Source organism: Carassius gibelio, chromosome B10, assembly GCF_023724105.1.
Source record: "Carassius gibelio isolate Cgi1373 ecotype wild population from Czech Republic chromosome B10, carGib1.2-hapl.c, whole genome shotgun sequence".
Lineage (NCBI taxonomy): Eukaryota > Metazoa > Chordata > Actinopteri > Cypriniformes > Cyprinidae > Carassius > Carassius gibelio.
The window spans coordinates 12,153,026-12,225,114 of NC_068405.1; the positions used below are offsets into that span (position 1 = coordinate 12,153,026).

Sequence of the window (72,089 nt, forward strand, 5' to 3'; positions counted from 1 at the left end):
AACTATCATAACATATAAATCAAGCTTGCAATTCTTAGTACCAATAATGGCCACCAGATGGAGCTATAGGATTACTTTTAAATAATTATTGTAGAAACAAGTATGATTTAAATCATTTATAGAAGTCTTTGAAAGAAAAATAATATGTATTTTATGTATTTTACTGATAAAATAACCCTCACTTAATTAGAATAACAAGCTGAAGTATTGTGAACTATATATTAAGAATAATTCTTTATAGGCTTTATGAACAGATACGTTTTGAGTGACTCTTGAAGGTTTAGCACCACATCCTCTTTTACCACTGTTTAAAGAATTAATCTTACAGAACAGGTGCGGATGAATTTTGGATAGCTTGAATGGTTTTGTTGTGGTGATTTTTTGAAATAACAGTAAAAAAGTAACCAGTAAATGTCTTTTATTTTTTTTAAGTGCAGCTTCTAAACACTTCAAAAAAAATTACACATAGAAGACAAGTCATTCTGAGGAAATATGCATAGTTTCATGACTATACAACACTATATGGATGATAGAAAATTAAAAAAACTATCATACATCTGATGTCACTCTGTCCCTCTGTCACTGTGGGTAATGTGTGTGTGTTTGTGTGTGTGTGTGTGTGTGTATTAAGTGAATTAGGTGTGAAACTATCAGACAGCATTTAGTCTCCAGCGCCAACATTTTACAGAACTGCCACTTTCCTGGAGTCTCAGAATTACAATGTGTCAGGTTCTGAGAGATCTAAGATTCCAAAAAATGATTTAATTAGAATACCATGAAGTATTGTGAAATACTAAATATTAAGACTTTATATATAGGCTTTATGAACCGATTAGAGTGACTCGTGAAGGACCAGCACCACCTCCTCTTGTCTGATGGTTTGAGGAATATTGTGGCGAGTGGGGCGGGGCCGAGAGGCGTGGGAACGAGGAGTGAGGCCAGGTGTAGTGATTGGAGATGAGCTACACCTGAGCCCCACCGCTAGTATCGAGTCCCACGTAGGAGATGGAAGGATATAAAACTGGAGTGACGACCGTGAAGGACGAGAGAGGACCAGGCCTGGGACATTATTTTAATGTGTGTGCTTTTTATTTATGCGCACCAGTCGGCCGTGAGGGGCTGGTGCGCCGTTTTGTATTTATTTTGGATATTAAAGTGCTTTTTGATTGTGCGCCGGTTCCCGCCTCCTTCTTCCCGATGAATATGGAGATTTGTTTATTACAGTGGTGCCGAAGCCCGGGAGAAGGAGGGACGCGCTGCTGAAGATCCCTCGCCGCTGTGGTGAATCCGCGGTGCCCTCGAGCAGGCGAGGTATGTGCCGCCAGGGACGCTCGAGGCGGTGGGCTGGAGCGAGTTGCCGGGGACGGGCGAGCTTGCTGCCGACCGCCCACGACAAGGAGGGGCGGCTGCCGTCCGTGAGGGAGCGGAGGAGTCGGCGCCGTTCGCCAGGGGGCCGGAGCCTGCCGCCTCCGTGACGGAATCCGGAGGGGCAGGGAACGGGGGACTCCTGCCGCTGCCCAAAATCGGAGGAGCCGTCGCCGTCCATCGGGCGGCGGAGGAGTGTCGCGCCGTCCGCCGAGGGCCGTCCAGTGCCACCGCCAGGCACCGCGGAGGAGATCACCCAGCTGGTGGAGGGCCGAGCAGCAGTGCGTCTGGGAACCGGATTTTTTTTTTTTTTTCCTCTCTCCCCTCTCTCGTCCTTGTCGCTCCTCCTTCCATCTCCTTTTCTCTCGCCTCGTCTGTCCTACCCCCAGGTTCCTGCAGGTCCCCGTGAGCGGTCCCCCCCGGAGGGAAGGGGGGGGGGGAGTAGAGCGCAGTCTCGAGGGTACCCCCCGGCCTGCGAGGGGCGATGGGGGTATGTGGCGAGTGGGGCGGGGCCGAGAGGCGTGGGAACGAGGAGTGAGGCCAGGTGTAGTGATTGGAGATGAGCTACACCTGAGCCCCACCGCTAGTATCGAGTCCCACGTAGGAGATGGAAGGATATAAAACTGGAGTGACGACCGTGAAGGACGAGAGAGGACCAGGCCTGGGACATTATTTTAATGTGTGTGCTTTTTATTTATGCACACCAGTCGGCCGTGAGGGGCTGGTGCGCCGTTTTGTATTTATTTTGGATATTAAAGAGCTTTTTGATTGTGCGCCGGTTCCCGCCTCCTTCTTCCCGATGAATATGGAGATTTGTTTATTACAAATATATCTTCCAGAATCCAGGATTAAGATTTAGGAGCTCATTTTTATTCCACCTCCTTTCCTGAAAGTCTGTTTTGCAGAATTGACTAAAAATTAATCTTCACATTAATTCCTAATTATTTTGCAATTCTTTTTGTCAGTTCTTCTTGACCTGTTTTTTTCTTCTTCTTTTCTGACCTCATGACCCAGTCAGCATTTTTGTACAATGGTCAAGTCTTAACTTATCAATTTCTGTATTGCATTTGGGTTTGATATTTCTCATGGGTATTTCATAATTTTCGACTTTGAGTTAAAACAGTTTGAGTTAAAACTCTTTCTTAGCGCATTTCATCTGTAAAAGAAAACATGCCTTATAATTCTGCACACATGAATATAAGGAGTTTTTCTCTTCCAGCTTTCCTGGACTATTGTATAGCACTCATAAATGATTAAATAAAAAATAATGGTAGTTATTAAGATTGATATGGTTTGGAATTGGTAAAATGTGCTTTGAAAAAAATCACAATAAAACAATGTTTTAATGTTTAAGTTTGGAATATTAACTGACATGAATGAATGCTATATAAATATTGTTCATGTTAACATAATGTTTATCAATGAAATCTTATTGTAAAGTGTTACTAAATAAATAAATAAATATATATATATATATATATATATATATATATATATATATATATATATATATATATATATATATATATATATATATATATATATATTGTTCTGGGAATGTGATTTTAAAGTCTAGATGATTCGGATTAACCCTTTAACTGCCATATCCTTTAAAACCTCACTGCCAGAGGGATATTGTGAATGCATGTGCCCGCTGGGCACAGTTTACCTGATGCCACCGGGGTGGCGATGGCATTGGTGGCTTGAGCCCGCCATCGCTGCTTGCAGCTATATTTTATTATTATTAGGGCTCAAGCCCGAAGGGGCGAAGAGCCCTATTGTTCTTCTAAGGATTATTCTTCTTCTTCTTATTATTATTTTTTTTATTTTTTATTAAACCTTCCGGGGGGTTTTGGAGGCCTTAACATGCTCAAAAACTCTTGAAAATTGGCACACACATTGGAATCTGCGGCCATCAGGACGCCACAGAGACTGGGACCCGGGCGTGGCACAGGGGCTCTACAGCGCCCCCTGGAACACAGTCAGAAATCTTGAACCATAGCTCACACACACTTTCATGTATTTATATGAAACTCAGTACACTTATAGATCTCATTGAGCCGAACAACTTTCGCACTCTATGTCATAGGCTCCGCCCAACAGGAAGTCAGCTATTTAGGGCTGTTTATAAAAAGCATGCTCTGGAATTTGATATACTTGTCATAGGTCTTTTACTTGATTGCCACCAAACTCGGTCAACATGATCTCAAGACATTGGGGATGGAAAATTGCGAGGGGATTTTTGATATCTCGAACGGTTTGCCCGTGGCGAGGCGTTGAAATTATGGCGAGAAATGAGAAACAGGAAATGTCTAATAACATCCACATACATTTCCTGAATTTGATCAAACTTCATTGGTTTGTTCGTTGTATGATACTGATCGTATATATGTGACTATTAAGAGTCAACATTATAGCGCCACCAACTGGCAGCAGGAAGTGTGTCATTTTCCAAATGCTTTGAATTCAGCATCTTATTTTTACTCTATTTACTTAAAACTTCATCAGAATAATGACAAAACACGGCCGATGTAAATCTGTTGTGGGGATATTGATATCTGATATAGTGTTGCCATGGCAATGTGTCAAACTTGAATGTCCTGTTATGGTGAGTTTGAGGCAGACAACAAGCTCAGATTTACATAAAACTCAAAACACATATCAGTATTAGTGATAACTAGACAATGGCAAAAGCTTTTAAAAGGGCGTGAAGGAGGCACTCTATAGCGCCACCTTTTGTCAAAAGTGGGGGGGTTAGTTTTAGCTACAGACACCAAACTTGGTACATAAATTGTTCTTTTCAAGACGGACAACTTTCTAATTCACAGTCATCAGCTACGACCAACAGGAAGTCGGCTATTTTGATTTGAATATTTAAATTGAGCTCTGATTTAATGCATACTCCTCACAGGGGAAGTACACTATACACACCAAACTTTGTCTACATGAAGAAAAACCATTGAGGAACTTAAATTGCGAATGGATTTTGGTTAGCTTGAACGGTTTTGTCGTGGTGAATTTTTGAAATGACAGTAAAAAGGGAAACATTGATTGTCTTGTATGTTTAAATTGCAGCTTCCAAACACTTCAAAGCATTTTTTTATACAAAGATCAAATCATTCTGAGGAAATATGCATAGTTTCACGACTTTACAACACTGTATGGATAAAAGAAAATTAAAAAACTGTCAGACTTCTCAACTGACATGATCTCACTCTGGCCACCCTGTCTGTGTGAGGGAAGGGAGGGGGAGAGGGAGGGGGAGTGTGAGGGGGTTGGTGACTGTGACAGTGTGTGTGGACTGTAGGGAGGGGCTGTCTGGCAGAGAGAGAGAGAGAGAGACCTAATCATCCCTTTAATAATCAGGAAAAAAAAAATCTGTATTTTAAATTGTTATTGTTTTTGTTGTTGCTAATGGTGGTGTTTTTTCCTTTCATTACAGGTTAAGAAATCTCTTAGGCCTTATCTTTTTCTGACAGTTTTAGGGATTTAAAAACATCCTAAGAACCCTAATTTGTGCTGCAAATAATAATTTCAAACTCATTTGATACTGACCTATGACAACCTGTGACGTGACATTACATTTATTAATCTCATGGATGTAACAGTAAAACTCTTCAACTGACAGATAAAGCTGCAATGCAAGCAAAACTATTTCACAAATGCTTATAGGTCATTAAAATAATTACAAAACACTAATACATTATTTAAGGATTTGGTAACACTGTAAAATAATGTCTAATTTGTTCACATTATGCAGTATAACATAGAATGCAGTCTTCGTAGGGCACCAACTCCCAGAGGGGGCACCATCCCAGTTGCTCAAAAAAAAAAAAAACATGCGCCATTCTCCCATCCGCGCTCGCGACCGCTCACACCTCATGTTTGCAGCTGAATGTTCGTTATTGATGGATGGACATCTATGCCTGGGTATAGGACATCAGCAATCCGGCACAGAGAAAAGAAAACTAAAGAAAATAAAACAGGCATAAAGTTGTCTTGACATTGGACTTTCGAGAGTCTCAAATTTAGGGCCGGTCTCTAAAGTTACATGTGATATTGTTATACACTTTTCTAACGTCAGTAGCATTTGAAGAGAATGACTTACAGTCATAAAAACAACTGTAATTGTTCATCTAGGTGACAGCTATAATGCACAATTAAATTGAATGTTTGATATTTATTGCAACAAACTGTAAGTCATATGTAAATTATGCAACTTTTTCACATGGGCTCAAATGCAAATTTGAAGCTCAATAGCATTTGAGAAGAAAGACTTGCAGTCACAAAGCAATTGTAATGTGTTCATATAGGTGTAAGCTACAATGCACACCTTATACATTTTTTTATAAATATTAAAATAAAGTGTTACTAAAGTTATATATATTGTTCTGTGTATGTGATTTCAAAGTCTAGATTGGTCGGATTAACCCTTTAACTGCCACATCCCTTAAAACTGATTGTCAGAGGGTTACTGTAAATGCTGTAAATTTTATTGTGGATTTATGATCAAATCAGCCTGTAAATGAATCATACTCCTCCAAGAAGACACAAGTAGTTCACACCAAACTTTTTCAACATGATGCCAATATACTGAAGATGTTAAATTGCGAATGGGTTTAGGATACCTTAAATGGTGTGGCCATACCGATTTATTAAAGTAACATAAAAAAATACAATAGTTATTTTACTATATCTTTAACATTCTTTATTCCAACTCTTCATAATTTTTTATACAGTATTGTTCAAAATAATAGCAGTACAATGTGACTAACCAGAATAATCAAGGTTTTTCGTATATTTTTTTATTGCTACGTGGCAAACAAGTTACCAGTAGGTTTAGTAGATTCTCAGAAAACAAATGAGACCCAGCATTCATGATATGTGAAATTGGGCAATTAGTTGAATTAGTTGAAAGGGGTGTGTTCAAAAAAATAGCAGTGTGGCATTCAATCACTGAGGTCATCAATTTTGTGAAGAAACAGGTGTGAATCAGGTGGCCCCTATTTAAGGATGAAGCCAACACTTGTTGAACATGCATTTGAAAGCTGAGGAAAATGGGTCGTTCAAGACATTGTTCAGAAGAACAGCGTACTTTGATTAAAAAGTTGATTAGAGAGGGGAAAACCTATAAAGAGGTGCAAAAAATGATAGGCTGTTCAGCTAAAATGATCTCCAATGCCTTAAAATGGAGAGCAAAACCAGAGAGACGTGGAAGAAAACGGAAGACAACCATCAAAATGGATAGAAGAATAACCAGAATGGCAAAGGCTCAGCCAATGATCACCTCCAGGATGATCAAAGACAGTCTGGAGTTACCTGTAAGTACTGTGACAGTTAGAAGACGTCTGTGTGAAGCTAATCTATTTTCAAGAATCCCCCGCAAAGTCCCTCTGTTAAAAAAAAGGCATGTGCAGAAGAGGTTACAATTTGCCAAAGAACACATCAACTGGCCTAAAGAGAAATGGAGGAACATTTTGTGGACTGATGAGAGTAAAATTGTTCTTTTTGGGTCCAAGGGCCACAGGCAGTTTGTGAGACGACCCCCAAACTCTGAATTCAAGCCACAGTACACAGTGAAGACAGTGAAGCATGGAGGTGCAAGCATCATGATATGGGCATGTTTCTCCTACTATGGTGTTGGGCCTATTTATCGCATACCAGGGATCATGGATCAGTTTGCATATGTTAAAATACTTGAAGAGGTCATGTTGCCCTATGCTGAAGAGGACATGCCCTTGAAATGGTTGTTTCAAGAAGACAATGACCCAAAACACACTAGTAAACGGGCAAAGTCTTGGTTCCAAACCAACAAAATTAATGTTATGGAGTGGCCAGCCCAATCTCCAGACCTTAATCCAATTGAGAACTTGTGGGGTGATATCAAAAATGCTGTTTCTGAAGCAAAACCAAGAAATGTGAATGAATTGTGGAATGTTGTTAAAGAATCATGGAGTGGAATAACAGCTGAGAGGTGCCACAAGTTGGTTGACTCCATGCCACACAGATGTCAAGCAGTTTTAAAAAACTGTGGTCATACAACTAAATATTAGTTTAGTGATTCACAGGATTGCTAAATCCCAGAAAAAAAAAAATGTTTGTACAAAATAGTTTTGAGTTTGTACAGTCAAAGGTAGACACTGCTATTTTTTTGAACACACCCCTTTCAACTAATTGCCCAATTGCACAGCCTTAAGAGCGTGCATATCATGAATGCTGGGTCTTGTTTGTTTTCTGACAATCTACTGAACCTACTGGTAACTTGTTTGCCACGTAGCAATAAAAAATATACTAAAAACCTTGATTATTCTGGTTAGTCACATTGTACTGCTATTATTTTGAACAATACTGTATACGTAGAAGTCATCATTTGAAAGAAGCACAGTAAGTTTCATAGCTTTATCATTTTCAAGAGCCAGCTTAAAATTAAAACTATCATAACATATAAATCAAGCTTGCAATTCTTAGTACCAATAATGGCCACCAGATGGCGCTATATGATTACTTTTAAATAATTATTGTAGAAACAAGTATGATTTAAATCATTTATAGAAATCTTTCAAAGAAAAATAATATGTATTTTACTGATAAAATGACCCTCACTTAATTAGAATAATATGCTGAAGTATTGTGAAATACTGTATATTAAGAATAATTCTTTATAGGCTTTATGGACAGATAAGTTTGGAGTGACTCTTGAAGGATCAGCACCACATCCTCTTTTACCACTGTTTAAAGAATTTATCTTACAGAACAGGTGCGAATGAATTTTGGATAGCTTGAATGGTTTTGTCATGGTGATTTTTTGAAATAACAGTAAAAAAGGAACCAGTAAATGTCTTTTATTTTTTTAAGTGCAGCTTCTAAACACTTCAACAAAATGTACACATAGAAGTCATGCTGAGGAAATATGCATAGTTTCATGACTATACAACACTATATGGATGATAGAAAATTAAAAAACTACCATACATCTGATGTCACTCTGTCCCTCTGTCACTGTGGGTAATGTGTGTGTGTGTGTGTGTTTGTGTGTTAAGTGTGTGTGTGTTAAGTGTGTGTGTGTTAAGTGTGTGTGCTGAGTTTGTGTGAATGTGTGGGAGAGGGGATGGGCTTGGTGTCAGAGAGAGAGAGAGAGAGAGAGGGAGGGAGACTTAATCATCTCTTTAATCACCAGCAGAAAAAAAAAGCAATTTTGTGTTGTTGTTGTTGTTTTTTCATCATTACAGCTTAAGAAATATCTTAGGCCTCAACATCAACTGTTGCTGCTTTATATAGCCTTCTCCCAAAATTAATAGTCATTAGTAAGCATTTTATAAATACAGCTATAATTAAATTGTTCATGGTTTATATGCACATTTATTTTGAGGAGATTAAAGGCTGTAATCTTCCTAAAAAAAATAAAAATAAAAAAAATAAACAAACACAGAACTCAGAAACATTTATTTCAAGATGCAATAAAAGAAAACTGTACACTATATATACATATATATACAATTGCATAAATTTATATTTAATTTTTTTTATCAAGTGTACAGCTAATAATAATAATAATAATAATAATAATAATAATAATAATAATAATAATAATAATAATGCATTTAATTTAAGGCGCCTTTCAAACCACTCAAGGTCACCGTACAACAAGTAACAACAGTAACAATATTAAAACAAAAAATAACAGCAAATAACAATGTCAATAAAAAACCACAATAATATTAGAATAGCACAACATATTGTGGAATACTATATTAAGACTTTATATATAGGCTTTATGAACAGATAGGTTTTGAGAGATGCTTGAAGTACTAGCATCACCTCCTCTTGTACGACGGTTTGAGGAATATATCTTCCAGATAGTACCGCCGCTCCCTATATGCAGAATACGCAGTCTTCGTAGGGCACCAACTCCCAGAGGGGGCACCATCCCAGTAGCTCAAAAAAAATAAAACATGCGCCATTCTCCCATCCGCGCTCGCGACCGCTCGGACATTTGCGGATGAATGTTCGTAATTGATGGATGGACATCTATGCCCGGGTAAAAGACATCAGCAATCCGGCACAGAGAAAAGAAAAATAAAGTAAAAAACAAAACAAAAACAGGCATAAAGTTGGCTTGACATTGGACATTCGAGAGTCTCAAATTTAGGGACCGTCTCTAAAGTTACATGTGATATTGTTATACACTTTTCTAACGTCAGTAGCATTTGAAGAGAATGACTTACAGTCATAAAAACAACTGTAATTGTTCATCTAGGTGACAGCTATAATGCACCATTAAATTGAATGTTTGATATTTTTTAAAACAAACTGTAAGTCATATGTAAATTATGCTACTTTTTCACATGGGCTCAAAAGCAAATTTGAAGCTCAATAGCATTTGAGGAGAAAGACTTGCAGTCATAAACCAATTGTAATGTGTTCATTTAGGTGTCAGCTACGATGCACAACTTATATATTTTTTATATATATTAAAATAAAGTGTTACTAAAGTTATATATATTGTTCTGTGTATGTGATTTCAAAGTGTAGATGGGTCGGATTAACCCTTTAACTGCCATATCCCTTAAAATTTGATTGCCAGAGGGTTACTTTAAATGCTTATGCCCGCTGGACACAGTTTTCCCGATGCCACCGGGGTGGCGTTGCACTGACGGCTTGAGCCCGCCATCGCTGCTTGCAGCTATATTTATTATTATTCTTCTTCTTCTTCTCCCGAATGAATCGCATTTTTGAGGGCTTTAACATGCTCAAAAAGTCATGAAACTTTGCACACGCGTCAAACCTGGTGAAAATTTTCGTGTGATATAGGATTCAGAAGAGGGTGTGGCAAAATGGCTCGACAGCGCCACCTATACCAAGAAAATCAACAGCCTTCCAGCTATGTTTCACGTACATGCACGAAAATTGGCACACATATGTAACACACCAATACCTACAAAAAAGACTCTTGGAGTGAAATTCTAAACCCAACAGGAAGTCGGTTATTTTTAATATTATGAGCAAATTTTGTGTAATTTTGGTCATTTCCATGTGTTGTATTTTAACGAACTCCTCCTAGAGAGTTCTTCAAATCATCACCAAATTTGGTATGCCTAATCTAAAGGCCTTTGCGATGTTAAATTGCGAAGATCTTGAGTTTTCGTTGAAGGGCGTGTCCGTGGCGGCCTGGCGAATTTCGATGATTCGCCATGAAAAATGAAGTTGCTATAACTCAGACATACAATGACCAATTTGCCCCAAACTTCAAATGTTTGATGAGACTCCGAAGCTGAACAGATTGACATGCCCATATTCAGTTATATTCATAGCGCCACCTATTGGCAACAGGAAGTGACATATTTTACGCTGCGACGAACTACTCCTAGAAATTTTATGACATCAATGTCTTTTTTGTGGTCAGTCTAATCTAAAGGCCTGTGCGATGTTCAGTTGTGAAGATCTTGAGTTTTCGTTAAATGGCTTGTTCATGGCGCCGCGACGAAGTTCGATGTCTCGCCATGAGAATAAAAGATGTTATAACTCAGGCATAAAATGTCCGATCTTCCCCAAACTTCACATGTGTGATAAGAGTCCTGGCCTGAACAGATCTTCAGGCCAATATTCCACCGGGTGTGGCAGAATGGCTCTATAGCGCCACCTATACACTTTCAACGGAGTGCGCCTCGAGCTATGTTTCACGTACATGTACAAAAATTGGTACACACATGTAACACTCCAATACCTACAAAAAAGTCTCTTGGTACGAAATCCGGATCCCAACAGGAAGTCGGTTATTTTGAATTTTCCCTTCAAAATTGCTGTTGTTTTTGCCATTTTCAGGGGTTGTACTTTAACGAACTCCTCCTAGAGATTTATTCAGATCAACACCAAACTTGGTCAGTGTAATCTAAAGCCATTTGCGATGTTAAATTGCGAAGGACTTGAGGTTTCGTTAAAGGGCGTGTCCATGGCGGCCTGACAAATTTCGATGTTTCGCCATAAAAAGGAAGTTGCTGTAACTCAGACATACAATGTCCAATCTGCCCCAAACTACACATGTTGGATAAGACTCTTGACCTGAACAAATCTACATGCCAATATTCAGTTATAGTCATAGCGCCACCTATTGGCAACAGGAAGTGACATATTTTACACTGCGACAAACTATTTCCAGAAATGTTATGACATCAATGTCTTTTTTGTGGTCAGTCTAATCTAAAGACCTGTGTGATGTTTAGTTGTGAAGATCTTGAGATTATGTTAAAAGGCGTGTCCATGGCGCCGCGACGAAATTCGATGTCTCGCCATGGGAATAAAATATGTTATAACTCAGGCATAAAATGTCCGATCTTCCCCAAACTTTAAATGTGTGATAAGGGTCCTGGCCTGAACAGACATGAAGGCAAATATTCCATTGGGTGTGGCAAAATGGCTCGATAGCGCCACCTATACACTTTCAACGGAGTGCATATGCACTTTCAATGGAGTGCGCCTCGAGCTATGTTTCACGTACATGTACAAAAATCGGTACACACATGTAACACACCAATACCTACAAAAAAGTCTCTTGGTACGAAATCCGAATCCCAACAGGAAGTCGGTTATTTAGAATTTTCTCTGCAAAATTGGCATAGTTTTTGCCATTTTCAGGGGTTGTACTTTAACGAACTCCTCCTAGAGATTTATTCAGATAAACACCAAACTTGGTCAGTGTAATCTTAAGCCCTTTGCGATGTTTAATTGCGAAGATCTTGAGGTTTCGTTAAAGGGCGTGTCCATGGCGGCCTGACAAATTTCGATGTTTCGCCATGAAAAAGGAAGCTGCTGTAACTCAGACATACAATGTCCAATCTGCCTCAAACTTCACATGTTAGATAAGACTTCTGCCCTTAACAGAGCTACATGCCCATATTCAGTTATAGTCATAGCGCCACCTGCTGGCAGCAGGAAGTGTCAATGTTTTACACTGCAAATAACTACTCCAAGAAATTTTATGACATCCAAATTTTATTTTGGTCAGTCTAATCTAAAGTTCTTTGCAATGTTAAATTGTGGAGATCTTGAGATTTTGTTAAAGGGTGTGTCCATGGCGCCATGACAAAATTTGATGTCTCGCCATCGGAAGAGAAGTTATTGTAACTCAAGCATAAAATGTTCAATCTTCCGCAAACTTCACATGTTTGATAAGAGTCCTGGCCTGAACACATCTGAAGGCCAATATTCCATTATAATGATAGCGCCACCTGCTGGCAACGGTAAGATTGGCACATATATGGGATATACTTTGATATATTCCACTTATATTCAGGACATTAAATGCATATTTCTCAACGTTCACCTTTTTACTAAAGCCACACGATGGCGGTGCGCCCGGGTGCGAGGGCCCGTTCATCGCTGCTTGCAGCTTTAATTAGGGCCCGAGCACCGAGGTGCGAGGACCCTCTTGTATCTGCTTTGTTTTTTATTATTATTAGGGCTCAAGCCTGGAGGGCGAGAGCCCTATTGTTTTCCTTAGGATTATTTTTTATTATTATTATTATTATTTTCCAACGTTACGGGGGCTTTTGGGGTCCTTAACATGCTCGAAAACTCTTGAAAATTGGCACACACCTTGGAACCTGCGGCCATTAGGGCTGGGCAGAGACAGATATACGGGCGTGGCACAGGGGCTCTACAGCGCCCCCTGGAATACTGAGGGCCATATATCATACATACTTGCACGTAGACACACGAAACTCGGTACACATGTAGATCTCATCAAACCAAACAACTTTCGTACTGCATGTCATAGGCTCCGCCCAACAGGAAGTTGGTTATTTAGGGTTTAGTATTCATATTTTTCGTCAAAGTTGTGGGGGCTTTTGGGGTCCTTAACATACTCAAAAACTCTTGAAAATTTGCGCACACTTTGGAATCTGTGGCCTTTAGGAGCCTGCAGAGGCTGGGACCCGGGCGTGGCACAGGGGCTCTACGGCGCCCCCTGGATCACAGTCAGAAATGTTGATGTATAGCTCACACATACTCACACATATGCATATGAAACTCAGTACACATATAGATCTCATCGTGCCGAACAACTTTCGTATTGCATGTCATAGGCTCCGCCCAACAGGAAGTCAGCTATTTAGAGTTATGTAAAAAGCGCATGCTCTGGAATTTGAAATACTTGTCATAGGTTTTTTTGCAGATTGCCACCAAATTCGGTCAACATGATCTCAAGACATTGGGGATGAAAAATTGCCAGGGGATTTTTGATATCTCTAACGGTTTGCTCGTGGCGAGGTGTTGAAATTATGGCGAGAAATGAGAAACAGGAAGTGTCTAATACCATCCACATACATTTCCTGATTTTAATCAAACTTCATCAGATTATTCTTTGTATGATGTCGATCGCATATATGTGACTATTAGGAGTCAAAGTTATAGCGCCACCAACTGGCAGCAGGAAGTGTGTCATTTTCAAAATGCTTTGAATTCAGCATCTTATTATTACTCAATTTGCTTCAAACTTCATCAGAATAATGTTAAAACACAGCCTATATAAATCTGCTGGGGGGATATTGATATCTAAAAATATTGTTGCCGTGGCAACATGTTAAACTGGAATACTTCTCAGGTGATTTTGAGGCATATAACATGCTTAGAATTTCATCAAACTCAGAACACATATCAGTATTTATGATAACTAGACACTGGCAAAAGTTCATAAGAGGGCGTGGAAGAGGCACTCTATAGCGCCACCTTTTGTCAAAAGTGGGGGGGTTAGTTTTAGCTACAGACACCAAACTCGGTACAAAAATTGTTCTCATCAAGACGGACAACTTTCTAATTCACAGTCATCAGCTACGATCAACAGGAAGTCAGCTATTTTGATTTGAATGTGGATTTTTTTTTTTACATTTAGCTGTGAATTAATGCATACTGCTCAGAGGAGAGTAACACTATACACACCAAATTTTGTCTACATGATGCCAAAACATTTTAAACAACTTAAATTGCCAATAGATTTTGGATAGCTTGAACGGTTTTGTCTCTGTGATTTTTTTTAAATGACATTAAAAATGGAATTATTAATTTTCCTGCATTTTTTAATTCCAAACACTTCAAAACCTTTTTTCATACAGACAAAAAGTCATTCTGAGTAAATATGGATAGTTTCACGACTTTACAACACTGTATGGGTAACAGAAAATTAAAAAACTGTCAGACATCTCATCTCACTTCTGTCCCTCTGTTTGAGTGTATGTGCTTAGACTTCCATTGTCTGAGAGAAATTGCGCCCCTACAGGTGCAATTAACGGAGTTTTAGTTTCTCTTTTAAATCGGTTAAAATACAAATAAATACTTAGATTTAATTCACACTGACAAGCTAAACCAACATATATGATTATTACCGGGTCAGGGCTCATTAATAATTGATGTGTGGTCAGTGATACGTGAGAAACAGGAGAGATTAATCACCGCTCTGAGCAGGAGCGTGTGGAATGACGAGCTCAGAAAAAACGAGTTTATTCTTGTTTCATAGCTATTAAGAATAAAGTATTGCAGCGATATCACACAATTCACAAATTAGAACACACCAAGAGCTAAATTCAGATGTTTTTGAACTGTTTGTGTGAAAATTAAATATTTGTGGCTGCCTATCTGAAATCACCGCTCCGATCAGCGCGCACAGTGCCACAAGTTCAAAACTAACAAATTTATTCTTGTTTAAGAGCTTTTTAAAATAAAATATTGCCATAAATGCACACAATACACACATTATAACACAACAAGAGCTAAATACAAGAGCTAAATAGTGTTTGTGACCCGTTTAAGTGTGCAAGACTATTTGAAAGCGCGACTGGCACAATAACATATATCTCTGGAGCTGCAGGATTCTGCCTTTCGTCGTACGAACGAACACATCACGGACAAGATTATTTCAAAATACATAATAGCTTGGCGAATATAAACGAAAACAGCCACGTGAACATAAACTGTTGAGAAATAAATCTGAAGTGGATCTACTGGATTTGAATATTAAGTGACCGCATATACCAGCTGCTTCTGTCTTCAATTTTAATCTATATATATAAAAAAGGAGACTCATTTGTCTTGGCTGCTTTTTTAATGTAGCGTATTTATTTATTTACTTTTTTATACATTTTGTATAATTTCATAGTTTATGTATTACGATTATAAAAACAAAAATAAATTTAGCCACTCACATAGAAATATCTTAGGCCTTATCCTTTTCTGACAGTTTTAGGGATTTTAAAAAATCCTAAAAAACCTTATTTGTGCTGCAAATAATAATTTCAAACTCATTTGATACTGACCTATGACATCCTCTGACATGCTATTTATTTGAATTTACATAATGTCATGGATGTAACAGTAAATCTGTTCAGCTCACAGATGAAGACTAAGCTGTAATGCAAGCAGAACACTTATAAATCATTTAAGGATTTGATAACACTGTAAAATAATGTCTTATTTGCTAACATTAGTAAATGCATTGGTAACACTTTATAATAACTGCACTCATTAGTAAATAGTCAGTTTGTGCTTTATAAAGTCTTGTCCCAACATTAATAGTCATTAGTAAGCAGCTTATAAATACAGCTATAAATAACTTTTTCTTGGTTTATAAGGACATATTTTAAAAAGGAGAGTAAAGGGTCAGTTATCTTCCTAAGAAAACTAAAACTAAAAATAAACAAACACAACACAGATTGATACAGAAATATTTATTTCAATATGCAATAAAAGGAAACTGTACACTTGAATTATATATATATATATATATATATATATATATATATATATATATATATATATATATATATATATATATATATATATATATATATGTGTGTGTGTTGGTATGTGGGAAGCACAGTTTTTGAGTGCACTGTAGACTTGCTCTCCAGGTGGATTCTGGTTGTATGCAGTCCATAAGGTATGGCTTTGTGTGTACATGTGAACAAGGAGAGGACACAAGACGTTTGAGATCATTTTTAATGGAGTTCAAGTAATAAAGAAAGACATTTGTTATGCATCTACATCCGTCTGCATGGACTCTGTACGTGTTTTAAACTTGCTAACCCCTATTATCAACGGCATTGGAAAGCCAATACACACACACAGACACATGTATATATATATATATACTTGATAAAAAAAAAAAAAAAAATATATATATATATATATATATATATATATATATATATATATATATATATATATATATATATATATAATTTTTTTTTATTTTTTTTTTTTTTATCAAGTGTACAGCTGTACAGTTTCTTTTTATCCATCTTGAAAAAATATTTCTGTGTTCTGTATCCCTCTGTGTTGTTTTTGACTTTTTAGTTTGGTAGATGAATGTTCCTTTAAATCTCATTTGTGAATGATTTAAATGTATAAATAGTCTTTGCTTTAGATGAGCTCACAAAGGACTGTCACCATTAGGACTCCCTATGCATAGGGCCCGGGATCTTGTGCAGCGCCCCTGCTGACAACTAGAATAATGTTATAATACTTAAAGTATGAAAATACAATGATTGAACTTTATAGCTTAAGAACAAAACATTTATAGCTGTATTTATGAACTGTTTAATAATGCCTATTAAAGGAGTGCTATTATTATTTTTCAAATTTAGTTATACTGTAATGTTGTTGTTTCAGCATAAAAAAAAGTTCTGCAAAGTTACTAAGCTGAAAGTCCAATTCAAAAGGAGATATTTTATTTAACAAAAAACACTTTTTAAAAACTATAATGAACAAATTGTTTGGACTACAACAAATATTGTCCGGGATTTGTGATTTCACAAATATGGACGAATGGGATGAGAATTGGTTGAGCTGCACTATAGAAAGCAACGAGTGTGATACATATGTAGTTGACCATGAAGCCTGGAAGAGAAAAACAAAACTCCTTATATTCAGGTGTGAAGAATTATTAGGCATTTTTTCCTTTACTGATAAAATAAGCCCAAAAAAAGGTTTAACTCAGATTGAAAAATGTGTTTCTAAAGTTATATATATTGTTCTGTGAATGTGATTTCAAAGTCTAGATGATTCGGATTAACCCTTTAACTGCCGTATCCCTTAAAACCTGACTGCCAGAGTGCTATTGTGAATGCATGTGCCCGCTTGGCACAGTTTACCTGATGCCACAGGGGTGGTGTTGCACTGATGGCTTGAGCCCGCCATCGCTGCTTGCAGCTATATTTATTCTTCTTCTTCTTCTTCTTCTTCTCCCGAATGAATCGCATTTTTGAGGGCTTTAACATGCTCAAAAAGTCATGAAACTTTGCACACTCGTCAAACCTGGTGAAAATTTTCGTCTGATATAGGATTCAGAAGAGGGTGTGGTAAAATGGCTCGACAGCGCCACCTATACCAAGAAAATCAACAGCCTTCCAGCTATGTTTCACGTACATGCACGAAAATTGGCACACATATGTAACACACCAATACCTACAAAAAAGACTCTTGGAGCGAAATTCTAAACCCAACAGGAAGTCGGTTATTTTTAATATTATGAGCATATTTTGTGTAATTTTGGTCATTTCCATGTGTTGTATTTTAACGAACTCCTCCTAGAGAGTTCTTCAAATCAACACCAAATTTGGTATGCCTAATCTAAAGGCCTTTGCGATGTTAAATTGCGAAGATCCTGACTTTTCGTTGAAGGGCGTGTCCGTGGCGGCCTGGCGAATTTCGATGATTCGCCATGAAAAATGAAGTTGCTATAACTCACACATACAATGACCAATCTGCCCCAAACTTCACATGTTTGATGAGACTCCGAACCTGAACAGATTGACATGCCCATATTCAGTTATAGTCATAGCGCCACCTATTGGCAACAGGAAGTGACATATTTTACGCTGCGACGAACTACTCCTAGAAATTTTATGACATCAATGTCTTTTTTGTGGTCAGTCTAATCTAAAGGCCTGTGCGATGTTCAGTTGTGAAGATCTTGAGTTTTCGTTAAAAGGCTTGTTCATGGCGCCGCGACGAAGTTCGATGTCTCGCCATGCGAATAAAAGATGTTATAACTCAGGCATAAGATGTCCGATCTTCCCCAAACTTCACATGTGTGATAAGAGTCCTGGCCTGAACAGATCTTCAGGCCAATATTCCACCGGGTGTGGCAGAATGGCTCTATAGCGCCACCTATACACTTTCAACGGAGTGCGCCTCGAGCTATGTTTCACGTACATGTACAAAAATTGGTACACACATGTAACACTCCAATACCTACAAAAAAGTATCTTGGTACGAAATCCGGATCTCAACAGGAAGTCGGTTATTTTGAATTTTCCCTTCAAAATTGCTGTTGTTTTTGCCATTTTCAGGGGTTGTACTTTAACGAACTCCTCCTAGAGATTTATTCAGATCAACACCAAACTTGGTCAGTGTAATCTAAAGCCATTTGCGATGTTAAATTGCGAAGGACTTGAGGTTTCGTTAAAGGGCGTGTCCATGGCGGCCTGACAAATTTCGATGTTTCGCCATAAAAAGGAAGTTGCTGTAACTCAGACATACAATGTCCAATCTGCCCCAAACTACACATGTTGGATAAGACTCTTGACCTGAACAAATCTACATGCCAATATTCAGTTATAGTCATAGCGCCACCTATTGGCAACAGGAAGTGACATATTTTACACTGCGACAAACTATTTCCAGAAATGTTATGACATCAATGTCTTTTTTGTGGTCAGTCTAATCTAAAGACCTGTGTGATGTTTAGTTGTGAAGATCTTGAGATTATGTTAAAAGGCGTGTCCATGGCGCCGCGACGAAGTTCGATGTCTCGCCATGGGAATAAAATATGTTATAACTCAGGCATAAAATGTCTGATCTTCCCCAAACTTCACATGTGTGATAAGGGTCCTGGCCTGAACAGATATGAAGGCAAATATTCCATTGGGTGTGGCAAAATGGCTCGATAGCGCCACCTATACACTTTCAACGGAGTGCATATGCACTTTCAATGGAGTGCGCCTCGAGCTATGTTTCACGTACATGTACAAAAATCGGTACACACATGTAACACACCAATACCTACAAAAAAGTCTCTTGGTACGAAATCCGAATCCCAACAGGAAGTCGGTTATTTAGAATTTTCTCTGCAAAATTGGCATAGTTTTTGCCATTTTCAGGGGTTGTACTTTAACGAACTCCTCCTAGAGATTTATTCAGATAAACACCAAACTTGGTCAGTGTAATCTTAAGCCCTTTGCGATGTTTAATTGCGAAGATCTTGAGGTTTCGTTAAAGGGCGTGTCCATGGCGGCCTGACAAATTTCGATGTTTCGCCATGAAAAAGGAAGCTGCTGTAACTCAGACATACAATGTCCAATCTGCCTCAAACTTCACATGTTAGATAAGACTTCTGCCCTTAACAGATCTACATGCCCATATTCAGTCATAGTCATAGCGCCACCTGCTGGCAGCAGGAAGTGTCAATGTTTTACACTGCAAATAACTACTCCAAGAAATGTTATGACATCCAAATTTTATTTTGGTCAGTCTAATCTAAAGTTCTTTGCAATGTTAAATTGTGGAGATCTTGAGATTTTGTTAAAGGGTGTGTCCATGGCGCCATGACAAAATTTGATGTCTCGCCATCGGAAGAGAAGTTGTTGTAACTCAGGCATTAAATGTTCAATCTTCCCTAAACTTCACATGTTCGATAAGAGTCCTGGCCTGAACACATCTGAAGGCCAATATTCCATTATAATGACAGCGCCACCTGCTTACAACAGGAAAATTGGCAGATATATGGAATAAACTTTGACATATTCCACTTATATTTCTGAGTTTAAATGCATATTTCTCACCGTTCACATATCTACTAAAGCCACTTACTGCCGGTGAGCCCGGGTGCGAGGGCCCGTTCATCGCTGCTTGCAGCTTTAATTTTCACTTGTTTCCGTGTCAGACCATTTTCAACACACCCACATCCGAATTCCCCCCCCCCCCCCTCTTCACTTGCCAATGGTCCAGATTTAAGCTTTTTTTTTCATGCATCGGCTCTGAATGATGTGGGGGGGGGGGGGGTTGGGTGTTATTATTATTATTAAAAGGATTTCTCTATTTTTTCCACTCAATAGTCTACAATACAATAGCCATATAAGCGTAGTGTAATTATAATAATAAAACATAGTAGGAAATTCAGTGATATTGGCTGTGCAATATCAACTTTTTTCATTGGCCAATACCGGCCAAATTTCTCAGGCAAAGTAAAATCGCAAAGCATAGAGGACACGGAGATCGACAGACAAGACAGAGCAGGTTACTTATGTTATAAAAAAATAATCTAAGCACTCAGATTCTGTCAATTTTATTACAAAATTCAAGTAATAAGTTCTGCCGCTTGTAAATGTGACGTGACAGATCCCTATAATGGCAGGATCATCTCTAGCTAATAGTAAATATACACGAATGAACAATGTTGAAAGATACATAAATTAATATCCCTCCTCATATCGATCAATCAGTTTTTTTCAATGCCCAAAGAGGTCAATAAAACTGCTGGAGAACAATTATGTCACATAACATTTACCTCAGGAAAGCCATTTAATTACCATATATGTAGCACGTTGACTAGAAAGCCAATTATCTAGACAATTGTTCTAAAACCCATTATACTGGACAGTCTCCTTATACATGGTGTCAAAACGATATGTTAGGTTACATAAAAAAATAAACTTGCTAGCATATGAAAGGTTTCCATGTCATTATTGTGGTGTTTTAATCGCTTAACAATTAATCTTATTATTATTATTTTTTTCAAAGCAAAATTTCACCAGCTACTTAGATTACAACCATCTGAATATACTATATATAACATAGCCTACTTTCCTTCAGCCAGCCATGGGAAATATACTTTTGCTCTTTGTATTATTAGGCTCATTCATTCATTCATTCTTTCTTTCTTTCTTTCTAACTTCCAAAGAAAATAAAGAAATGTTCTCTCACTTTTAACTTACTTTACTGTAAGCTTATTTCTTTACAATTGCAAATATCTGAGACACACTGAACAAGTTCCACAGACATTTTACAAACAAAAATGTAACAATGAACCCCATAATCCTCATCCTTATGGACTGCACCAGATTTGCCAGTTCTTGCTGTGAGATGATTCAGCACTCTTCCACTAAGAAAATACTAAATTATCTTTAATAATTTTAAGTTCAGCCAGTACATTTTTCAGCCAGTAAATATTACATACGTGTATGTTATATACCAGTGCGTTCAGGTTCACTAAGTCAATGTACAATGAATCAAAAACAGTTGATAGAAACAGAGTTATCATGAATTAAGCCAGGCATGTTCTGGCAATCAGGACTTTCCTGGTGGGCTGGTCGAGTGGTGGACTGTTTTATGCAAAACTAAGGAGATGCTTGTTTCTATTATTGCACCTATATTAAATATTTGGAAATATATATGTCACTTTTATAGAGGTTGTTTTCTTTATGTGTTAAGTTAAAATATATATATATATATATATAAAATTTTAATTTTAATTTTATTGAAAATTTTAATTCTGTAAGAGCCTGGTTACACATCGGTCTTAGTATCTTACATAAATTAGGTGAAAACCTCTTACAAATTTTATAGCTAATTTTTAAAGAATAATTGACCCAAAAATTTAAATTCACAGTGAGAAATTATGGGCTAAATTGAATTTTTTCCTGTGATCAATATAAGCCCCAGCCCTGCCCTGCTGGAAAGTGATTAGGTATTCTGGGTAAGCCTGTACATCATTGAAGATCACAAACATGGTTGGTTTGGTCATGTTATCAGTCACACTGTTATAGAGATCAGCACTACTGGAGCTCTTCGCAGGAGGGACAGGAAGGCCTTGTTTTCCTTGAGTAAAGTCACCAACAAGAACCCTGGCGAGGTACATGCGTTTGTGTCCGTTGAAATCAGGTTTAGAGTAACCTTGGGCTGAGTAACATGGGTCCACAGCAAAATATGTACCATTCCCATACATGGCTCCTAAAAACAGGCCAAGAACAAAATACTATTGATATAAAATACAAGTGAAAAAAACAAAAAACAAATAAAGTTAATACTGAATCTGACTGATACCATGCATGCCAGCGAAGCTGCGATTGAAGCCGTGATGGTTGATCTGATCGGTCTTATCAGGGCCAGTTCCATGAAAGAGAAGCTTTTCGTTGTTTTTATGCTTGTTTTTGTCTTCCAGTTCCTCCTTTTTAATCATGTAGCTTTTCCAAAGTGCACTGTTCTGGACTCTTTTAATCTAAAATCAAAAATAAATATTTACTTTTATGTAAACATTAGTTTCAGAGCAGAACCTTTCAAAACTAAAGAATAGATTTATCTTTAGTTTAGTCTTACTTCAATGATGTTATAGGTTAGATTGGTTCTACTGAACTCTTTCTCCACATCTGCATATTCCTTTGAGCCTGCTGTGAGATTTACAAGAACAACTGGCTGTCCTTTCATGTCCTCCCAGTGTAAGGGCAAAGGGCCATGATCTCGTCTTGTGGCCTCTTTGAGAACTAAATCAGGCTTATATTCATTATTGTTAATCTTCATTCTCATTGTAGACCGTCTCTTCTGAAAGGCCCGTTCCAGCTGATAATTATTCAACATGTCAAAGTTTGTAGCACTTTGTCTATTCTCCTGATACTGGCACTTAACCACACTCCTGTTGGAAAATTCCTCACATCTTAGTTTTTCCTTTCTTTCCACCTTTCTGATCATGTCTTGAATACGACTGTCTGCAGTGTGAACGTCTCTTGTCAGACCCTCCAGTGTGATGACAGAGTCTTGGCCTTTCTTCTCAAGCCGGACACTGACTGTGAGCTCCCTCTGCATGGCGTTCAGTGTTTCTCCATCCTCCCTGGTGAAATGAGCAATGGCTGGATCATGGATTGGGATGGTCACATGCACCTGTAATATCATGCTGTTGATCATGTCCTTGGCTTCACTCAGGTCCTCTGGTGTCTCCCCACACAGCTGAAACACAGCTGGCTCAATTTCTTCACCAACCAAAAAAAATCCCCCCCGGCCCCCAAAAAAAATTGGAATTAGCATACTTTTATTATTCTTTAAATAACCTTTAATTCGGTAGGCACATGTTTATCTTTCTATACTTTCTTACCAAATCTTCTGATCATGCTTTGATTCCATCCTTGTACTTGCATAGCACGCACACCAAGAGAAGAAGTGAAGACTCGACCACGAGGCCCTAAAGACAAACAAAAAAAAGGTATAAGTAACTCAGTTTTTTTTTCTTGCTAAATTTTTTAGGTAAACCATCAACTGTATCTTGAAATAAATCACCATCCTCTTCCAGCATGTCATCTTCCTGAAGAACCACCACAAATCGTTTTTCCTTTAGCAGCATTGAGATCATCATTTTACCCTGATCTTTGAAGTACTTTTTCGCTCCTGACTTTTGTAAGATCAGTGTGTCTGTGTAGAGACCATTTGCCAACCTTTTAAACAGAGTCATAGCTGGCTGAACAAATGTACACTCACCAGACAGTTTGATCCAGGGTCTCTTTGAATCAAAAAGGACTTTCACCTCATCAGATTTAATAAGGTGCTGCCATTCTTGTGATTTGTGGACTTGTATGAATGCAGCTGCTGCATGTGATTTGACACTAACAGTTTCTTCAATTCTAGTGTGTTTCTCAATGAAACATCTTAAATTTTCACTGACCTCCATCACTGGTTCTCTGAATCCAGTCACCATAACTTTGTCTCTCTGTTTAGATAAATATATAATGACAGATGTCTTTTTGGAAGTATTGAACAATTCTTGCAATTGTTTTTTAAGATCCTGCCACTCCGGCATTTGAAGGACACACTGATCTTCTACAACAAGGACTTTGGTTGTAAGAACTGTATTTATCCTCTTCTCTGCCTCTTTAAGTGCTCTTTCTGTGCTCCCAATCACAACGACATCTCTATTTGCAATTGTGTAGACAGCCGTTATTCCATGAGATATGAAGAGATCTCTGGACATTTCATCACAGTCCACTGATTTCAAGAACTCCAGGATTGAACGATCAATCTGTAAGAACTTCTGTTTCATATTTATTTTCTTCTCAAGGACCCAATATTTGAAGGCAAGAGTATCTGTATGAAGACCTGATAAAACTAATCTGTTCATCTTTTTGTTGTAGTCAATTTGCAGATGTGGATAAACAGTTTTCAGGCCATCTTGTTCAAGCAGAGAGTACATGGCAGGAGAAATCTCCATGTCCTCTGTCACACTGTTCTTCTCTCTCTCCAGTTGATTTGTTCCTCTCTCCAAAAACTTCTCTATGATGGGTTTCAGTCCAGTTATCTCATGGGCCATTCCTGCCAGTGTCAGCACACCTTTAGAAGTATCCAAGTCTATTAAAACCTGATCTTTCACTACTTTCTTAATATCACTCTCTACTTTTGACCACAAGGCATGTGACATGGACCACTCAGATATTGTGTAGTTTGAGATCATTTTCTTGAAGGCATCAATTGCATTCTCGCTCCAGCCTTCAATGTGTCTTCTGGTAATTCCTTTCCGTTTCAGTAATGCTGGATCAGGACTGAGCAAAACTTCAGGTTTGTCCATGTTTATTTGGCAGAAGTGTGAGCTAATCTGGTCTTTAATGGAGGAAATCTGTCCTTTCCTGAGGATTAACTCTCTGATGGCAGAATGTACACTGACTGTAACGGGTTCAGGCAGCTTCATTTGTGGTCTGTTGCCACCATACAAGACTGTATCCAGTGATTTAAAGTAGGGATATATCTTGACTGGAACATCACAGATTTTAGTCTCTTGCTCCAAAACTCTCTTTTTGGCTGAAAAATAATAAAAGTTACAGGTGCAATAAATGAAAACATTGCTGTTCACAAAATTAGTCAAGGGTTAGCAAATCTGGAACTGTAAATGCAAATACTATCAGCACTTGTAGATGTATTTACCTTCTTCCCCTTTAAAAGTAATAATGGCTGCTTGCTCTGCTGGAATTGTTATAATTTCTTCTACTGGACCGCCCTGTTTCTCAAAATACAGTTCCAGCAGCATCTTATCATTTTTGGCCTCAGCTGGAAGATCCTCCACTCGCACACATGTGCTTCTCTCCAGTGCACGGGCCCTCAGATTATACTGCTTAAACTTTTCATGTGTCTTGCTGTCCTGAAGAAACTTTTCTGCAGCTGGAAGAAATTAAATTTTAAAGAATTTTCCAAGACCTATTTAACCAAGTCATAAAACAGCAACATACAACTATATCAATATCACAAATCACATTTGTTTACTTTCCCCAGTGTCATTGTTTAAATCTTAGCCTTGTGCATTGACGATTTAGATCATGGTTTGAGATATATAATCTACATTTTTTTTTTTACCCAAAAAGTCATAATGTAAATTGTTAACTTACATAAGATATATAAATTAAAACCTAAATCGGGTCATAAAGGATATAGTAGTAAATAATGTAAAGTTCATCTAAAGAAAACTAATGAGTATACTTGCAGTATAAAACTACTAGACTAGTAGTTTAATGGGACTATACTTCAAAGTGTACAAAGTATTTAATTAGTAAACTATCAGTATACCTTTTTCCACTTTTAGTATAATTGCAATACAAACAAGGTAAACTAGTTAGGTAAAAAAGTTTGCTACAGTTATACATAAAAGTATACTTTTATACAGTGGGTACGAAAAGTATTCAGACCCCCTTAAAATTTTCACTTTTCTATATTGCAGCCATTTGCTAAAATCATTCAAGTTCTTTTTTTTTTTTACTCATTAATGTACACACAGCACCCCATATTGACAGAAAAACACTGAATTTTTGACATTTAAAAAAGAAAACCTGAAATATCACATGGTCCTAAGTATTCAGGCCCTTTGCTCAGTATTTAGTAGAAGCACCCTTTTGATCTAATACAGCCATGAGTCTTTTTGGAAAAGATGCAACAAGTTTTTCACACCTGGATTTGGGGATACTCTGCCATTCCTAATTGCAGATCAATTGAGTTTAAGTCAGGGCTCTGGCTGGGCCATTCAAGAACAGTCACAGAGTTGTTGTGAAGCCACTCGTTCGTTATTTTAGCTGTGTGCTTAAAGTCATTGTCTTGTTGGAAGGTGAACCTTCGGCCCAGTCTGAGGTCCTGAGGACTCTGGAGAAGGTTTTTTTTTCCAGGATATCCCTGTACTTGGGATTCATCTTTCCCTCAATTGCAACCAGTCGTCCTGTCCCTGCAGCTGAAAAACACCCCCACAGCTTGATGCTGCCACCACCTGCCAATAGCTCAGTTTAGCCAGACAGCCAGCTCTAGGAAGGGTTCTGGTCATCCCAAACGTCTTCCATTTAAGGAATTATGGAGGCCAAAAACACTGTGCTCTTAGGAACCTTAAGTTTAACCTAGGCCAGATCTGTGCCTTGCCACAATTCTGTCTCTGAGCTCTTCAGGCAGTTCCTTTGACCTCAGATTCTCATTTGCTCTGACATGCACTGTGAGCTGTAAGGTCTTATATAGACAGGTGTGTGGCTTTCCTAATCAAGTCCAATCATTATAATCAAACACAGCTGGACATAAATGAAGGTGTAGAACCATCTCAAGGATGATTAGAAGAAATGGACAGCACCTGAATTAAGTATTTATATATATATATATATATATATATATATATATATATATATATATATATATATATATATATATATATAAATCTGCAAAAATTCTGTGTTTTTCTGTCAATGTGAGGTGCTGTGTGTACATTATTGAGGAAAAAAAGTGACCTTAAATGATTTTAGCAAATGGTTGCAATATAACAAAGAGTGTAACATTTAAGGGGACCTGAATACTTTCAGTACCCACTGTACACTTTAAAGTGGGCCAATTTAGTCCCAAGGAGTATTTAAACAGTGCACTTACAAGTTTACTACTAGAACACAGATATTTGTATACTTGCTACATAAAGTATACTTAAAAATATATTTGAACCTTACTTAAGTATACATAGTAAAATAAACTTGAAGTATATACTTTTTCATAAAGGAAAATCCATGTACTTTAAATGTATATTTTATAGTAGTAGAGCAACTTACCATTGGGATTTATAAAAGTCACAACAGCTTTTCTTAATTCTGGTATTAATTCCATGCTAAAGTCATTTACAGAAAGACCGCTGATGTTCTCCACCAGAAGAGTCAAAACAACTTGTTTAACATCATCTGGAAGGTTCTCCAGGACCACAGCACTTGATTCACTTCGATCTTTAAGGCAAAATAAAAGGGACATACAGCATGTGTGCAAATTATTTGTTGTAATGTCAGCTAGGCGTGTCAGTTACAGGTAATAAACAAAATAGTGTTTTCTATCAATCTGTACCTAACTGATATCTTTATTACTTAAAATCAATGTACTAACAAGCACAGCAGCGGTTATGGGACCACAACCTAACCAATAAAGATTACATGCAGTAAGAGACCAAAGTTCAGATGATTTACTTACTTGGTTCCTGATATCCACATGCCTGCTCTGTCTGAAATCACAAAGATGTAAATAATTTACAATTATATATATGGGCAATTTAACAAGTATAGTTTTTGTTCTTTCTACTCTCTACAGGCTTTCAAACAATATAGAGAAATGACAGCCATATTTCAAAATTCGTAAAACTGAATTATAATTTTTAATGATCATTCTCTTAATATAGAGTTACTTCATGCAGTCTAAACATTTTTATTAAAGGCATTGTGTTCCTAATTCTGCATTTAGTAAACATTCTACTCACTTTTGGTCCAGTGCTGTCTGCCTGTTCCTCTGCATCACTGGGTTTGTACACTTTCAGCTTGATTTGTTGATTGTCAATGTTAATAATGTGTTCTGCCTTTGAGAGTACTTCATCTCGGACTTAAAAACAAACTCAGATTTGTTCAGATACATCACAATACGTCAAAACAAAGAACAACACAGTAAGTTCTGCAACATTTTATGTGTCCATTAAAATTGAATTAATATATATTTTTTCAATATACTGCAATATATACAATATATGCAATATATGCTATATATTGATGCATATTAATTGCCCTTATTAAAGGATTTTAAATGCACAACACGGAGGGAAGCCGTTGTCCCTTACTTATAAAGAGCAGATTAAAGATTACAGATAGAAGACTATTAGTATTCAGTTTTACAGTCACAGTTATTAAATGTGGAAGAGAGAGAAGTTAAATCCTTACCTCTTGAAACTGTTATATATTTTAATTAGAGGATTCCAAAACACCAATGAGCAAAAATCACTGGTAGCCCACATTTATTTAGAGTTTCAACTGTACATGGTCTTTTTTCTTTTCTTTTTTTTTAATTAGGCTGCACATTTTTTAACTAGTCTAAGTATTAACTTCTTTATAATATTTTTTTTTTAAATATATGACAACTACTTAAGTTTGTTGTACTTTGTATTTGAACCTGAAATGACTTTAAATGTGTTTTGTGTTTAGCACTTACTGTGAGATGATTTGAACAGAATCGTAGCATAGTTACTCCCGTCATTATATTGTATGATGCAATCTCCTCCCTGAGATTTTTTCTTACTCTGAAAATGAATCTGAAGTTTATTTTTCATATTTTTTGCCGGCCCCCAGTCTCCCTCGACAATGACGGGATAATGATGTTCCTCCATCGTTTTCTTTCTGGTCAATGTGCAAATTATTTGCAGTCAGTGTATATATAGATGATCACACCCCCTCTGCTTATTTTCACTTTCATTTCTTCGTCTTGGTTCAGTTTCAGAAATAGTAGCTATAACCGAATTTAGAATAGTAGCTAGAATAATAGCAAAAATTATTTTATTTTTTTAACTTGCATCAATACAAAGTAATAAAAACATTAAAATGTGTAATCTACAGAAAATGAAAATTTTGACAAAATTACAAAAACATTAATCTGAAACATTTTACAGGTTCTAAACAACAACTATTTAAGACAAAGGTGTGTGCAATTTTTTAAGTTTACAGTGAAATTACCATAACCAGCTAAAACTTATTATGTTAGTCTTCTATTAGGTTCAGCAAATAATAATTATAATACGGATTTGCTCCCGTCATTATATTGCATGGCACAGTCTCCTCCCTGAGATTTTTTTTTTTTAGAAGTCTATTTTTCACACTTGTAGGGTCTTCGTACAGGCCCCCAATCTACTTTTACAATAAGCGGATAAGGATATCTATCCATTGTGATCTTTCTGGTCAATGAGGAAATTACTTGTGAGTCAGTGCAGTTCATCATACCCTCGTATTCAACACCCCCTTCTAGTTAGGGCTGTGCCACATCATTTTAGCAAACATCAGTCTACCGATTCACTTGTAATCTTTTGTGAGTCACTTACCAGATTATCAGTCACAGTTTAGATTTAAATATATTTATTTTTAAATCTGATTCTGAATAATTGAGTGCTATAAGCTTTACAACAGTCAATAACTGTTTGCAGATAATACAATAATATAGAAATAAAACCATATCTGTCTCCAACAGTCCAAGTGTACAGTCCAAAGCTGTTCTGTACACTAATACAACTCTTTTTCTTCAGACAGTCTAATTTCACTTACATTCAGAGCATCCTTAGACATTCATCAGGTTGAATATAACTTTAATATAATAAACTGTTTTATATGTATATATTATATCATACTTTGAAAATACAACATTATATATATACTGTATAATATATATATATATATATATATATATATATATATATATATATATATATATATATATATATATATATATATATATATATATATAGTATATATAATGTCATACTTTGAAAATACAGATCGTTTCATTTTAATCGAAACTCTAAGACGTACATAATCATACATTGGTAACATTTTTGTTGCAATGCGATTCACCTTTTGCTTTACATTACCCTTGATTAGTGAAAATCAAGATTGAATTGTGCAATTCAACATTTCAGGACACATTAAAAATGCATATATGATTACAATTATTACAACTAGGTCAACCGTTTTGCATTTAATGACTTTGCATTTAATGCATTTAATGGCAATGAATTAATGGCTTTGGGGTTAGGTTCAACAGAGAACCAGTATAATATATTTTGATCAACATGACATAAGCAATTGATTATGCAGCACACAGCAGACAATTGTTCATAATCAACTATATGAATGTCAATTTGTTTAAAATAATGAGATATTGCTATGACATGCACAAGTGAGAAGATTAAGAAATTAGTTTTGAGAATTTCAGCTGTGATCTTAGAAATGTACCAAAGCGAGTGAGAAAAACTATAATGGAAACTATTAAATTTTTCTACAAGACAAGAACTCAACAATTTCTTGCACTTAGAACTAATTAAAAAAAAATTGTACCTTTTTAGGGGCCAAGCACTGAAGGTGCGTAGGCACCTATTGTAATCGTTGGCGTTATTATTATTCTGCTTCTTCTTCTTCTTCTTCTTCTTCTTCTTCTTCTTCTTCTTCTTCTTCTTCCGCCGCAAGTCTATGGCAGCCCATATAACCGATTGCGGGAAAGTTGTATAATTTGGCACACTGATAGAGGACAGTCCCACCATTAACTATAGCAAATTTGAAGTCTCTAACTCCAACTCTCTAGCGCCACCACTTGTCCAAAATTTCAATGTTTCTATGCTAATAACTTTTGAACCGTAAGCCAGAAAATGGAAATTATTTTTTACTCTGAATCCTTGGCTCAAGCCAAGTCGAATGTATCCCGAAATTCAAAAATCGCAAGGTTTAGTTTTTTCGCTATTTTAAATTTTTGAAAAACCTACTTTTTCGAACTCGTCCTAGACGGTTTGTCCGATTTTCACGAAAATTGGCTCAGATCATCTTCAGACCATGCTGGCAAAAAGTTATGGAATTCAAGTTGATTCGTCCAACCGTTGTCGAATGACACATTTGACGAGAAGCATGCAAAAATGCATGTGAGGCTATATCTCGGCAACGGTTTGGGATATTGAGACCAAACTTGGTGTGTGTTATAATAACCATGACCTGAGACTACCCGCAGTGTTTCGACACAGCGCCACCAAGTGGTCAGGAGATATGAAAAATGCATGTTTTGGCTTATAACTTCTGAATGGTTTGGTCAAAAACCACAATTTTAGATTCAGTGCGTCATGGCGAGTCGAATGATATAAAATTTTCCCGTGTCGGCCATTTTAGGCGTCGGCCATTTTGAATTATGATTTAAAATGCTGTATTTTTTGAACGCAGCATCGTATCATTACGAAAATAATTACAAAAATATTCGGCTCCATGCCCTGAAGGTACTCAAACAGTTTGGTGGCAGCGCCACCTTGTGGCCAATAGTTATGATGAAATATCACATAAATGCTAATAACTTTTGAATAAATTACACTATTAAAATTAAAATGATCTCCCTATATTCTGTGGGTCATGCCGACAGCATTGATACCAATTATGCGAAAATTGGCCATACTTCCTGTCCGCCATTTTGATTAATGTTGAAAACCTACTTTTTCGAACTCCTCCTAGACCGTTAGTCCGATTTTCACCAAATTCGAGGTGTATCATCTTCAGACCATGCTGGCAAAAAGTTATGGATTTCGTGTTGATATACGAAACTGTTCTCATTTAGCGCATCAACGAATTTGCTGGAAGGGTGCCAAAATGCATTTGAGGCTGTATCTCTGCAATTCTTTGACAAATTTGCACCAAACTTTGTATGTATCATCGCCACCTCACACTGACTATGCCACATAAATTTGGTAACAGCGCCACCTATTGGTCAAGAGTAATGAACCATTCATTAACTATGAATAATTACACTTATAAAAATGCTAATAACTTTTTATTGCATTAGCCTATTGCAAAGAAACTGGTCTCAAAATATTCCCTGGTTTATGCCGACAACATAGATACCAAATATACCAGAGTAAGCCGAACTTCCGGTCCGCCATTTTGATTTATGTTGAAAACCTTATTTTTCGAACTGCTCATCAACCGTTAGTCCGATTTTCATCAAAATTGAATCAGATGATCTTTAGACTGTGCTGACAAAATGTTATGGATTTTGTATCGATAAACAAACCCGTTTTTGCATACCACAGCGACGAATTTGAGGCACAATGCCAAAATGACACTTGAGGCTGTATCTCTGCAATGCTTTGGCATATTGACACCAAACTTTGTTTGTGTTATTGTCATCTCACACAGAACACACCAAAATGATTTGATTACAGCGCCACCTGTTGACCAAAAGTGATAGGCTTTTTAATCTTATTACTAGTGGTTGTGTTTATGATTTTTCATCCATTTCAATTACAATCATCCCCGTAATTGCTGCTTGCAGCTATATTTTTTTTGTATCTGCACATAAATACTGAAACAGCCAGAGAAAATATTAATTTAAGATGTTTACAAAATGTATAAAAGAATGAGAATTTACCATCCTGATTCAGTAAAGTTATTTTACTGTTGCATAATGGGTTCTACTTTTATTAATTGTGCTTCTTTATTTCACAGATACATAATCCCTGTATATGATCAGCACAAACTATTTTCCTTGTATGACAATACTTCAATATATGTAAACAAACAACTGCTGATTAGGTATTAGGGACCATGAGATTAAATATCTTATTGTGTGTGTGTGTGTGTGTGTGTGTGTGTGTGTGTGTAACTCTGGTGCACAGGAAAATATGTACATGGCTCCTACAAACTGTTTATTCTAAATTTGACTGATACTATTCATGCTAGCGAAGTTGTGATGGTTGATCTGATCTGTCATCAGGGCAAGTTCAATGCAACAGAAGTTTTATTGTTTTTGATGTTTTTATCTTCCAGTCAAACCTATTTGATCATGAAGTATCTCCAAAGTGCAGTGATCTGGACTCTTTCAACCTAAAGAGAAGAATAAACGTTCAGTTTATTATATCAAGTATAATGTAAAATAGCTTTGAGCTGCAAAAAAGAAAAGAAAAGGAAAGCCTCAAACTTGAGTACCTCAACTTTTTACATGATGCCTCTAGTCAATGTCTTAATTATAAAATGAACTAACTGACCTTCCAGTTCTACTCTTTTTAACTGAATTCTCAATCTCCCTCTTGTGGCCTCTTTGAGAACTAAATCAGCCTCATATTCTTCATTACTGATCGTGATTCTCACTGAAGGCTGTTTCTTCTGAAAGGCCTTTTCCAGATCATAATTGGTCAACATATCAAAGTTTTTGACGCTTTGTCCATTTTCCTGATATTGCCACTTAACCACATTTCTTATTATAAAAGCCTTACTTCTTCGTTTTTCCTTTCTTTCCACCTTTCTGATCATGTCTTGAATACGACTGTCTGCAGTGTGAACGTCTCTTGTCAGACCCTCCAGTGTGATGACAGAGTCTTGGCCTTTCTTCTCAAGCCGGACACTGACTGTGAGCTCCCTCTGCATGGCGTTCAGTGTTTCTCCATCCTCTTTGGTGAAATGAGCAATGGCTGGATCACGGATAGGGATTGTCACATGCTCCCGCAATATCATGCTGTTGATCATGTCCCTGGCTTCACTCAGGTCCTTTGGTGTCTCCCCACAGAGCTGAAACACAGCTGGCTCAATATCTTCTCCCACCATCACAAACTCTTCATTTGCAGGAGAGTCTGCTCTTTCCCCTCCGAAAGAGTCTTTTTATCCGGGTGAACATTTAATGGGTAAAACATTTCAACAAAAACAGTGAAGGATAAATTACTACATTTAAAAAAAAATAAGAATGGATGGGATGTATGTATGTATGTATTACTGACCATTATATTTGGTAAGGCCTTTATCTTTCCCCACTTTCTCACCAGATCTTCTGATCATGCTTTGGTGGAAGTCTGCCACCATGTTCGTCTGGAATATAAGAAACTTCACAAGCCTTACATGCACCGGTTTCTTTTTCTTTACAAAGTAGACAACTGCATCAACCATTGCATCTGCAACATCAGCTGGATTTGCACCAGCCTGACCTAAAGGGTTAGTGTAAACAAATAAATACATAAAAGAACTGAATAGTGAATAATTCCTAACACAACCCCCACCCCCTACTCAAAAAATAAATAAATACAATAAAACCTTAGTAAAAAATGATTTATTAACTAATTGTACAGTAAGTACATAAGCAAAACTCTTAATGCAATTAAGTATAAATAAATACATATATAGGTTTCTTACCAGTGCCAAGAGCTGGGAAGGCAACAGAAGTAATATGACGTGACTCGCATAACTTCAGAACAGACATAACAACATCCTTAATGTCAGATGGACTATTACGTCCAATAACATGGATGATGTTTCCACATGGAAGCCGCCCAGATGAGGTCACAATCTCTGTCTGCTGCATGTTTGATGATCCCACTATTGGAAAAACATGTTTACCAAAAACATCTTAAGCTCCTTAGTTCTTATTTGAAGCATATGCCAAAGATTGATGTATTCAAAAAGTTAAAGTACATCAACAAGAATGAACCGTAAATTTAAGGAACACAAACCAATCTGAGAGCATTCTTGTTCCACTTTTACTCCAGCAGCATCTAAAATGGCCTTGGATACTCCTGGATTACAAAGAGAAATTTACTGTTAATTTATAAGACTCTTTGAACAGGAAAAACATTGTAAATGAAACTTATATTCATTGAAACAAGTCAGATAATATAGGAGAAGATTAATGAACCTGCTTTCAGAGAAAATGTCTTATTTGAGGAGTTGACAATGGCATCAGTTTTTTCTTTAGTTATGTCTCCTGAAGAAACCTCCAGAGTCACTTGACCCAGCTTCATAATGGGGACCCCGAGAGAGGGAGAGGAGACACTGCCAACAAGCTCTAAAGAAAAATATAAAAATATGTGTCACTCCTATATTCTGTGAAATTTGGATATATTTGTTATTAGAACAAATATTTTAACAAAATGTACTGTATTTTACAAAAATAAGTGTAATCAACATCAAATAATAAAGTGTTACCAGAGGTCTGAGCTGACATGCCAGAACTATTTATTTTCGGCATGACATGTCGATGTACTTCCTTTGTGATGGGACCCTGAATCCCATGTCTAAAGACACCGGTGAAGCACTAATGATAAAGCACAGAAATATAGACAATACTGACATTCACAACTATGAAAGTTTATTTGAATAGTTTATAGCTAAAAAATATTGGTTGTGTTTTTATGGTTCTGGATTCTAGTTTTCACACTCACCTCTACACTCTCCCTGTCAGAAGGGTGCACAATCACAGTTACCTTTCGGACGTTTGTAGGCTTAAAATCCTGGACTTCTTTCAGAATGATTCTGGCCACCAGATCTTTAGGAAAGCCAAGTTTCCCAGTCCCAATAGCCGGGAAGACAACTGAAGCCATTCTCCAGCTTTCTGCTTTTTTCAGGCAATTTCTAATGATCTGAGCGAGTACCTTTTAAAATGTAAATAAATATATATATATATATATATATATATATATATATATATATATATTATCTGTTTATTATCTGTCTTTTAAAAAAAGTACCAACTAAATAATTAAGTAGTGCTTACATATGATATGAGGCACATTTGGTGATACAAATCTAACGGTTCATTAAGTAAGGTGCACCTCTGAAAACATAGTTATGTATATTATATTGCATTTCGGTCAAAAGATTTTTGTAAATATTACATATTGCACCTTTAATCTTAAAATGAGCCAGCATTAACACAGTCAATGACAACTGTAAATTAAAATGTTGGGTCAGATGTACTAAACTGGACAAATTAGCAGTAGAGCACCAGAAAAGCACAGATGGGACGGGAAAATTCTGCGTGTGATTTACTGACAATGCACACATTAAAGAACACAGATGCAGCCATATAATTTCCATAATGATCTGTGCAATCTACCAAGAGCAGCACAAATTACCATACTTTTGGGGGTTATTAAATAATGGCATAAATACTAGAGGTGCTCCGATCACGATCGGCCGATCGTTAATGCGCATCTCGTCAGTAAAGCCGGTTATCTAATCAGCGGTTAATTCCATCAGGTGCGTGATTTCACATAGAGCAGCTATTACTACACAGAACCGTTGTTAACTGAGAAGATGCGCCAAAAAACGCTGAAAATGAAGTGGATTTGCGCATCTTCTCTATTAACAACGGCTCTGTGTAGTAATAGGTGCTCTATGTGAAATCACGCACCTGATGGAATTAACCGCTGATTAGATAACCGGCTTTACTGACGAAATGCGCATAACTATCGGCCGATCGTGATCGGAGCACCCCTAATAAATACCAGAATTCGATGAGCACAAACACAAACAGAGCTTGTTGTGGGCAGAGCCGGCCGTCGCCATCAGGCATGACAATAGCTGTGCCCATGCCTTTTAAGTGCTAATTCTTCACTGTGTTTAGTAAATACTGACAGTACTATTTTAATGCCAAAAGGCGGTTTGCGCTTGCGCAAGCTGTTAGTAAATCTGGCCCTGTGTATTGTAATTTTTTCTCACCTCATCTTTTGAGCCTTGCTTCCAAAACGGGCAAACCACATGGAAGACTTTTTGACATTTCAGATTATAACCATTTGTGATGAGCATTTCACCATAATTCACATTCTTTGAGTGAGCAGCTCTTGTGATTTCTGACTGGAGATGATGACCAGCAGTCTGGAGGAGAGCTCTGGAGACAGCACCTTTTCTGAGGTCCAAGTCCTCCGATATAGTGTTTACAATGACATCAGCCTGTAGAAGAAACAGGAGACACTTCTTTTGAATGAATTGGACATACAACGATTACCACAAACAATATGAATGTATGCTGGTACAGAAAAAGCACATTAGCAGTTAAAACTTTATTCTTAGATATTTTTTTCTTTCCCCTTTTCTTCATTTTATGGATTTTTAAAAAAAGTAACTATGATACTTACATGTGCATCCTGGATGCTCCCTTTGCTCAGAATGATTTTTAGTCCATCCTGTGCAGTTTTGGTGTCCAGAACACTCAGTCCCTCAGATATATCTGGTTTGCCACCAGAGTTTGTGGGATCTCTTTTCCAGTGTGCTTTTCCTTCAGAGACTCTATTACCACGACCTTTGGAACCTTTAAACTCTTGGTTTCTTTGGCCATAGTGTCCATGACCACGGCCATTCCCATGGACATGACCACGGTCACAGCCATGACCACGACTACGACCACGATAGCCTGATCCATTGTTACTATACCCACGAGGTTTGGTTTGATGAGGGAAAGTTATTTTGAGGTTATAAGCAGCAAACACCTTTCTGACAGCTTGAGTCATGGCATTCACAGTACCGTCATTATTATCAACGAAGTGAATCTTAGTTAATGTGCTTCTGGGCCCTCTGTGGTTATGATCATCAATGTAGTCATGCACCTCCTTGGCGATTGTTTCAGTGCAAAGATCAAGAGGACAACCAAATATCCCTGAGCTAATAACTGGAATTGCAATGGAAGAGCAGTTTTTCCTTGAAGCTTGGTTCAGACTTTCCCTCACAGCACGTTTCAGGCGTTGCACAGTAGTATGTCTGTCTGAATCACTAAAACGAGGTCCAACAGCGTGCACCACATATTTACAGGGAAGACGGCCAGCGTCAGTGATGAAGGCATCTCCAGGCTTCAGAGGCCCATTTGCTTTTATGTGTTGGTCACAGATTTGCTGCAGACTTGGTCCAGCAGCCTGGAGAAGTGCTAAAGCTACACCACCAGTATGCTTCAGATCTTCATTAGCAGCATTGACCACAGCATCAACACTGATCTTGCAAATGTCTGCCTTCCTGACAGTAACAGTTACTCCACCTGGTATTTTAACCTCACAAGAGACCTGGTAAATATCTTCAAAACTACCTTCAGTAAATTCATCTTCCTCCTTTTCTAGTGTATTATCTTCCTGATGAACAACCAAAAATCCCTTTTCCTTCAACAGCATTGAGAGCATCATTTTACCCTGCTCCATGAAGTACTTCTTTGCTCCTGCCTTTTTAATTATCAGTGTGTCCGTGCAGAGAGCATCTGCTAAACATTTAAAGAAAGTCACAGCTGGTTGGACAAATGCACGCTCTCCAGACAGTTCGATCAAGGGTCTCATTGAATCAAAACTCACTTTCACCTCATTAGACTCAATGAAATGCTGCCAGTCTTGTGATTTTCTGTCTTTAATGAAATCAACCACAGCGTGTGATTTGACATGAACTTTTTCTAAGATTCTAGTGTGTTTCTCAATGAAACATCCTAAGTTCTCACTGACCTCCATTACAGGTTTTCTGAATCCAGTCACTAATACTTTGTCTCTCTTTTTGGAAAGGTTTATCAACACAGATATCTTTTTGAGTGTACTGAACATATTCTCCAGTTGTTTCTTGAGATCCAGCCACTCCGGCATTTGAAGGATACCCTGATCTTCTACAACAAGGACTTTGGTTGTGAGAACTGTATTAATCCTCTTCTCCGCCTCTTTAAGTGCTCTTTCTGTGCTTCCAATCACAACGACATCTCTATTTTCGATTGTGTAGACAGCAGTTATTCCATGAGATATGAAGAGATCTCTGGACATTTCATCACAGTCCACTGATCTCAGAAATTCTAGGACTGAATAGTTAATCTGTAAGGACTTCTGTTTCATGTTTATTTTCTTCTCAAGGACCCAATTTTTGAAGGTAAGAGTTTCTGTATGAAGACCTGATAAAATAAGTCTGTTCATCTTTTTGTTGTAGTCAATTTGCAGATGTGGATAAACAGTTTTCAGGCCATCTTGTTCAAGCAGAGAGTACATGGCAGGAGAAATCTCCATGTCCTCTGTCACACTGTTCTTCTCTCTCTCCAGTTGATCTGTTCCTCTCTCCAAAAACTTCTCTATGATGGGTTTCAGTCCAGTTATCTCATGGGTCATTCCTGCCAGTGTCAGCACACCTTTAGAGGCATCCATGTCTATTAAAACCTGATCTTTCACTACTTTCTTAATATTAATTTCCACATTAAATAAAAGGGGGTGTGACATGGGCCACTCAGATGTTGTGTAGTTTGAGATAATTTTCTTGAAGGCATCAACTGCTTTCTTGCTCCAGCCATCAATGGCATCGTGTTTCTGTTTCAGTAATGCTGGATCAGGACTGAGCAAAACTTCAGGTTTGTCCATGTTTATTTGGCAGAAGTGTGAGCTCATGTGGTCTTTAATGGAGGAAATCTGCCCTTTCTTCAGGATGAACTCTCTGATGGCAGAATGTACACTGACTGTAACGGGTTCAGGCAGCTTCAATTGTGGCCTATTGCCACCATACAAGACTGTATCCAGTGATTTAAAGTAAGGATATATCTTGACTGGAACATCACAGATGTAAGTCTCTTGCTTCAAAATTCTCTGTTTGGCTGGAAAGTTGGAGGTGCAGTGAATCAATGCATCGACACTGACAAACAGCAGTAAAAAGTTTTACTAAATCTAAATCTTTAACAGCAAATAGTGCCAGCTATTTCACATATATTTACCTTCTTCCTCCTTAAAAATAATAATGGCTGCTTGTTCTGCTGGAATTGTGATAACTTCTTCTACTGGACCACCCAATTTCTCAAAATACAGTTCCAGCAGCATCTTGTTGTTGTTGGCCTCAGCTGGAAGATCCTCCACTCGCACACATGTGCTTCTCTCCAGTGCACAGGCCCTCAGATCCTTCTTCTTAAACTTTTCATGTGTCCTGCTGTCCTGAAGAAACTTTTCTGCAGCTGTAAGAAATAATATTTTACAGAATGTGTGAGGCACATTCAATCAAGTCATAATAAGAAAAGTTTTTATACTGTTTACCAGCAAAATAATAAAGCTCATATTAAAAGAGTCATATTATCAAAACTCTTAATTTTAAACTGTAACATGTAAAACTAAGGTGTTATGTAATCAATATTAAGCTCAATTAATATTTGACCAAAACAAAACTTGACCAAATAAAATGTCTAAATAATAATAAAAAAGTATAAATATAAAACTTACCACTGGGGTTTTTAAAGGTCACAAATGCTTTTCTTAATCCTGGAATTAATTCCATGCTATAGTCATTTTCAGAAAGTCCGCTGATATTCTCCACCAGAAGAGTCAAAACGTCTTGGTTAACATCTTCTGGAAGGTTCTCCAGGACCACAGCACTTGTCTCTTGAGGTTTCTTCACATCAGCCTGAGAGGCACTTTGATCTTAAGGCAAAATAAAAGTTACACACATTTAAAGAGCAGGTTATATGGGTTTTATGCTCTGTAAAAATAAACTCCATCCACTGGTCCCTTAATGCTGTTTCTCTTTTGGTAATCTGTGCAGGGTTGTCTTGCCCTGGCAACCAAAAACAAACTCCTTTTGTGACTTTTCGCGACGCTCTCGCTCTGATCAGTGAATCGCTCTGATCAGTGAAATGTTTGTTCTCAGCCTCGCTATACGGGAGCGCGCGCTCTTCCGGCAGAAGTGCCTTAGGACCCATATAAGGAAATTCCGCTCCATCTAACGTCACACAGAGCCATACTCGAAAAAAACTTTCCGAAACTTGTGACTAACCGGAAGAGGTTTTTTTGGAACAAAAATACTCCTTCAAACGTACAACTTAATTTTTGAAACTTTGTCCATGTTTAGCATGGGAATCCAACTCTTTAACAGTGTAAAAAACTCAGTATGCATGAAATAGCATTTCACCCCCCCTTTAAATTTATGCATTTAGCAGATGCTTTTATCCTAAGCGACTTACAGTGTATTCAGGCTATCAATTTTTACCTTTAAAGAGTGCATATAAATACCTTAACGATACATACTGTACCTAAATGGGCACATTTGTACCTTCTGAAAAGGGTGCAAGTGACAGCTTTGGTACCTTTTTTTCTGAGAGTGTACCCAACTAATATTTTTATTATTGAAAATTAATGTGTTAACAAGTACATTCGTAATATCAGTTCAATAATATGCAATTCACAAAAGCCAGAGACCAAAGTTCAGATGATTTACTTACTTGGTTCCTGATATCCACATGCCTGCTCTGTCTGAAATCACACAAACGTAAAGCATTTACAGTTATGTGAATGGAGAACTAAACAAGCATATGTAGTTTGTTCTCTCTACCCCAGTCCTTTTTAACAATACAGAGAAATGACAACCATTTTGTTTGAGAAATTCTTAAATGCATCAACCATGAAACTTAATTTATTACTTTTATGACAGACCATTCTGATCATAGTGACTATATCTGTTTATAGTATCGTTTTTGGTCCTAATTCTCGATTTAGAAATAAATCTACTCACTCTTTGTCCAGTGCTGTGTGCCTGTTCCTCTACATCACCGGGTTTGTACACTTTCAACTTGATTTGTTGATTGTCAATGGTAATGATGTGCTCTGACTTTGAGAGCACGCCATCTCGGGCTTGAACACAAATTATCAGGTTTCGTTAGAAACATCACAATGCTTCAAAACATAAAAAGTAGCACAAAACTACGTTATATTAGTGAATGTGACAATTTAAATGATCAACATTGATATGACATAGGCCTTTAAGCTTAAAGTTCTTCAAGAAGAGTAAACTGTGTACAGTTCTGACAATTTTTGCTTTTTATGCTACCACACAAAACTCATTAAAACTATTTTTTAAGCTATTGATATAAAAAAAAAATCAATATCAAAAATATATTTTTTTCCTTGTGATGTTTCTTTCAACAGTCTACAAATATAATTATGACCAATAATAATTTACAAATAGCTTATAGTTTCCGCAATTAGTTCATAAATACAAGAACTGCATTTGTTTCAACTGAACCCATGTCAGGTGAAACACTCATTCATAATGTATTGATGTAGCCGAACCAATAGCAACCACCTACAGAGTATGTTAAAATGCTATTAAAATGCTATTTTATTCAGGGCAATTTTTCCTCCTATATCTGCCAACAAATAAATAAAAAAAATTTCTTTCTTTCATAAATTCACTCCATGATGCAAAATATTATTTTTTATTCCAAATTTGTTTAAATTTGTTGTAATTCATTCTCTGAACATGAATGTTCTCGTAGACGCTGGGACATATCATCTAAAAAAACAATAGGATTATACTGGAGTACATTTGATAGCACACATTTGCACGATAAGGATAGGCTAAGATGACAAAGATAACAAAGATAGTGTTGAGTTTTACAGTCATGAAAGTTATTCAATGAGAGAGGGTAAAGTGAACTTCTTATCCCAAAATAAATACGCCTTATTAATGTCCAAAGTATCTTATGTTATGTTATGTATGCTTGGTAATGAGTGGCAGAAATCGTTTTATAAATTATTTAACGAGACTGGATTTATTTATTTTTCCTGTAGTTTGATGTGTTGTTCACTTGTTTACATTTCTTTAAATGGATGACAATGGAGGCTAGCTAACGTTAGGCTACATGAGTTTGTCGCGCTTTGTATTTGAATCTGACATTTCGACAGATTGCATTACTAAATACATATTTGTTATTTTGATAACGTAAATGGCCGTGTTTAGCACTTACTGTCAGATGATTTGAACAGAATCGTAGTGGAGTTGCTCCCGTCATTATATTGCACAACGCAGTCTCCTCCCTGAGATTTTTTCTTACTCTGAAAGTAAATCTGAAGTTTATTTTTAGCACTTTTGGCGTGTTCAGGCCCCCAGTCTCCCTCTACAATGATGGGATAAGGATATTCATCCATCGTGGATTTTCTGTTCAACGAGGAAATTACTTGGAAGTCAGTCGCCTATAATAGCCTCTGTATACTTGATCCCGCCCTCCTTTACTTTCATTTTCGTTTCTTCGTTTGAGTCCACTTTCAGAGAAAATAAAACCGGCTTGTCCATGAAATTATAAGGTACGTTCATCCAAGATAAGAACTCGAGACGTTTTTATTTGTGTCATAAGTAGCACAGGTATTTTTGTAAAAAAAGAAAAAATATGTTCCAGATACTTCCCAACAGTCAATGTATCAAAACTTAATTTTGAATTTATTATTTTTTTAAATTATTATTATTATTTTTTTGCAACCTCAGATTCCCGATTTTCAAATAGTTGTGTCAGCAAAAAAAAAGAAAAAAAAAAAAAATTACATATATATATTAAAGACTCTTTTGACTGGTTTGTGGTCCAAGGTCACATTTGTGCTTAGGATTTGGCCATGTGACGTAATTCATTGTTATTTTATATTTAAACCTTATTTAAAACTGATCGTTTATTTTACTCAGGTAATTTGATAATACCTAGAATATCAAAATCAACTGCGGGCGGCAGATCCTTTTCTTATTTGGCACCTAAACTCTGGAATAACCTACCTGTTTGGGAGGCAGACACACTTTTGCAGTTTAAATCTAGATTAAAGACCCATCTCTTTAACCTGGTTTACACAAAACACACTATTCTTCTAATATCCAAATCTATTAAAGGATCTTTAGGCTGGATTAATTAAGTAAACTGGATCCGGGAACACTTCCCGTAAAACCTGATTTACTTGCTAAATCGTTAGAAGAATGGCATCTCTCTTATTCCGAGGTCACCATAGCCACCAGATCCAGTCTGTATCCAGATCAGAGGGTCACTGCAGTCACCCGGATCCAACACGTATCTAAACCAGATTGTGGATCAGCAACTAGAAAGGACCTACATCCCTGAAAGACAGCGGAAACCAGGTTTTTTCTACGTTCTGTCACTGATGGAGTTTTGGTTCCTTGTCGCTGTCACCTCTGGCTTGCTTAGTTGGGGACACTTCATTTACAGTGATATCATTGACTTCATTGCACAGATACTATTTAAACTTAACTGGGATGATGACACCACTGAATTCAATGATGAACTGACTTTAACTGTCATTTTGCATTATTGACACACTGTTTTCCTAATTAATGTTCTTCAGTTGCTTTGACTCAATCTTTTTTTGTTTAAAGCGCTATATAAATAAAGGTGACTTGACTTATATTATACTTTAAGTGCATGTCACAGAAATATAAAAAAAAACTGCCAAAGAAAATCAGAATTGTTCGACAGTGTTTAAAGGAATAATAATAAAATAAAAATAATGTAGCGAAAGTCCTTTTATTTTTATGTAATAGTATGCCTAATTTCAATGCCCTCATTTAATCCCCATAAACTGAACACAAACTTTTCCCAGTTAGCCAATACTTCAATATATGAAAACAAACAAATGCTGATTAAGGTATTTAAAGATTAAAAGGGAACTGTGAAATTAAACTACAAGTAATACATTTCTCACCATTCAAAGGGCTATCACTGTTTTTGAAGTATCAAACTCTCTGTTAGTAGAGAGAAGCTAACCTAACCTAACTAAAATTATGTTCAGTTTCACCAAATTAATGTAAATTGGGAACAAAAACAGAGACTTAGATCTCATAATCATTACTGGAAAGTGATTAGGTATTCTGGGTAAGCCTGTACATCATTGAAGATCACAAACATGGATGGGTTGGTCATGTTATCAGTCACACTGTTATAGAGATCAGCACTACTAGAGCTCTTCGCAGGAGGGACAGGAAGGCCTGGTTTTCCTTGAGTGAAATCACCAACAAGAACCCTGGCGAGGTACATGCGTTTGTGTCCTTTGGCATCAGGTTTAGAGTAACCTTGGGCTGAGTAACTTGGGTCCACAGCAAAATATGTACCATTCCCATACATGGCTCCTAAAAACAGAACAAGAACAATAGTCAGTTGATTTAAAACACAAATAGATGCAAGTGAAAAAGTTTATACGTAATTTGACTGATACCATGCATGCCAGCGAAGCTGCGATTGAAGCCGTGATTGTTGATCTGATCGGTCTTATCAGGGCCAGTTCCATGAAAGAGAAGCTTTTCGTTCTTTTTATGCTTGTTTTTAACTTCCAGATCCTCTTTTTTGATCATGTAGCTTTTCCAAAGTGTGCTATTTTGAACTCTTTCAATCTAAAAGCAAAAAAAAAAAAAAAAAAAAACATTTACACCATAGTACTAAAATGCAAAACCAGAATCTTTCAAAACTAATAAATATGAGGTTTATCATTAGTCTTGTATTACTTCAATGATGTTATTGGTTAGATTGGTTCTCCGGAACTCTTTCTCTACTTTGGCAAATTCTTTTGAGCCTGCTGTGAGTTTTACAAGAACAACATGTTTTCCTTTCATGTCCTCCCAGTCTGAAGGTAAAGGGCTTTGAGTTGCAGCTGCAGCTATTGACAAAAAGAAAAATGTGATTAACTAATCCTTGTACAAGATCTATGTTATTTAAATTATTAAATAATCTCACCTTGCAGATCTACTCTATTCAGTTCAATACTTATTCCTCTTCTTGTGGCCTCTTTGCGAACTAAATCAGCTTCATATTCATCATTGTTAATTTTGATTTTCACTGTAGGCTGTCTCTTCCGATAGGCCTCTTCCAGGTCATAATTGGTCAATATATCAAAGTTTTTGACGCTCCGTCCATTTTCCTGATAATGCCACTGAATCGTACTGCTAATGAAAAATGCCTCACTTCTTCGTTTTTCCGTTCTTTCCACCTTTCTGATCATGTCTCGAATACGACTGCCTGCAGTGTGAACGTCTCTTGTCAGACCCTCCAGTGTGATGACAGAGTCTTGGCCTTTCTTCTCAAGCCGGACACTGACTGTGAGCTCCCTCTGCATGGCGTTCAGTGTTTCTCCATCCTCCCTGGTGAAATGAGCAATGGCTGGATCATGGATTGGGATGCTCACATGCTCCCGTAGTATCAAATTGCTGATCATTTCCTTGGCTTCACTCAGGTCCTTTGGTGTCTCCCCACAGAGCTGAAACACTGCTGGTTCAATTTTTTCAACCACAATAACAGAGTCTTCATTTGTGGCAGAATCTGAACTTTCCCCCAAGAAAAAGTCTTGATGGAAAAAGAATAAAAAAAAACAAAAAAAAAACAGAGGAATTCATTACTGTATTTTTACAAAGAATAAACTGGATTAGCATTTTTAGAATTTATTACTGACCTTTAAGTTTGGTCAGAAAACCTTTATCCTCCTCTACTTTCTCACCAGATCTTCTGATCATGCTTTGGTGGAAGTCTGCCACCATGTTCGTCTGGAATATAAGAAACTTCACAAGCCTTACATGCACCGGTTTCTTTTTCTTTACAAAGTCGACAACTGCATCAACCATTGCATCTGCAACATCAGCTGGTTGTGCACCTCCCTGACCTAAAGGGTTAGAGACCAAAAATAAAAAAGAATAAGGAAGTGAATCATTCACACAATATTTCCATAAAAAAATTCACTCACTGCAATTATGTAAAAAATAAGATCAAAGTTTCTCACCAGTGCCAAGAGCTGGGAAGGCAACAGAAGTAATTTGGCGTGACTCACATAACTCCAAAACAGACATAACAACATCCTTAATGTCAGATGGACTATTACGTCCAATAATATGGATGATGTTTCCACATGGAAGCCGCCCGGCTGAGGTCACAATCTCTGTCTGCTGCATGTTTGATGATCGCACTATTGTGGAGGGGGAGGGGGGCATATTTACCAGTAGCACCTAAAGTTCATTACAACTCAACATCAACAAGAAGAAAATTGCACATTTGAAAGAACACAAACCTGACAAACATTCTTGTTCTACTTGTACTCCAGCAGCATCTAAAATGGCCTTGGATACTCCTGGATTACAAAGTAAAATCTACTGTCATATTATAATTCTCTTTGAATGTGAAATAAATTATAAATGAGTAATTGATACAAGGCGGTGTGTATAGGTGAATTAACCTGCTTTCAGTGAAAACGTCTGATTTGAGGAGTTGACAATGGCATCAGTTTTTTCTTTAGTTATGTCTCCTGAAGAAACCTCCAGAGTCACTTGACCCAGCTGCATAATGTGGACACCAAGAGAGGGAGAAGAGACTTTGCCAACGGCCCCTAAAGAAAAACATGAAGATGTATGTGGGAAAAAATTGTCTCACTATCCTAATATATCTGTGACATTTGGATATATTTGTTAATAAAATAAATATTTTAGCAAAATATATTCAAAAACATAAGTGTGATAGACATCAGATAAGAAAGTGTTACCAGAGGTTTGAGCTGACTTGCCAGAAATGTTTTTTTTAATCTTGACATGTCGCTGTCCTTCTTTTGTGATGGGACCCTGAATCCCATGTCTAAAGACACTGATGAAGCACTAAAAGATAAAGCACAGAAATATACATGAAAACATGTGCAACTATGTTACAATAGGTTACAGTTTAAACAATAAAAGCACACATCTTGACTTGGTCATACTGTATGAGATGGGAAAACTTGACTGTGTTTTTATGTTTCTTGATTCTACTTTTCACACTCACCTCTACACTCTCCCTGTCAGAAGGGTGCACAATCACGGTTACCTCTCGAAGATTAGTAGAGTTAAATTCCTGGACTTCTGTCAGCATGATTCTGGCCACCAGATCTTTAGGAAAGCCAAGATTCCCAGTCCCAATAGCCGGGAAGACGACTGAAGCCATTCTCCAGCTTTCTGCCTTTTTCAGGCATTTTCTAATGATCTGAGCGAGTACCTTTTAAAATGATTATAAATATATCTATTTTAATCTTTAAAGCAAGATCACCATTCCTGCTCCTGGAGAGCCACTGTTCTAACCCTAACCCTTCTTCAACACACCTGCCAGTAATTTTTAAATGACCCTGAACAACTTGATCAGGGTTGGAGATAGAAGACAGCAACATCTAAATCAGGATTCTACAAACCTGCCCTGGAGTGCCACATTTCATTTTGTATGCCCCCCTTGTATGTCTTGCAGTCTCTACAAATGATCTGATAAATGGAACCAGGTGTGTTTGATGAGAGAAACACACAAAATGTGCAGTGATGAGGTTCCTCTAGGACAGGTTTAAAACCCCTGATCTTATGTGACAGCAAGTTACTTAATGTTTTTTCTCACCTTATGTTCTGAGCCTTGTTTCCAAAATGGGCAAACTACATGGAAGACTTTTTGACATTTCAGTTTATAACCATTTGTGATGAGCATTTCACCATAATTCAGACTGTTTGAGCGAGCAGCTCTGGTGATTTCTGACTGGAGCTGATGACCAGCAGTCTGGAGAAGTGCATTGGAGACGGCACCTTTTCTGAGGTCCAAGTCCTCTGATATAGTGTTTACAATTACATCAGCCTGTAGAAGAAACAAAGGAGATAATAAAAAAATTTTAAATTTACTTGAAGCACAACATATTAAGCAGAGGTGTAGCTAGCAGGGTGGGGGTCTGTAAACAAGTATGTGGTACACTTGAATATGGTACACAGAGTGTGACTGATCAAAGCAAATGGCTTGGTTTTTGTTTTATTTTTTAATAATTATTTTAAAAGCCTAATTGAAAACATTAATATTAAATAAAAGTCTTTAAAGGGGTGGTCACACTAGACTTTAAACGTGCAAAATTATTTCGGACGCCGCTGCGAATATGGGCGAGAGCAAGATAAAATGGTCTCTCCTCAATTATCACAACATGGTTTAATATGTGCTTGTACTGTGTCTTTTACGACGGCGTCGAAAGTGTCTTATTATATTGTACTCTCTGTATCTCTCTCTATATGAATATATACACCCTAAGCAATATTTTTTTTTTAAATGTGCTCATTCAAATGTACCATATGTTCCTGTTTCCACTGACACTGCAAACCATGCAGCTTCTTTTTTATTTTATATTAATAATCTTTTAAATATGTATTATATAAAATAGGATGCTGCGCTTCAGCTAAAGTAATATAGTGCTTCCTTCACAGAGAGGTCCCGCAGTGACGTATCGATCATCTACTGGTCCCACATCTTCACGTGATGCGAATTCGCAGGTCAGAGTTCACCAAACTTGAACTTTGGAATGCAGCGAAATGCGACATATTTTGCATGAGCTTGCGTTTCCGGTCTGACGCATTCGCATGCATATGAATGGAAGTCAATGGAACAAAATGTGCAGTGTGACCACCCCATAAGAAGATAATAGTTGCTATGTATGTTCTATCTGTCAGAATTTTGTAAATGAACAATTCACTTACACTCGCATCCTGGATATTCCCTTTGCTCAGAATGATTTTTAGTCCCTCTCGTGTAGTTTTTCTCTCAAGAACAGTTAACCCTTCAGAGGTATCTGATCTGCCACCATAGCTTGAGGTTTCTCCTCTCCAGTGTGCTTGTTCTTCAAAGTCTCTGTTACCATGACCTTTTAGGTCTTCAAACTCTTGGTTTCTTTGGCCATAGGTTCCATGGCCATGACCACGACCATTTCCACGATAGCCTTGTCCATTGTTACTATACCCATGGGGTTTGATTTGATGAGGGAAAGTTATTTTAGGGTTATACGCAGCAAACTCCTTTCTGACAGCTTGAGTCATGGCATTCACAGTTCTGTCATTATTGTCAACCAAATGAATTTTAGTTAATGTGCCATTGGAGCCTCTGCGGTTATGATCATCAATGTAGTCACACACCTCCATAGCGATCGATTCAGTGCAAAGATCAAGAGGACAACCAAATATCCCTGAGCTAATAACTGGAATTGCAATAGAGGAGCAGTTTTTCCTTGAAGCTTGGTTCAGACTTTCCCTCACAGCACGTCTCAGGCGTTGCACAGTGGTACGTCTGTCTGAATCACTGAAGCGAGGTCCAACAGCGTGCACCACATATTTACAGGGAAGATGACCAGCGTCAGTGATGAAGGCATCTCCAGGCTTCAGAGGCCCATTTACTTTTATGTGTTGGTCACAGATTTGCTGCAGACTTGGTCCAGCAGCCTGGAGAAGTGCTAAAGCTACACCACCAGTGTGCTTCAGATCTCCATTAGCAGCATTGACCACAGCATCAACACTGATCTTGCAAATGTCTGCCTTCCTGACAGTAACAGTTAGTCCACCTGGTATTTGAACCTCACAAGAGACGTAGCCAATATCTTCAAAATTACCTTCACTAATTTCATCTTCCTCCTCTTCCAGCATGTCATCTTGCTGAAGAACCACCACAAATCTATTTTCCTTCAACAGCATCGAGAGCATCATTTTACCCTGCTCCATGAAGTACTTCTTTGCTCCTGCCTTTTTAATTATCAGTGTGTCCGTGCAGAGACTATCCACCAACCTTTTAAAGAAGGTCAAAGCTGGCTGGACAAATGCACGCTCTCCAGACAGTTTGATCCGGGGTCTCTTTGAATCAAAATTCACTTTCATCTTATCAAACTTAATTAAATGCTGCCAGTCTTGTGATTTTCTGTCTTTTATTAATTCAAATGCTGCATATGATTTTACACGAACAGTTTCTTCGATTCTAGTGTGTTCCTCCATAAAACTTCTTAATCTCTCACTGACTTCCATCACTGGTTCTCTTAATCCAGTCACTATTACTTTGTCTATCTGTGAAATGTGTATAGACACCAATGTTTTTTTGGAAGTATTAAACATATCATGCATTTTTGTTTTGAGAGCCTGCCACTCCGGCATTTGAAGCACACCCTGATCTTCTACAGTGAGGTCTTTGGTTGTAAGAACTGTATTTATCTTCTTCTCTGCCTCATTAAGTGCTCTTTCTGTGCTCCCAATCACAACAACATCTTCATTTGCGATTGTGTAGACAGCCGTTATTCCATGAGATATGAAGAGATCTCTGGACATTTCATCACAGTCCACTGATTTCAAGAACTCCAGGATTGAACGGTTAATCTGTAATGGCTTCTGTTTTATATTTATTTTCTTCTCAAGGACCCAATTCTTGAAGGCAAGAGTTTCTGTATGAAGACCTGATAAAACTAATCTGTTCATCTTTTTGTTGTAGTCAATGCGCAGATGTTGAGAAACAGTTTTCAGGCCATCTTGTTCAAGCAGAGAGTACATGGCAGGAGAAATCTCCATGTCCTCTGTCACACTGTTCTTCTCTCTCTCCAGTTGATTTGTTCCTCTCTCCAAAAACTTATCTATGATGGGTTTCAGTCCAGTTATCTCATGGGCCATTCCTGCCAGTGTCAGCACACCTTTAGAAGTATCCAAGTCTATTAAAACCTGATCTTTCACTACTTTTTTTATATCACTCTCTACTTTTGACCACAAGGTATGTGACACAGGCCACTCAGATGTTGAGTAGTTTGATATTATTTTCTTGAAGGCATCAATTGCATTCTTACTCCAGCCATCAATGTGTCTTCTGGAAATTCCTTTCTGTTTCAGTAATGCTGGATCAGGACAGAGCAAAACTTCAGGTTTGTCCATGTTTATTTGGCAGAAGTGTGAGCTCATCTGGTCTTTAATGGAGGAAATCTGCCCTTTCTTGAGGATGAACTCTCTGATGGCAGAATGTACACTGACTGTAACGGGTTCAGGCAGCTTCATTTGTGGCCTGTTGCCACCATACAAGACTGTATCCAGTGATTTAAAGTAGGGATATATCTTGACTCCAACATCACAGATGTTATTCTTTTTGAGCAAAACTCTCTCTTTGGCTGAAAAAGAATAAATTAATGAACTGATGTTGACAAAATGAGGTAAAGAAGTGTTATCACTAAATATGTAACTGTAACAGCAAAGACTGCCAGCAATTGTACGTGTATTTACCTTCTTCCTCCTTAAAGATAACCATGGCTGCTTGTTCTTCTGGAATTATGATAACGTCCTTTACTGGACCGCCCCATTTCTCAAAATACAGTTCCAGCAGCATCTTGTTGTTGTTGGCCTCAGCTGGAAGATCCTCCACTCGCACACATGTGCTTCTCTCCAGTGCACGGGCTCTCAGATTATTCTTCTTAAACTTTTCATGTGTTCTGCTGTCCTCAAGGAACTTTATTGCAGCTGTAAGAATTTAAGAATCACAGAATGTGCTAAACACATTTAATCAAGTAAAAAAAGCAAATGTGTGCAACAGTATCTAACACTACATTATTAAAACTGCCATATAATAACGGGGAAGCATGATTCTTATTCTCAAAATAGTGTTTTTTTGCAGTCGGTTTAAATGAGTCAATTAAAAAACAGTTTATCAGGACTTTTATGTTGTCACATAATGACATCAATACTTCATGCTATCATCCCTGTAGGTGAAAATACACACTCAAACTGTATATAGTAAGATAGTTCCCTCATATTATTATAAATGGGAGAAATTGCAACATGCAACATGGTGGAATACGTCCCGCCTCCTAAACAATAGAGACAATTAGTAAAATCATAGCATCACTGCTGTTAGAAGCTCCAGTTCCTAGTGTCCTGGAGAGGCAAGGCAAGGTGCAGAGTAGTATATGGATTTTATTTAAAGCTAAAAAAAAAAACTGTCACTTGGGAAAAAAACCGTCAAGGCCTTGAGGCAAAAAAATAAATAAATATGACGCACAACTGAAAAGGTAGCCTGGGTATGACACAACACCTACACAAGGCAAAACCCCTTAACAATTTGGCACAATTAACTAATAATAAGATAAGAAGGGGGAAGGCTTAAGCAGAGCCTGAGTGGGACTCATTTTCCTGATCACATGGATTACTATTGAAAAAAACTGGATTTTGCTGTGAAAATAGAGACTAATGACACCTGACTGTCAAAGCGGCCTATCCCTATATTGCCTCACATGGGTGTAACCCCTCTGGTTCTTTTCCACCCACTCTGGACAGGATTTAACTAACCTCAAGAAACATTTAAAATTTTACATTCTTTCATGACACTTTCAAAAAAAGTAATTAAGATAACAATATTAATTTTATAATAATAATAATAATAATAAAAACAATTATTATTATTATTATTATTATTATTATTATTATTATTATTATTATTATTATTATTATTATGTGAAAATTGTAATGCTATTATGCAAATAACAAATGTAAATATATATTTTTTATAAGAGTAGAATAACTTACCACTGGGATTTTTAAAGGTCACAACTGCTTTTCTTAATTCTGGTATTACTTCCATGCTAAAATCATTTCCAGAAAGACTGCTGATGTTCTCCACCAGAAGAGTCAAAACATCTTGATTAAAACCATCGGGAAGGTTCTCCAGGACCACAGCACTTGACTCTTGAGGTTTCTCCACATCCAACTCAGTCTCCAGGACATCTTCAGGAAAATTTAAAGTGACACGTTTAAATCCCCCTACTATTAACTTACCAGGTACATGCAAAATGATCTTGAGTTGTTTTGATGGTTAATTAAGTACCTAACTGATGCCTTTAACACTGAAGAGTAAATTGTATCAGAATTAGTAAGATAAGATCATTATAAATAGTAAGATAAGACAATGGTAAGATAACCTGACCAATAAACAAGATGGCATGTGCATATTCTTCCAGATGAATTACTTACTTGGTTCCTGATATCCACATGCCTGCTCCGTCTGAAACCACATAAATGCAAAGCATTGGTGATTAATTGAGTTAAAAACACCGCCAGCTATCTTCCTACAGGAATTCTAAAATGCATCTATATCTCGTCCATAAACGTAATATTTGAATAATGAATGTTAGACCATATATTCATATATAGCAGTAACTTGATGCAATTTGTTGGTCCTATATTTGTGTTAAGTTCACTCACTCTTTGTCCAGTACTGTCTGCTTGTTTCTCCACATCACTGGGTTTGCACACTTTTGACTCGATTTGGTGACTAGCAGTGTTAATATCATTTTTAGTCTGGGAGAGGATGCCATCTTGACCTTGAACACAAACATCAGATGCATCACAACAAATAATTTTCTTATGTAAATGGAAACCGTTAAGTCTCTCTACAAGCAATTAAATAATACAGGATTACTTGGTCACTAACAAAGTGATATCCTCACCACTGAAAAGGAATGTGAGTCAGAACATCAGAAATAACAGTAAAATATCCCAACCAATAAAAGTTTGCATGCATGTAAGCAGCCAGAGACCAAAGTCCACATTCTTTACTTACTTTGTTCCTGATATCCACATGACTGCTCTCTCTGAAACCACATAAATGTGAAGCATTTATGAGCACATGGGGAATGCTACCATACATGTAGAGTGACTTCTCTCACTCTCTTCACTCTCAAGAAAAAAACATGGAAGAAAAGCTGTCATTAGGTTGGTACCTTTAGGTACACGTTTAAATGTTTTATATACTAATATTTACACCTGAGGTTCTAATATGAACCATTTTGGTACAAAGGTGTATCTTTTGAAAAGTTGCCACCCCAGTGACAGATTTTCTACCTTATTTATTTATTTATTTATTTAATGTACAATAAAATAATAATCGTTACTCGTTAAAGTTTTTTTATGATAGACCATAATAACTTGACGCAATTTACATGGATTATAGAGCTATAATTGTAGATTTTGTAGCTATAACTATACACACCTTTTGTCCTGTGTCTGGTTTATACACTTTCAACTTGATTTGCTGATTGCCAATAGTAATAATGTGTTCTTCCTGGGAAAGCACGCTATCTCGGACTGAAATAAAAACAATCAGATTCAGTCAGATACATCCCACAACTTCTCTCTCTATCGAAAATGGAAAAAAAAATAGAATAATACAATTTGCAAATAAACTCTTTATTTAGAGACTTTAAAATAGTTTTGACAAAACCGCACTGCAAGATCTAAATTTTATTACATTATAATAAACCAAATGAATGTTATTTTGTTAACATGTTGATAACTTACTGCGAGATGATTTGAACAGAATCGTAGCAGAGTCGCTCCCGTCATTATATTGTACGATGCAGTCTCCTCCCTGAGATCTCTTACTCTGAAAGTAAATCTGAAGTTTATTTTTCACACTTTTAGCGTTTGTAGCCTGCCAGTTTCCTTCTACAGTGATGGGATAATATTCGTCCATCGTGGTTTCTGGTTAATGAGGAAAAGGCTTGCGATTCACTGTAAATAGGGAAGACGAATCACGCCCTCCTGATTATTTTCACTTTTGTTTCTGCATAAAAGTACTGGGTTTTTTTATGCTTAACTTAATATAGGCTACAGTAAATTAGTTTACTCTTAATCATTTTGTGTTGGAATAAGTTTTTGATTTGTTGTTGTTTGTTTGTTTTATTTCCCCTCAGCAATCCAAATTTTGTCAAAGTCCCCTAATTAGATTCGTTTGGTGGCATACAGTAAGACTACTTTGGGCTGTAATAGTGCTCTAACATCCAACAGATGGCAGTATAGACTCATCCTGAAATCACTGATTCTTGGACTTACACAGTTTGTAAAATAGTATTTTAATATAAAGGTGCCAACCATATTTAGAAACATTTTCAAAAACAGTCAATAGGATGTCATTTTTGTTATTATCAGCTCTCTTTCCTCAAACTTATTTCAGTTAAATAAATAAATACATAATGTACATACATGAACAAATACATAAATAGAAGCTTCTAAGTTTAAACGTTAAAATCTCTACTCTCTCTTCTGTAATTAGATACGAATTCAATTACCATTCATCCAATTACACTATAATACAAGCAAACTTTTATTACAAGGTGTACCTTGTGAGATTTGGACTGTTATTAGTTCTTTGATCTCCTGTCACCTTCTGCAGTTTAAGTTCAATAACAGCTCCTCAACATCATTAGCCTTTATTCACCCAACTGTGAGTGTCAGAGAAGGAGCGTCTGTCTGAGGACTTGTATAGTAGTACTGCTTCGTGTGAGAGCACAGAGCCCTAAATAAATGATTATTACTGACAGCACTGAGTCCTGGCTCAACACAAAACACCATCAATTACCTCCCTCCACACACAGAAAGAAACACGGAGCATGGAATTCACAATCAGTGCAGGTGTGACTAAAACGTGTAGTTTTTTACCTAAATTAGAATATAGGCACAACAGTAAGCATGCAAACCATGCCCCCTTTCTTACCATCTTTCATTAAATATTGAATTAAGCTCCTCATCTAAAATCTTTCCATATGTATGCACTATAACACATCCCAGAGAGAGACTGCTTCATTGATTTTGTATGCAGTGTTGTTACAGAAATCGAAGGAGAAGTCAGCATGAAGTTTTCTTGAGGATGGTACACTATTTCTGCTCTTGGTTCTAGGGAGTAATGACGTTAGGGGGGAACTGTGAGTGGTGTGTGAAGCTCAGATTCAAGGATCAATAAAAAAAATGGAACTCTGATAAAAAGACATGATCAAAACTGACTTCAAGGATGGCATCCATTATAATGAACGCAATGCACCTTTCTAATATACTGTGATGTCACATTTCCACAGTTATTAACATGGTAAATCTAATACATTTTTATATTTTCATTTTTTTTTTTATTCAATGTGGAGTTATAAAAGTACATATTGTTTTGTATTAACTTGGCATTACAGAAAACAAGTTAACACTGCTGCATGAGTGTTTCTAATTCAACAACAGTGGGAGTGAGTCTATTGTGGGATTGAAAGGAAAATTTTGCTCACTTCAGTGTCATTCCAATCCAAACCCTGTATGTTTCTTTGGTAGAACACAAAAGATGATGTTTGATTTTCTTTTAATGCTATACAGTGTTTGTGAACTGGAGCTTGTAAGCTTCAGAACAGACCCAAAACAGATACAATCTCATGTTTTCGATGGCACAACCATTGAACGAACAAACTGTTGCCTAAAGATGCTAGGGTTTACCATAATGTAACACTTGGCTTTTAAGGAATAGTTCATCAAAAATGAAAATACACTCACCCTCAGGCCATCCAAGATGTAGATGAGTCTGTTTCTTCATCAGAACAGATTTGGTGAAATTTAGCGATGCATGACTTGCTCATTAATAGATTGCAGTTATTGGGTGCCATCAGAATGAGAATTCAAGCAGCTGATAGAAACATCACAGTTATCCAAATGTAATGTACGTATACACAAGATGAATGTTCTAATAAACAAATCCATTATTAAGAGGTTTTTAGCCTAACAAATCGTTGCTTTCAGCTAACTAGTTTGTCCTCTCCATAATATTGCATTCTCTGGTGAAAATGTTGTCTCATCTGAATCAGGAGAGAAATATGCACATATCAAGCACTGTTTATGATGAATGTGGACTGGAGGTTTTAATCTTCAAAACAGACCCAAAATAACTAAAAAAAGAAGTCTAAATAATATTTTTGAGAAATTCAGAGTAGTCATATATGTACACAAATCATTCAGAACAGTTTTGCAAACTGGATCCACCAATTCATTGCTAATGTTTGAGACAAAAGTATGCTTTGTTTGCTACCAACAACTGAAAAAAGAAAGTTCACCAAAAAATGAAATTTCTTTTACTCATTTCATTCCAAAACGATATGACTTTTATTCTTCTGTAAAACATGCAAGAAAAGCCTCATTCATTTCATTACACTGAAAAGAGAAGCCAGGATACAACAGTGGTTTGGATTTTTCATTTTTGGACGAATTAATGTATGATATAACTCTCTATTTATGTTTCTGGTAAATATGCAAACACACGATTTAAGAATCCTATTATTTTTGTGGCTGTTTTTCCTCTTGCACTTTGGACTCAAGTCAAGAAGAACCCTTGACATGGTTTTGTTGGTGTGTGTATGTGTTTGTGTTGTTCATGGACACTAAAGTACTGTGTGGATTACTTTTCTTTTTCAGAAGATGAGTTATGACAGTCACAACCAAATATTACAACAAGACGCAAGTGACAGAGAAAAAGAGAGTGAGTTACTGAAAATGTCCTCAGCCCGGTGAGGTATGAAACACTGTGGCCTAAAAGCTGTCTGTCTCCTTCAGTTACATAACTATGTTGTTCATTCGAGTGTTAGTTTGCGCACTACGTAACTTTAACCCAAACACTTACAAATCTCTCTCTCTTGAATCCCCCTGCCCTTGAACCTCACAGCATTGATTTTCATGTTGAATGTCCTTATGCCAGCATCTTCATTGCTTACTTTTAGTCTTTCATAATTAATGATCATAAAACTGTGCTCTTTTATGCTCACAAGGGCGAAATTTTGATGGATTCACAGTTTCTGTTAAGGGCAGCCAAAATGTGCTGATGTAAGGGGTCACATGACACAAAGGACCAATCATTGGAGAGTTTCAAGGAGAATTTCTACTGCAATATTCAAGAAACACAAACTGTCAGTTCCATAAAGGCTTTCAGTACATTTTAAAACACAGATCGTTGTACATTAAAAATACGTTTTATAAAATGTATAATGTAAATATTCTTATGTAGCACATGCCTGATTTTAGATCAAATGTGAGAAATGCTAGACTGAAGGTTTTATATAATCATTCAGCAATACCAAACAGACCTTCATGCATAATCTCTCCAAAGAACCCCAAAATAATAAACACAGAACAATGCGAATCACACGAGACAAGCAACCAGGGGGAAAAGACAATCGCCACAGCGAGAGAGAAAGCAAGATTATGCCAGAAAGAGCCCAGAGGAATTTCTCCTGGACATGGATGATCAGAACAGTGAAGAAAAACAGAGTGATTAAAGCACACATTCTCTTCTTTCCCAGGGGGAACATGTAGAAAACAATTACCCACATGTGAATATGAGTAAAACAAGCATGTCTGTTAGATGAGCTCCAAAAGCCTCGGATATTTCTGAGCTGGGTGGTGTAAAAAGGCTGCACAGTGGATTGTGTGTTTCTTAGAACTGTTTATAAAGTGTAGAGAGAAAAAGAGGAGGAGAGACAGGAAAAGAGAGAGTGACAGGGGAAGAGAGCAGCATCACATGGTTTCATTCAGGGGCGTGCATGCGAGTCAGGATCTAAAAGATAGAGTCTATTTTTACTTCAGGTGACATCAGGTTTAACACTGTTTTGTCCAGCACACAAGGAAAAAAACAGATAAATGCTGCATTGCCATTATTCTATTCTAAAGGAATAGTTCATTAAAATTAAAATGTAAACACTCTCAGAGTTTGTTTCCTCTCCATGCTTTCTCAAGCAAAAAAGTCATCTAAATCAGGAGAGAAATATGCACAAATCAAACACCAGTCCCAAATAATTACGTCAGTGGATTTTGATGTGAGCGGACAACAGGAGATGTTTTTTTTTTTGTTTGTTTGTTTTATTTTTATTTTTTTCATTGGAGCATGCATTATTATGGATTATGAACTTGAATTCTGGCCAGAAACAATAGTTTAAAATTGAAATGCCTTGATGGATTTGCTTTTTACAGACATACAGCTTTTCACCTCTCGAGACATTAACTGATGGACTGCAGTCATGTGGATTATTGCAATGTTTTTATCAGCTGTTTGGACTCTTATTCTGACGGCACCCATTCACTGATCCTTTGGTTCGCAAGTGATGTAATGCTTCATTTCTCCAAATTTGTTAAAAAGAAAATTCGCTTTCTTTCTTTTACGCTTGTTTATAAGCCTCGTAACATGTTTGTTCATTTAAAAGTACTCAGGCATCTCGACAAAAAATTATCACAAGTGGTGACATGAAATCGATGAAAGGCATGTTAAAGGTCTAAACTGGTTAAAAAGACCATGATTCTAAAATAAGCTATTTGAATGCTTCTAGCCCTCACTATATTCTTAGCTGACAGTATATGGATTTATTGCCCTGTTGAGATTTTGCTAGGTGCATATCTTCCTGTCAGTTTGAAACCTTCCTCCAGTTTGCTTCTGAGATGTAGTGCCACAACTGTCTGGCACCTGCTATGTGTCACCTATTAGACCCACTTAAATCACACATGCTCTGTCCATTATCGCATATAACACTGTGCTTAATAGAAGCTGTGGTATCTTACTTTACATTGACTCTGTTTTCAGGTGAAGCAGGATAGTGGAGGGGTGGTGGGCTGCAATCCATTAGGTGTCATAGAGCTTTATCATTTTGGCTTGTGAGTGCAAATTAGTCTTGCTTTATATCATTATATAGTAATGTATTATTATCTCTCTTCATAAATTACAATACACTTATGTCATACCACTATCTCAAGTTATCATATTAACTTACTCTCTTGTTCACTCTCCCATAAACTAACTGAAGTAATAGCCATTGGTATTCAGATGTTAACACTTTTTATTATTTTTTCTCATTAAAATATGTAACTACTTATTTAGAACATTTTTAAAACAAAATAGAACGACTTTATTTTGCGCAATATATATTGATGCTTAAAACTTTAAAATCATTTTAATAGTTTGAGGTTTGGTTTACAGTCACCCAGACAAATAGACATAAAGACAAACTGCAAGTTGCTAGGGTATTACGGGAAGCTGCAAAATCCAGTTACCAAAAGCAGCATTGCTAATGAAAAAGTATGTGAACTCCTTTTTTTGTTGTTTCTAAAAGTAAACAATCAGATATGTTATTATAAAAAAGACAAGTTGACTTTTGTATCTGTAATCTCTTGGGTTTTGCTGTATCTATTGCTTGTATCTAAATTGGAGCACAGCAAATTCACTGCAGTTACAGTTGATACGTGTTTGGCAGCTAGCCTGTGTCAATCAAAATCATGATTCTGTATAATTTTGCATGGCCTTGCTAAGTATTTTAAAGAGTTTTATTCAGATAGATTTAGTTTTTTAATTAGAATTTCAAATGTAGGCAGTCTAGAAGACTGTGCTCTTCAGAGCATTGGGAATGAACAGGTGCTGAGAAGCTAAAGAGGAGTCTAAAGGTTAATTCAACAGTGCCGAGTGCAGTTCCTTGCCCTAAGCGTGTGTGCATGTATCACTGTGTGTTTGTGTGAGCCGTGGCAGCTTCATTAACTGCTTAGCAGTAAAAATAGCCTGAGATGGGTGTGCTTGGACAGTGTGATATAATGCAACACAGTCTCTGATGTGAGTCGGTGTGTGGCAAAGAAAATTTTGGTGGGAGGTGCTCAGACTTTGTGGATACAATGGGATGGGGTGGCTTTTTTAATGGGCACACTGGAGGATCATTAGCTGTATGCAAACCATCAGTCCTTGAAGGAACTCTGTGTTCGGAACAGAGCATGAACTGAAGCAGATTTTTTTGTTTTTCTTTTCTGAGCCAGTTTCTACTTTACATATATGCATAAACTTTTATATATACAATCTGAGCATTATGGATAATTCTCTCCACTCTCTCTCTCTCTCTCTCTCTCTCTCTCTCTCTCTCTCTCTCTACATATATTATGTTAATATTATTATTTAATGCAAACTCATGTCACTAAGCAGTTTATACCATACAATAAATATAAATCAATATTTGTATTTATTGTCATTTTTAAACTGATGAATGTTTTCATTATATATTGTTTGCCTTTATATTATTATGATATGCAATTTTACTAAATTATGATTAATTGTCCTGGTTGAGATATCATTATGGCTATTTCATATGTATTCAAATATAAAAGAAAAGAACATAATATGCATAAAATAAGCATGCATATAACACTAATGCAAGAACACATACTCAGATATTTACATATACGCAATATATATTATTTTTGACTCTTAAAATGCAGTTCTACTAAATGCACCCCAAATAAATACACTCAGCAGCTTGCAAAGTGATCGACAATCAGAATTGGGGATGTCAGACCTGCAGAACTGAAGCACATCTTTGTACGACTGAACCTCACTGCAGCTGTTCTGAGATTATTCTCCTGCTTTGAGTGAATCCTCCTGCTCTCTGCAACATAAGCTGCAAAACACAAGCAACCTGAGGTGCTTTACAGATGTCTGCCACAATATTAGTGAGCATTCATTTTTACTGCACAGCGTATGTGCATATTTCTGCATAATTATGTGAGAAGCATTTTTTATTATTATTATTGTTTTAGGCACAACAATAAGTGGTTTTTATGTTTATCTATGCTTATAAAAGATTCCGAATCTTGCAGAAGCAGAACTGAAATATAACAGGAAATCTAGACACTGAACACTGTTGAGATTCTATTACTTCGGTTATGTAAATCTCGTAATCAATAAAAACAAAACTCTCACTCTGTCTTGTTTGCTTTCTATCCACTTTGCACTTTCCACCCACACAGTCCAAAAATATTTCAATATGCAACGCAGGACATAAAAGGGCTTTTCTGAGCATGTCTAATAGAATAAGAAGCATCTGCTCTGGGGACATGATAAACCTAACCTTTACAAACCTCCCACTGGCAGAAATAATTTAAACAAAGAAACAAATATTCAATTATCACGTTACCGCTATATTTAAAATGACATTTTAAAAAACGTGGCTTCATGCCTAAAGATAAATTTTAACGCTCTCTATCTCTCATTGTGACAAAATATAAATATATAAATTATGTGGTTGTCAATGCAGTTTGTTTGGACTTGAAAATGTGAAAATGTGATATTGAGAACTCTCACTTTGACTGGAGACTGTGGTATCTTGGCACATCTGAGCACACTTGTGAGACATCTTCTGATACCCCATTGGGGACACATGTGAGATTACGAGGGTATTTTTCTCAGGAGAAGATAGAGACAGTGGCTCATTCAAATCGTTGCATATCTCTTTGCATTGCATCTTTCCTTCATATTTGCTTTTAACTTTATCTGTCTCATTCCTCCAGCATCGTCCTGCCATCTATCACAGCTGTCACTTCTCATTACCTCTTTCCTCTTTCTCTCTCACTTTCCTCTTCTTCTGTCTGCCTATTTTGGGTTCCCCTCAGCCAGGGCAAGAATGATAAATGAGCGCGAGAAGTTGGAATGGGTTGCGTGTGGGAATTTAGGGGTGGGAACAATGATATCTCAAAAACAAGCAGTATTGTACCTAACAATACAGTATTGATATTCTCACATTAATCTATATGTTTAGTTGAATTTGTCACATTCATATTTTTGGGGGAGAGTCTTTGACCACTATTACAAGTAAAATTTACATTAAAATAGGTCTATTTAGGCCAAATGTTTTTGTTATGCTGCTTGAAACTCCCACAGTTTTTTTTTTTTTTTTTTTTTTTTTGAACATGTGGTATGTAGGACAAACAGTTTTACTTTTTTGTTTCTGCACTGTCATTCTTCTGGTTGAGAAAGTGCTGAGTAATCGTAAGTCTTGCACATTTATAGAAAATAGAATAGAATAGAATAGAATAGAATAGAATAGAATAGAATAGAATAGAATAGAATAGAATAGAATAGAATCTAGAAAACATAGAAGAAGATCTTTAACAGAATAAAGTAGCATATAGAATAGAATAATAACTTTAGATGGACATAATAGAACAGAAGAACAGAACAGAATGGAGTTTTTAACAAAATATAATCTAACAAATTAGAGTAGAATATAATGGAATGTAGCAGAAAATAAAAATAGAATAGAATAGAATAGAAACCTTAATAAAATAGCATCTAGCAAAATAGATCTTTAATGGAATATTACCTTTAACATAAGAGTATGATATATAAAAGGAACAAAAAATATAATATAATTATAGAGAGAATAAGTATAGAGTTAATAGAGATATAATACATAATCTTTAAATTTACTAATGGAACAGATTATAATTGAATCTAACAGAATGCAACAGAAGAATAGAATTGAATGCAATGCAGATTAATATATCAGAAGAACAGATTGTAATTGAATATATTTGTTAATATAATGGAGTAGATTGTAACAGGGGGTTATACAATAAATAGATACTTTTACAGAAGTAGCAGAAGAAGCAAATACTTGAGAGAACCGAGTAGAGCAAAACAGAACAGATTCTAATTTATTTTTGCTCAGCTACTACAAGGGAAGTGTGAGATAGGTGTGCAAGAGTTGCTTCCTGAGAGAGAGAGAGAGAGAGAGAGAGAGCGAGAGATAGAGAGACAGAGAGAGAGAGAGAGAGAGAGAGAGAGAGAGAGCAGTAGTCTTCTGTTTTATGCTGCAGGGATCTGTCCAGCAGCACAGAGCAGTTGGAAACGCTGCAGCGGACCACAGACTTATTGCCACATCACCACACCACACCACTCGCACACACTCACAGACACACACACACACACATACAACCAGAGGAAGAGGCGTAACCAGGAGGAGCATCGTCAAGGAAAAGGAAAGCCACTCTTTTGTCTCCATGGACACTCAACTTCCTCCGAGCAGTTCTTAGTCTGTGTAGCGCAGCAGCGGGCTCTTGCCATCCGCTTAATAATTCATCAGGTCGGTCTCTGAGCTTTGAGCCTGCAGCGCTCACTAACTTTTCCCCCTCTAACTTTCGCAGCAGTCGTCTGTTTCAGCATCTCTCCTTTTACACTTCATACGGTTGGCACAGAGGCAGAGGAAAACAGGTTCAGGCACATTATGAGCATCTTGTCTGTGTTTGTGAGTGTGTGTGAGAGTGTGTGAGGACAGGGGGTGAAAGGTGTGTGTGTTATCTGGGAGTCCTGCTCATCTCATCCTTGAACTTGGAACCCATTGTTAAAAGCGCAGCTCTTGTGGGACTGGACGAGTGAGAGGCGGCGTGAGAAGCACTCTGGAGGGCACGGAGAGACTCGTATGGGACGTACGTCTCGTCTGGTGAAAGCAGTGTTTGGGCTGTTGTAGGGGCTGTCTGTGCCCCTTGGATTTTCTCTCATCATGGCTGGCTGTACCAGCCGCTGCAGACAGGGGTTCCTAAAGCTCATTCAGTCCCTTCAGAGGCTTGTCTCTGGAACCCTCAGCAAAGGTAAGACACCTGCATTAACATTAAACTCAAAGTAGAAAAGGGTAAAAAAAATATAAATAAATAAATAAAATTGGTGAGTACAGGTAAAACGGGACAAATTATTACGTCTCTCTCTCTCTCTCTCTCTCTCTCTCTCTCTCTCTTCAAAGATTTGAAGGTTTTTTATATTGTATTCAACATATTTAAAAAAATATATATTACATTTATCATAAATTTATATTTTTCAATATATTTAATTTAATATATTGTACTATGTTACAGTATATTCAATATTACGTTTTTTTATATTATATTTTACACAAAGTATTTATTATTAAGATTATGTTAAATAAATAAAAAAATGTATGTTTACTATAAAAATCGTGTTGTAATGATATATTCAGTTTTTTAATATTCTGTTTATGATAAAGTATGTTTACAGTATTTCTTAATTTTATTTACTATATTAAATATAAAGATTTTATTTTTAAAATCATTTTCAACATGTACTATAAAAATACTTTAGTATTATGTTCAATTCAATGCTTATATTTATTAGTATTTAGTATTTTTATTTAATACTTAATAACATTTTTGTTGTAGTATGTATATAAAGATTTTATGTCAATACTATTTTATTCCGTATAAAGATTTTAATATATTTATAATAAGGTATTTTATATACATGTCTTTTTTTTACATTATATTAACTGTATCCTTATATTTAATACATGTTAAGTCTATCCTATTTTATATTTAAAATGATGTAATTTGTTTTAAATAATATTCTTAATAATGTGTTTGCTGTTTTAATATGACATTTCATTATAATTTTAATATATTCAATGCAAAGTCTTTTTTCTTAATATTCCTTAATTTTTCCTTTGCATAGTGTAGAGAAAATATTTAGCTATTCAAAATAGTATTATTTCCAGGGACATGATTGTATTTGTCATCATATATTTAAAAAATGCAAAATTTTGGATAGTGTCCAAATTTACCTGTATTCACATTGTCTGTGTTTGATTATTTGTCTGTTGTTTCTCTTGTGATATTTCAAGCTGTGTATCATAGCATAGGAATTCCTGCACCTCACTCTTTCATGCTTCACCTGGAATCTTTCATCAGCACACATTTACACCTCCTTTCAACTCCTGTGGAAAACTCCTCCTTTTGTCTTTTTTTTTTTTTTCTTTGAAGATCATTCAGGGTTCTTTGTTTGGCAATATTCTTAATTTCTCTCTTTCATCCCTCTTATCTCCTCTTTTTTTTTTTTGAGTACCGCAGTGTCATCATAAAAGCACTGCATGGTTTGTCTCCATGCAGACGGGGCCCGTGGAGATGCTGGAACCAAGCAGTGGCTGTTTATCTGCTGTCACTGTGCAGAGAGCCGGAACCTCACCGCGCACTGCATGATGAACCCCGCTATCTCTCCACTCCTTCATTATATGTTCCTCACAGATAGATACTCGTCCTATATACAGGGGAGTAGGAAGTCAATTTAAAGAAGATATTGAGGATTTGGAGCCACAGTATAGAATTTAAACCAGTCTCTCTAAACCACTATAGCAGACCACAAAGCACTAAAGCTGGAAAAAAAAAGCTCTGACTCAAATATTTTGTATTATGTTCTCTGAGGCTGAGCTTATCTTAGAGTTATCAGGTTGTGTGAATAAAAATAAATAAAGCAGCAGATAAATAGTAGATAACCCTTCCGCCCTGAAGGACTGCGCAAGATTCAGTTAGAGTAGAAACAGAATACAATGCAATACAACACAGTACAATCTTTTGCAGAATACAACAGAATATTGAGCAAAGTAGCATAAGACAACAGTTGAACAAATCATTAATAAAATTAAATCTATTCTTCACTACAGAGAATAATAGATTGAATATATACATTAGAGTAGTTTGGAAACTTAAACAATAAAAGAACCGTTAATGGATTCAAATAGAATACATATCATATATATATATATATACATATATATATATATATATATACATATACATATATATATATATATATATATATATATATATATATATATATATATATATATATATATATACACACACACCCACCCACACACACACACACACACTTTTTTATCAGAACGGGATAAAATCATTAGCAGAATATAAACAGAAACTTAACAAGAACAGAACAATATAATTAAAGTTTGGCATGATAGAGTACGATAACTTTTATATACTATTCTGTTCTGTTCTTCTCTATAGAGAAGAATTGAATGGAATCTTCAATAGAATATAGAATCTTTAGCAGGATCAAATATTTGGCAGAACAAAAGTAGAAAAAGAATGGAAATTAAATTAAATAGAATAGAATTTTGAAGAGAATATTTAGTAGAATGGAATGAATAGCAGTGCAGGATATTTATAGAATTTTAAATAGAACTGTACAAAAAGATACCATTCCACACAATCATAATAATAAAAAAGTAAAAATGGTAATTGCGACTTTTTATCTCACAAGTCTGATTTTGTTCATCACAATTCAGTCTTTGTTCAGAATTCTGAAATATAAGTCCATTTTTTTTGTTGTGAAAACAAAACAAAACAAAAAAACTGTAATTATGAAATGTAAAACAATCTAAATTGTGAAATATAAACTCTGTATTCTGTTTGTATTTCACAATTCTGTTTATATCTCTAAATTCTGACCTTTTTTTTTCCTCAGATGTGAGATAAAATGTTGCAAACAAATCATACATCATTACCTTTTAAACACATATATATATATATATATATATATATATATATATATATATATATATATTTCCAAAATAAAAAAAGGGATGTTGTATCATTTTAGAAGGCTGATGCTCAAAACCCTCTGGCTAAACAGCCTTGTTTAAGAATGGATTTGTGTCATATGTAATGAAAGCTCAGTGTATAGTGTGTGAGGGAGTGTATGTGTTCATCCATCATGGTTATTCTAGCTGACTGCACTTTACCTCAGTCAACCCATTAATGGGTTAATGATGACCCTTCATCCCTTCAGGAGCAGATAATCTGATGTTGAATTTCATGAATTTCTGAGCCTTCCCTTCTGCTCTGCACTAAAAATGCCTTATTTTACACACTTATATTTTACTCATCCATAAATTCATGCTGCATATTTGGCACATTCTGCATCCACATCTTCCAGCACAACTTTCTTCCTATGACTGTTGGAAAAATCAAGAACACTGCAGGAAGAAATAGTATTGCCCATGAACACCCAATCAGAAGCTGTTTTGTTGTTACCATTAGCAACCGTGAGTGCAAATGACAAGGTCAGTCAAGCACATGGCAGGGTGTAAGTGTTTTGTTTAAGTGCAGGGCATGTGTGTGTGCGTATGTGTGTGTGATTACGAATGACAACATGGCTATGCTGGTGTTACTGCAGTTTTACAGCTCCAATAGAATGAGCCTCTGGGGGAAAGAGAAAGACCATTTGACATTTTAAAAGAGTACAGGGTCGATCAATCCTGCCAAATTCCCTTGACATGCTGTAAATTTCCCGTTATCTGCAGAAGTACTGTAGCACACATGAGAGTGCATCCATACACCAGCTGATGTGAACCCTTATGATTGGAGGAATGAATACTGATGCAGACACACTTGGAGTGGATATGGCAAAGAACATTAGAAAAAGAGGGATGACATACCTATACATACAATATACATATATATCTATATGTTTTCATTCCTAAAATGAAAAATCACCATTTACTCACCCTCATGTTCCAAACTTGTCTTCTGTTGGGGAAAAAATCTATGTAAAATATTTGTTTTTTTCTAGACACAGTGTAGATAAATTCAGTTTTTAGTTCACATTTTCTCCCGTTCAGTTCGGCGCACATTTCTGTAAACTTCAGTTACTGAAATTCTACGAAGTGTAAATATACCAAAAGTAGCTAAAAACAGCTAGTTGTTAATGACATATTAAAACATGTATTACAGTTGTTTCTTTTCTGTATGTGCGGTGCAAGAAATCACAAGAAAGTTTTGATTAGTGTTCATTAGTGTTGCCAGATCTAACTAAAAACAAATAAATAAATTCAAACATGTTATCTTGGAAATAAGCAACATATGAAAATATAGTGACCTGCACCCTTTCCACTTTATTAACTCCATAAACTAGATCACCAAGCCCTAACACTAAGCCCAGAGATGCTTAATAAGAATATATTATAATAAGTGGACATTGCAACCCTTCAAAAAGGTACTCTGCAATGTAGTCTTCCAAAAAATAAACAATACATGGTTCTGTTAAGATTGTATATGGCCGAAAAGTCATGCAGGTTTGAGGTTGAATGAAAGATGACAAGTTTAGGGGTCTCTTTGGACTTTTGATTGTTTACACTATCAGTGTCTGGGATCAGATTCAGATATTCAGACATGCAGCTGAAGACAAGCCCGTATTCCATCACCTGTAACCATAGCAACAGTAATTGAAGTAAATATGAAAAAATGACTACAGTAGTGGCCAAACTCATTAGAACGCTAGTATTTTCACCAGCTAACCAAATGTAAACTGCATTTCCTACTGACACACTGCAGCAAAAGATAGCTGGTGAAAATATTAGTGTTCTAATAATTCTGGCGGCCACTGTATTTCCAAATTGGGACAACAAAAGTTCCAAATTCTAATTAACAGACAACAACGTGACTGAATCTAAACCTTCAGATGACACAGCTCTGTATGTTACTGAAACCAAACATTAGACATGGATGTGCAGCACAGAGTGTCTCTTACACTAAACCGTGACAGACAGTTGTTCAGAATGGTTCTGTTCACACATAAGGCCACAGGTTTGAGTTCAGGTATACATTGTGGTTATTGTGCTGCTGTGTGAATGTGACCAGAGACAAAATTCACTGCGTCTACAGCTCGACCTCTCCTATTTCTACTTTTAATAGATTTTTATGAATTATATCACTGATGCAATGTTCACAGTCCAGTTGCCTGAGGACTCGAAACTCTCCAGAACAGTGCAGACCAAGATGTACTACACACACTCAGAAAAAGAGAAAGAGATTTCAGAGAGTGACTCGGTTATTCAGTGTGTCATTACAGTAAAGGGATAGTTCACCCAAAATAAGAACATTCTGGCATTATTGGCTCCCCCGTGTTGTTTCTAAACCTGTATGACATTCATTCTTCTGTGAAACACAAAAGGTGCATATTTGAAGAAGCACAGCTCTTTTCATTGTTATGAAAATGAAAGGAACTGGATTTGTCAAGCTCTAAAATGAAGAGAAAAAAAAAACACAATAAATGTATCATTACATAATTCACATGCTCCAGTCTTCTGAACAAATACAATAATTTTGACTGAGAAACTGAGCAAAATACATGTTACTGAATGATAACCTGATATGCAGAGCGGAAGGTGCTACACACAAAGAAATATACAAACTTACACTTCAGAATGAATCATTTTTTCATTTATAGTGAAACTAAAAATGTTTGAGAGGTTTAGAAATAGAATTGACAGTTTTCCACAAATTGGACAAATTAATTATAATGGGAACTAATACTAGTCAGGGTGATTTATTATGCAGTGATCAAATGTGATATATTTTTTATTTACTTGTTTCCAGGAAAGTTTTTCTTTCTCCATCTGGTTTCAGTCAAACTCTTTAGTTGACACTAGTTTGTTACCATCTGTCTGACAGCTACAATGCCAAAGCAATTTAACTCTCCCACACTCTTTTCCTCCTTCGCACATTTTCTCCTTCTCTTTTACCTCCATCTCTGTCACTCGCTGAATTTCAGTCTCTTTTCCGACTCCAGCATTTTCTCAGTGATTCTGTTTCGGTTTGGCTCCAGCAGCTGTGGAGGTGCCAAATGTTTCTCTCAGCATCATCTTATGTAAATGTAACATTAGATGTGAAACATTCACAACATCTCGAATTTATTCAGGCCTGTTCACGTCCTCCTCCTCCACCTCGGCCTCCTGTTCCTCCTGAGCTGTTGATAATACGAGTGTGTGTGTGTGTGTGTGTGTGTGTGCCTGAGGTTCATAATATCTTGCGGCAATAACGCGGGCAATACCAGCAGGACCCAACCTCTAACATATTTCATTTTATCTAAAGAAGGCAAAAGTAATTAAAAAAGAGAGAAAGAAGCTAAGAAAGAAAAAAAGACTCAAACATATGGCCTTTTCATGACCTTTAAAAAAATATGCTTGAATTAGTGTGTGTTTGTATGTGTGTGGGAGAATGAACTCATGTGTGCTTGCACGTGTATTCATATGTGCACAAGAGTGAGATTTACACTTCAGTCCATTAGTAGAATTGGAAATAAAATCAGAAAATGCACTGCAGTCTGAAACAGTTTTTGTCTCTGTGTGTGTGTGTGTGTGTGTGTGTGTGTGTGTGTGTATATATATATATATATATATATATATATATATATATATATATATATATATATGTATATATATATATGTGTATGTATATATATGTATGTATGTATATATATATATATATATATATATATATATATATATATATATATATATATATGTATGTATGTATGTATATATATATATATATATATATATATGTATGTATGTATGTATATATATATATATATATATATATATATACACATACATATATATATATAATTCAGATGGCATTTAGAGGCTTTTGCATCTGAACTCTTCATATATATACAGTGTAAGATAGTGACCAGAAGCAGTCAGTCAAGCTCCAAGAAAGAAAACAATAGTGCATACAAATTGTGTACTATTTTCCAAATCTACAATGTAAATACTGATGACAATTTTTTTTTTTTATATTTATATCATGATATAAAGTTTTGTGTTAAATGAATTAAGTCAATATTTACTGATAATCATCCCCATAGCCGGCACTTCCACACACATGGGCACATTCAAACTCATCCTTTAAAATATGAAATATCGCAATGTGGATTCATATATGCAGGGCTCTTTCTTGAGCATCTTGTAAAAATTACTTGCTGTTCTACAGAAAAAAAAAATAATAATAAGTTTGAAACCGGATAAAATTATGAAAGAATTATTTGTATTCTGGGATGGCTTATTGGAAGTGTAGATACAGATGATAATATAAATGATTTAATACAAATAGACCAAAATTAAATAGAATATTAAAGTATTATTGACCACTGCAAAAAAATATTATTAATATATCAGTATTAAATTAGCACATATTTCTAATTGAAAAATATTA

At 36.5% G+C, this 72,089-nt stretch overlaps 4 protein-coding genes across 7 annotated transcripts in view; 1 reads left to right on the top strand and 3 right to left on the bottom strand.

Moving 5' to 3' along the window:
- Positions 1–20,706: 20,706 nt before the first annotated feature.
- On the bottom strand, positions 20,707–29,089 carry LOC127966281 (protein mono-ADP-ribosyltransferase PARP14). The gene is made up of 10 exons (XM_052567174.1): positions 28,855–29,089; positions 28,136–28,254; positions 27,853–27,883; positions 27,447–27,614; positions 25,312–25,545; positions 23,680–25,188; positions 23,498–23,584; positions 22,729–23,375; positions 22,456–22,630; positions 20,707–22,362 (listed from the first exon to the last, which is right to left on the bottom strand). The coding sequence occupies exons 1-10, from the start codon at positions 29,027–29,029 to the stop codon at positions 22,016–22,018; spliced, it is 3,492 nt and encodes a 1,163-aa protein (XP_052423134.1). The 5' UTR covers positions 29,030–29,089; the 3' UTR covers positions 20,707–22,015.
- Positions 29,090–30,166: 1,077 nt separating this feature from the next.
- On the bottom strand, positions 30,167–43,109 carry LOC127966279 (protein mono-ADP-ribosyltransferase PARP14). 3 transcript variants are annotated; one of them, XM_052567171.1, is made up of 15 exons: positions 42,865–43,109; positions 41,631–41,749; positions 41,341–41,371; positions 40,346–40,543; positions 39,850–40,083; positions 37,277–39,732; positions 36,861–37,091; positions 35,582–35,791; positions 35,346–35,454; positions 35,056–35,205; positions 34,874–34,936; positions 34,557–34,739; positions 34,148–34,351; positions 33,422–34,027; positions 30,167–33,260 (listed from the first exon to the last, which is right to left on the bottom strand). In XM_052567171.1, the coding sequence occupies exons 1-15, from the start codon at positions 43,043–43,045 to the stop codon at positions 33,256–33,258; spliced, it is 4,980 nt and encodes a 1,659-aa protein (XP_052423131.1). In that variant the 5' UTR covers positions 43,046–43,109; the 3' UTR covers positions 30,167–33,255. The 3 variants fall into 3 exon arrangements, with proteins under 3 accessions (XP_052423131.1, XP_052423132.1, XP_052423133.1); XM_052567172.1 differs by having other exon boundaries at positions 33,650–34,027; positions 42,865–43,108; XM_052567173.1 differs by lacking the exons at positions 39,850–40,083; positions 40,346–40,543 and having other exon boundaries at positions 37,277–39,258.
- Positions 43,110–44,396: 1,287 nt separating this feature from the next.
- On the bottom strand, positions 44,397–55,226 carry LOC127966276 (protein mono-ADP-ribosyltransferase PARP14). 2 transcript variants are annotated; one of them, XM_052567163.1, is made up of 19 exons: positions 54,990–55,226; positions 54,682–54,776; positions 54,253–54,283; positions 53,895–54,013; positions 53,664–53,694; positions 53,220–53,417; positions 51,924–52,157; positions 49,386–51,811; positions 48,274–48,504; positions 47,680–47,889; positions 47,429–47,516; positions 47,105–47,254; positions 46,940–46,999; positions 46,655–46,837; positions 46,331–46,537; positions 45,619–46,224; positions 45,390–45,541; positions 45,104–45,278; positions 44,397–45,017 (listed from the first exon to the last, which is right to left on the bottom strand). In XM_052567163.1, the coding sequence occupies exons 1-19, from the start codon at positions 55,162–55,164 to the stop codon at positions 44,737–44,739; spliced, it is 5,652 nt and encodes a 1,883-aa protein (XP_052423123.1). In that variant the 5' UTR covers positions 55,165–55,226; the 3' UTR covers positions 44,397–44,736. The 2 variants fall into 2 exon arrangements, with proteins under 2 accessions (XP_052423123.1, XP_052423122.1); XM_052567162.1 differs by having other exon boundaries at positions 47,408–47,516; positions 54,990–55,225.
- An 8,881-nt stretch (positions 55,227–64,107) lies between these two features.
- Positions 64,108–72,089, top strand: part of LOC127966574 (Kv channel-interacting protein 1) — a 32,033-nt gene continuing 24,051 nt past the window's right edge. Inside the window, exon 1 of the mRNA XM_052567676.1 lies at positions 64,108–64,877. Coding sequence (XP_052423636.1) covers positions 64,790–64,877 — 88 coding nt within the window. The 5' untranslated portion in view covers positions 64,108–64,789. The remainder of the gene's footprint in view (positions 64,878–72,089) is intronic.

Coding starts and splice junctions, on each gene's coding strand:
- LOC127966281 (XM_052567174.1), bottom strand. CDS start 29,029: ATGGAGGAACATCATTATCCCGTCATTGTCGAGGGAGACTGGGGGCCG. Junction 27,615..27,852: donor ATGTGGATATCAGGAACCAA/GTAAGTAAATCA, acceptor TTTGCCTTAAAG/ATCGAAGTGAATCAAGTGCT. Junction 22,363..22,455: donor CAGCTTCGCTGGCATGCATG/GTATCAGTCAGA, acceptor GCCTGTTTTTAG/GAGCCATGTATGGGAATGGT.
- LOC127966279 (XM_052567171.1), bottom strand. CDS start 43,045: ATGGATGAATATCCTTATCCCATCATTGTAGAGGGAGACTGGGGGCCT. Junction 41,372..41,630: donor CACACAGCACTGGACAAAGA/GTGAGTAGATTT, acceptor GTGTGATTTCAG/ACAGAGCAGGCATGTGGATA. Junction 37,092..37,276: donor GGAGCATCCAGGATGCACAT/GTAAGTATCATA, acceptor TTTCTTCTACAG/GCTGATGTCATTGTAAACAC.
- LOC127966276 (XM_052567162.1), bottom strand. CDS start 55,164: ATGGACGAATATTATCCCATCACTGTAGAAGGAAACTGGCAGGCTACA. Junction 52,158..53,219: donor GACCTTTAAAAATCCCAGTG/GTAAGTTATTCT, acceptor AAATTCTTACAG/CTGCAATAAAGTTCCTTGAG. Junction 45,279..45,389: donor TAACCAATAACATCATTGAA/GTAATACAAGAC, acceptor TTTTGCTTTTAG/ATTGAAAGAGTTCAAAATAG.